The sequence below is a fragment of the Pseudopipra pipra genome, chromosome 5, assembly GCF_036250125.1.
Source record: "Pseudopipra pipra isolate bDixPip1 chromosome 5, bDixPip1.hap1, whole genome shotgun sequence".
In the NCBI taxonomy this organism is placed as follows: domain Eukaryota; kingdom Metazoa; phylum Chordata; class Aves; order Passeriformes; family Pipridae; genus Pseudopipra; species Pseudopipra pipra.
The window spans coordinates 49,164,916-49,237,004 of NC_087553.1; the positions used below are offsets into that span (position 1 = coordinate 49,164,916).

The 72,089-nt window shown below is 38.3% G+C and overlaps 2 protein-coding genes and 1 long non-coding RNA gene across 4 annotated transcripts in view; 2 read left to right on the forward strand and 1 right to left on the reverse strand.

Annotated features, from left to right (window-relative positions):
- Positions 1–26,487: 26,487 nt before the first annotated feature.
- PPP1R3A (protein phosphatase 1 regulatory subunit 3A) lies at positions 26,488–55,618 on the reverse strand. 2 transcript variants are annotated; one of them, XM_064656002.1, is made up of 4 exons: positions 54,795–55,618; positions 32,332–32,390; positions 32,087–32,223; positions 26,488–29,865 (listed from the first exon to the last, which is right to left on the reverse strand). In XM_064656002.1, the coding sequence occupies exons 1-4, from the start codon at positions 55,586–55,588 to the stop codon at positions 27,349–27,351; spliced, it is 3,507 nt and encodes a 1,168-aa protein (XP_064512072.1). In that variant the 5' UTR covers positions 55,589–55,618; the 3' UTR covers positions 26,488–27,348. The 2 variants fall into 2 exon arrangements, with proteins under 2 accessions (XP_064512072.1, XP_064512071.1); XM_064656001.1 differs by having other exon boundaries at positions 32,332–32,393.
- A 7,030-nt stretch (positions 55,619–62,648) lies between these two features.
- Positions 62,649–63,497, forward strand: LOC135415246 (fork head domain-containing protein FD5-like). Its single transcript, XM_064656906.1, has one exon. The coding sequence runs from the start codon at positions 62,649–62,651 to the stop codon at positions 63,495–63,497; it is 849 nt and encodes a 282-aa protein (XP_064512976.1).
- A 7,279-nt stretch (positions 63,498–70,776) lies between these two features.
- Positions 70,777–72,089, forward strand: part of LOC135415295 (uncharacterized) — a 7,424-nt gene continuing 6,111 nt past the window's right edge. The window contains exon 1 of the long non-coding RNA XR_010431061.1: positions 70,777–70,872. This is a non-coding gene — a long non-coding RNA (uncharacterized LOC135415295). The remainder of the gene's footprint in view (positions 70,873–72,089) is intronic.

Here is a 72,089-nt window from a genome sequence, read left to right on the forward strand (position 1 = left end):
GAGCTTCTTTGTAGCTTGCAGCAAGGGAGGGCCCCAAGGTCAACCTCCACACACTGTCCTGGCTGAGCTCTCAGGACAACTGAGCTTCTTAGCTCCTTTACTCCATTTAGGACTTCTAATCAGTAAGAGTCCACCCCCCTCCATTTTGGAGGGATCTCAAAGAAAGTTTAGGGGAGTTTTGCAGTTCTAACCCCCAAACTTCCTCTCTATAGAACTCCGTTCTCTCTTTCGGCTGCTGCCAGCTTCTTTTTCGGACAACACTGTGTCTCTCCTGCTTGGCTGTAATGCCTCCACCACTTCTTATCTCTTTTGGCTCTCTGCCATTGCTTCTGGACGCTGCTTCTGCCGCTGCTGTCTCTGCTCACTCACGGTGGAGAAAACCTCCTTAGCTCTCAACTGCAGGCACCTAGCCCAGCTTTATGCTGTTCCAGGTCCCTGCAGGCCCCCGCTGGGGGCTGGGGGGCCAAAGCCCCCAGGGGGCTTCTGCCCTCTGCTCCTCGTGGCCTCAGAACATGGCTACCACTTCTACAACCAAACTACAACTCTTCTTCTTCCAGTCTGGTTGTGGTATGTTTATATTTCACAGGAGCGCAGATTGGTTCAAATCTCAAGTGTCACCACCCCTTGGGGGTTACCACTTTCTTAGCTTCAGGGGGAAAACCTGGTTCAAACCACTACAAACGTGTTATTTGCTTTCCATAGCCTGCTTTTTCTTCATAGTGATTTTAAAGTCTAGTGAAGTATATTTCTTTTACTCAACATCCTTAAAATTAATGAATCAGAATATGTTTACTTTATGAAGAAAATAATATAATTTTTCCCTACTGACCAAGGCTACAGCTAGGTTTCTTTAAGACCTTTATGCCTGACTGTAATAAATTAGAATATCTCAGCTGATTATTACCAGAAAATAGTTGAGGTGTCCATTGTGGTGAATTCGAATTTCATACTCTAAATCCAAATTTACATCCTCAAATCTTCAATGCTGATAACACTTTATTTTGCAGGCATGTAAGGACCCTGGAGAGATTTGTATCTTGCACTAGCAGGCAGATTGAGGAAGATGAAAGTCTTAGATAAGGTACAGATTGCAGAAATATAGGATAGTTACATATAAAGGTCATCTTAAGATTTAGACCTGAAACAACTCAATTATGTTAAAACAAGACTCGTTCCCAAGCAAAGCAGATAGTAGTGGATGTAGGGGCTTGGGTTTATGTTTCAGAGGTATCATTAATATCCTTTACTTTCCCCAGTGACATTCTTCAGTCACCAAACATACAGAGGATCCCAGCTGATGAAGAAAGTTGAACTCACATGCCCCACTTTTCAGAAGGAATCATTAAGCAGTAGGGTCTAGGGTATTTTACAGTGAAATGTCATCTTTTCTCCTGGAATGAGTCAATTCCAGGAGAAAAAAAAACAAAATCAGAAAAAGTGTGCACACCAATATAAACTCCCTTTCATCACATTAACATGGAGAGAGTGTCATCTCTGCATGGCTATGTAATTTCCAGCCTGAGTCTGGTCCAGTTCCAGTAGCTTGGGGCAGGGACAGGGGCTCAGTCCAGTCTCACTTTCCACATGGATGTGCCCCATGTTCCACAAAACCCACTTCTTTTTATGATTGTAATGATTAGATTTTTAGTTTGAAAAATAACACTTCTATATCACACCTTTCTTTACGATGAGAACTGAAGGAAAGGTGGGTAAGAACCAGTAAGTTAGAAAGAACTGATGCCTAAAATGTTGCTAAAGAAAAAAACTCTGGAGCGATTAATTGAGGGTGAGATAAGGAAAGGGTTTAATTTGTGCCAAGGCATAGATGTTACAGGACGCGCGTGCCGGCTGTGCCTGAGATGTTACAATTATAATACTATCTGTCCAATCCCAAGTGTTTCTACCCTGTAGCTTTTGCCCTGGTCCTCCCCCGGCCCACCCCCTTGGAACTGGGTCTGGAGTGTATTTCAGGACCACCTCTTCATCACCTTCACCATCTTCAGAGCACAAAGGGTACACGGTCACCCAGTTCTTGACTGTTGTTCAGGCCAAGATAGGAGTGTTCTCTAAACAGCATAGGCCTTGCCTTGACAAAAGACTAAACATTTTCTACTGAATTCAGGGCTAGAATTGATATGGGGAGCATGGAATGGGGTAAGAGGGTTGAGGAATGTGTAAACTACTTGTGCTAAAGGGTGAGGAATATAATATAGCTACTTCTAAAATCTACTTCTACTATAATTACCTATAAAGCTTATAAAAATTAGCAAAATCAAAAAAAAATAAAAGGGTCTTAAGGTATCAGGACACAGGAGTGAAGAATTCAGTTCTGCTAAGCTGTTATCTATGGTTTGAATTTCTCCTGTGAACATGCCGGATGTTGAAATTCTTTGTACAATTCCTTAATATTTTAGGTAAAGGAAAAAATTGATAATGAAGTTTTAGTTAAAAAAAATCAATGAATTGGTGTTGATCAAATCTGTCCATGCAGCAAGTCTAATACACAAGACAGAATCTTATAGAGTCCTTGTGTTCCACATGCACATATGTAGCATGCAATTTGAATTTTTTGGCTATTTTCATTTTCCTTTTATTTTTTATTGTCTTGTTTCTGTTTTAACACAAAACTAGTAACTTTTAAAGGGAAAGGACAAAGAAACCTTTGAGATGAGGCATTAAGGACAAAGAAAATCCCATTTACATTAAATGTCCAAGAAGTTTACTCTGAATTAGACTATTTTCTCTGCTACAATTCCCATTTTTTTAGTCTATATTATTAAAGTTACCAATGTACAATAAAAGAGCATGTTCACCCCCTAATAATGAACTCACATAAAGTTCATACAGTGTGCCAACATGTCCCATGGCTGACATTGTAAAACAGTCTCTATGTGCAATGAATAACTCTGATTTGTGATCTGTTACTATATTTTTAAATAAGGGAACAAATAGTACTGGAAATTCCTATTCACACATTGTTTTGTAGCTTTATTAATATTACCTACACTATGGGTTGAAAAAGAATCTGAACAGCAGTTCATAGTGAAAAATTTTCTTATCCAGAACACTCAGTTCTGAGGTTCCAAGAAAAACAAATATTTGGTAACACATTGAGTCTGTGATACAGCTTACCCCCTAAAAGGGAAGACAAACAGCTGCCGAGAAAGATAAAAGAAAATGGTAATTGACAAACAGAGGGACATCAACATAATATGCAGCTAACAAAAATTGTTCTTGGTTTCTAAAAGTCACACACAGACTGCATAATTGTCAATAATTTATTTAAAACCTTCACCAGACAGTCATTGTATTTGATGCATTGCTAAATTTTATAGAAAATGCCACCTTGAATATCAGAAATTCATTCTGCAAAATTGAAAATTTGTTGATGAATATATGGGGCTGCTATCCCTGAAACTTCTTATCACTGCCAGGCAGAAGTAAATGGGAAGTATATACCTCATATGCATAGAGCTAGCAAGTCAAATTTTAGAGGAAAAAGAGGAGCTTAAACTAATTCAGGAAGCCTAGCAGAGCTTAATCAAAAGAACTGTTTTAAAATGAATAGTCAGACATACCCAAAAAAACCAGTATATTTTTAAGCAAAAAAACGCTATGTCTGTGTTAATAATTCTGCTGTTCACCATAGGACTGCGCTGGTGTACAGTTCTGAGAGCATGGGCACTGAAATAACCTTGGATCCCATTGACTAGGAAGTTCCAGTGATGCAGAGATGGGCAAGAGCAGGAATGGGCACAGAGTCATGATCAGGCCAGAAGTCCCATTATGTTTGTCAGATCCCAGGCCATGGCAGCCAGGCTGCCTTCATGCCCCAGACCTTTGCTTTCCACTGATCACCTGCTGCTCTGCATGGTAGTAGGGAGGGAGAGTTTTGACCTCTGGAAGAAGAGGGGAATGTCAATGTTCATCTCTCATTTCTGCAACAGAACAGAGGGTTGCAGAGGGGGCTCCTTTTCATTTGACACCTTCTGAAAATATAAAATAGTTCTGAAGCTCAGTGAGAGTTGTGTGGGGCAGCCAGCAGGCAATCCCTAACACTATGAAAAGCTTTTCCCAATATGAACATCAGACATTCTGGTGTCCACATGGCAGCCCGTCCCGCGGAAAAGTCAAGCTATGTCATTCCCCTCTTATGGGAACCTCTGCGGTGCCTTCAGCTGCATCCTGCATACAGCAATACCACCTGATGGGGTGAAATCCTCAACAAATGGAAGTGTTTACATCCTCAGCATGGTGGTGAACAAGGGACCAGTCAGGAAAACCATGCCTCTGTCTGAGAGGAAAAGACAAAGGAGGCCTTACCAGCCTACCTTTGGAATGGAAGGATGAATGCACATCTTCTCTTTTACCAGTAATATGATTATTCCCAGCAGGGGACAGTATGTGCTAAAATACAGCAGCATGTGCCTAATTATACAATTACACCCACACATCCCTGTCACCCACTCTTTGCAATTTTCATCTGAGAAGACAAGCAGAGCTTAAATACATCATCTTTCAGTTCTGGGTGCAAAAACACTTGCACGGTCCGTCTCCTCACAATCTGAGTTTTTTATGTGTACAAATGCAGCTTAAAACCTAAGCTAAATGCTATTATTCACCACAATTTTAAATGCATATATTTTTACTGCATCAATAGGGCATGCAGTGATCACGTGAACCCTTGAGGCTGGACATAGCTACAAGAGATGAAAACTTAAAGACAAAACTACGTCAAGTTTTGTTAGTGAAGGATACATCCTTCAGAAGTAGATCAATAAAAGAGGTGAACTGTAGAAGTAGCCTGAAAGAAGTCAGTGTTAGAATGTAACTGTAATACATAAAAAAAAATGTAAAGGAAAAAAAGAATGTATGACATATAAAATGTAACTCTGTATAAGTGGTGAGATAAAATTATAATCATAGTCACTGTTCTACTATGGAAATGTGTCTTACTAATTTGAGCAGAACTAGTATTTATTAAAATAGGAAGACTATTTTTGCATTCTTACACTGCTTCAGTCATACCACTATATCAATTTTTTAGCCTGATCTGTGGTTCAGGACAAATTGTGGATTTTAATATAATCTGCATAGTCTGAAGAGTCAGATATCATGTTCTGCAGGGCCTATTTGGATCATGCCTATTTCTGAATTAATGTGAACCACAGCTTCACTGAACTTGTTGAAAATATTTAGCTATGCAAAGCTACAGTGAAGTTACACACTGGTAAACTTATTAGCTTGGGACCCAAGACCATCTCAATTGTGAAAATATGAAAATATAATTTACTGAATATGTAAAACAAACGGTATAATTGTCAGGGAAGATGTAGTTATCAAAGCAGTTATAGGATAGATTTTGCTTTTCTTTATAAGGCAGCTGTAAGCATTGCCAGTGTTGCTCCTGGGCAAGTAAATCTTCTGCACTTCTTTCTTTTAAGGGTCAAGACTGTTGGACTGTGAAACAGCAGCCAGGGTTTTTCTCCTTTTTTTTTTCATCTGCTGGTACTTTAATAGTTAATACTTGTAACTCTCTTTTCAAAGGTAAGAGAGTGTGCTAGGAAATGTTGAGAATATTTAGTTTATCTATGCTTCTGAACCTAAATTGCTCTGCATGAAAAAGGCTAGAGTCTACCAAAACTACTGTTTCAAGGACATTCAGCATAGGTTGTCTGCTTCACAGGTAAAGCAGCAAAAACCTTTTGACATTAAGTTCAAATGCCAACAAGAACAAACTTCAGATTTCAAATCCATTATATGATTTATAAGGAGCAATAGATAGGATGAAACAGCATCCTCTCCAATGAAAACTAAAAATTAAAAGACTTCTATATTCCAGTCTGCAAATGGAATCTCTCTCTCTCTCTAATCCAAATTATGTTACTTATTTCTTCATAATTGAACACCATAAGGGTAGTTAGGTCCTTGCTTTGACCAGAACATAAGACCCAAGATCAGGATCTTGCTAATACACATCTGCGCATAAAAAGAAAGATTAAAATGGTCCTATACACTTCCATGGCTTCTAAGCATCATACTTCCTTTGGGAATGCGGTAACTTGTTTGAAATGTGGTAGCTGACTCCATATGTGTTCCTAGAGGTCTGCAAAGTAAAATGGATTTCCTTCGAACATATTTTTAGCTTCCATGAAAGGGCTATTTTGAGGAAAACACGTTTTTCTCACTAGGGAAACTTAGCAGTCCTGTTCCTGGGGCCTTGCCACTTGGTTATTTGGGTTTCTTTTCAGTTTGAAAATTATGTGCCTTGTAGACACTCTAGGCCTAGATACAAGTCAGAGGCCAAGGAAGAGGACAATCTTATATGACTGTCCTAAGCAAATGGAGCTAAAAATGTTCAAGTGAACACGTGGATTCCAACTCAGAATTCCAATAAGTGCTTGGTGGGGGATCTTTGTAAACCCAAGCCAGCTTGTTAATCATTAAAGGTTCATAAGCACAGAGAATTTTGTGATTGCTTTGTAGACAGTATTTCAGCATTTCTTTTCACTACAACAGGTATTTTTCAAAGAAATGCAACAGATTCTTGTTTCTTATTTGTATGTTCAAAAGATGCAAGTTGAATATAGGCAAATCACGCATTTTCAGGCAAATCACATATTCAGGCAAATATATCTTGGCATTTTAGAAAAGTCATAGGTTGTAGACTCCATAATCTAACCACACTTTTCCCAAACATGATAAATTTTTCGTAAGTATTCTGACAGTTGAAATCAGTGCAAGCTCTTGCACTACTCAGGTGAGTGATGGATCTCTCTACTGCCCACAAGACCCAGAGCCACCTTTTCATTTTATATATAAAAGGTTATAACCAAAATGAGCATTTCAGGAATATCACTTTGACATTCTACCTGAAAGTTGTGTTAGTCACAAATCTTTTTGAGTCTGAAGTCATACAAAAGAGCACATCAAATACAAGCTTCTTTTCTTCCTACACCCCCACCACACGCACACAATTGCTTGGGCATGAAACTCCAGCAAATAATCTGACAACACAAACATGAACCCTTTAAATGTTTAAAATATCCTGATTACAACAGTATTAAACATTTCCCTTTACTTGGGAACTCTGGTCTTGACAGTGACTAAAATTACTCTAAACCCCATGTCTTTTTCAGACAGAATTTCCTAGCTCCTGCTGTGTGGCATCTACTACTAATCTGACACACCAGAACAGTGGCAGAACAAAGAGGAAACCATTGTAAATGTATTTATTTTTAAAATCTGCATAAAATGAGTATTTCAGAGAGGGACTATTCAACCTCTGACTGTAAAGTTTAGTCCCCTCGAATCAGTCTTTACTGTAGAATTTTATGAGTAAATACAGAAAGAAATAGAAGCATTTCATAACTCCATCTGGAGATAATAAAGTGTGGGTCTGTCTGTATGGGGAAGTTACAACAAAATACATCAAGGCATGAATTTCAAGCACAATAACTGCTGTGCTCTAAGTCTCTGTGTAGATGCTCTGCAACGCTAAGACTTCGGGACTTTTTTCCAGTTTATCTTAATCCATTTTCACAGTGGACTCCTACAGAGGAACTAGTGTCCACACATAGAACTATTTTTTAAAGGTTTTCTGAGATATTTTCCAACTAGACAAGCACTAATTGTTAATATATTTTGAAATATATATTTCCCCATAGTAATAAAATACCAAACCTGAGTACTTTCTAAGAGGAAATTAGAGTTCCTCAGAGACTAAATCACCTCCATCTGCTGTTTTGCAACCCATGTTGTATGGCAGCCTCTCCTACTTAGACATGCTAAAACAGTGCATGAACAAAGAGAAACTCTGGCACATGCATCCATTTTTTTCAAATTTACATAAAATTAGAATTTCCAGAATGCATAATGTGCCAGCCATCTCAAAGTATTGTTAGTCTGACTTGTCTTTGAACCGGGTTGGTACAGTATCGATTACATATGAAAAAGGCTGTTACTTTCCATGTAGTACATGCTGTATTGCACAAAATGTGACTAAAATTAAAAAAAAATGAACCAGACTGCTCATGCAAAGTGGCATGCAGAAAGCGGACAGAAAACATGTTCTGTTTTTTTGTTTGGTTTTTTTTACTTAGAAATTTTTTTTCATCAAGTTTTTGGCTTTCTCTGTCTGAAAAATGTGGAATGTAAGCAGCCAGAAACATTCCCTGAAGCAGATAGCTGAGTCACCTATTTCACTGACCAGAAAGTCTTATATGTTGCCAATCAGAATGGGCATCAGTCAGTGAATAACATTATTTCTAGTTGGAACATTTCAGATACAAATATTATGATGCTAATGTGAGTGTCACTTAGTGTCAGAATTTTAGATTAATTTTCAATATCTAGAAATTTAATCCACAGTATGAATTGCTTCAGGTCTTCCCTAATGAGTATTACTGGCATATCATATCTTTATTGATGTTATTTTTAAGATAGATATGTAAGAAGAGGGACTACACAGAGAAAGCATTTCCCTCCACTAGGAGTACAGCAAGCCAGCCAAAACTATATCCTGTCTGCAGAGCATATAATGTGATATTTATTATGAAAGTTTCTCTGTGTTTCAAGCTTAAACAATATTATCAAACCATCATTTTTTTTAGAACCCACACTGAGAGAAAACAACATATTAATGCAGTGAAAATTCTTGGAAAATATTAATTTTACTGATATTATTAGCAACAGAAAACTTGTATTTTGGGAAAAATTGCCCCAGCACATATTAAAAAGGTAACCTGACATTTTTTAGAATGCTTAGAACCATGAAATATAGAACATTAGCAGTGTTCAAAACCGTGTTTCCAAAAAGAAGCTCACTGTTTCTTGAATGTTCTCTTGCTCTAAATTGTACTAAAAATTCTAATTCATCTCTTGATAGTGCATTTTTTGTCCTATTAAAAGAGTATAAGTTTCAATAGTTGACTAGAGTCATTTAGCAGTTTTCAGGGCACAAAAATGTCATGAAATAGAAATATAAAGAAAAAGAAAAAAAAATTGTTGAAAATATTCCCACTATACTTAGTGGGGGGAGAAGTTAGATGTTAATCAGATGAGATTAGGGGTGTCTCATAGTATCTTGTTATTTGTGAACTGAACATTTGTGTTACTGATATTTGGCAGCCCTTACTAAGTAGGGTTTGAGGAGAGCTGGGAGAGGTTTCAACAGCCTCCAACTCTTCCCAGGAATTTCTGTTCTTTTATCTTGTTCTTCAGTTCCAAAGTAAAAATAGATCTATTTATTTGGTTCTACTGATTGAAAAATATTTCTCTGTAGATATAAAGTAGGTGTTTATTTCAGTTTTGTTTGTGGAATGATACTGTATATTCATACTCTGGTCTTACTGTCATGAATGTCTGCCTTTGAAGTTGAGAACACAATGCTGAAAAAGTTTTCAGGCATTGTGCAAATATGTTGCTTTTGTCCTCACCAAATAACTTCTAAAATCAGCATAAACATGTTAAAATAGGAAAGAGTTCGGGTTTATTTGGATTGACAAACTTTCATTTTCATGAAAAGAACTCATACAATCAAAGAAATTGAAGTTCTGCAGATCTTCTGGTAGTCTTTTTTTTTTTCCTAGTACCAACCCAAGTGGGAATAAAACTTTTTCTAAAGATGCCCCATGGATAAACAGGATATGTAATGAGCAGCCATTATACATAATTTCCTCACTCATGTAGAAACCTCCTTAACTTACTAAGGAAATCACCACTTTTGAGTCTTTCCTTGGAACTGGGATTATCATATTTTGTGGCAATTTTCATGTCCCCTCTATTCATGTATATTACTGTATATCTGTACATACTGTATTTACATTTTGTGATGTAGTTTTTTATTTGGTTGCATTATGACTTTATATATTCTGAAGGCCTTTTGGATACAGAAAATATGTCATGATAAAGCTTCTTCTAGCATGATTAAGACAAAGATCCTTAAACTTACTACTGACAAATAAAAATACTAATTTTTGATTTTCCACCTTTACTTCCAAGTGCTTCAATCACCTGATGTAAAAAAACCTATCAAATAGAAAAAAATCTGAAACCAACACCGTACATCTACTTTTATTTTCTGTGTCTAAAATACCCTAGAGACATAATGCAAACTCCAGATTGGTTGATGTTATCCTTTTGTGTGACATGGCAACTATGTAAATTCTGATGGAATACTACACTTCATAGTAGTAAACTGGTTTCAGACAAGTAATTTTCTATGGATACAATTCTATTTTATTTTTTTTGGTACAGTGATGAAGAAATTCGCTAAGAGATATTTTCAGTATTTTTATTCAATCTAAAGCAGCACAATTTTCATACAAAACCACGAAAATAATGTAACATTTTGTCATGAATTCAAGCAGTGTTTCCACACAGAAAATAACAATCATAATGCAACTGTGCATTATTCACATCAAACAATTTTATCTGTCTTTTGACCCACTGCCATTTCAAAGGCAGAAAATAGGTGTGAGTACAAATATTGCACGTGAAACTATATTTCTCTTTACCTTGGGAACACTGATATACTTTTTGACCATATCTGAATTTGTTTTACACAGTATCATATTAAGTTTTCCTTACAGAGAACAATACATTGCTAAACTAAACATCTGACTTGATAAAACTGGAATTACCTTCATAGCCACACCCTATGAGTAGGATTTCCAATTTAAAGACTATGTTTTAAGTACATGGATGCCTGGGTGAAATGTTCCTGAATATGGGTGAAACCTGTGTTTCAGGATCCAAGACTACTTAAACACACCATGAGCACAGTATTACAAACATACCTTTAGAGGTTTGCAAACTCTAACATTGATGTCTGAGTGGCTGCAACAAGGAGCACTTACTGCAGTTGCTAAAGGCAGCAGGAGGTAAATAAAGGCAAATCCCATGCAGCCAAAGATGGATGATAACAAGCTTTTTGAAAGATCACAGAAACTCACCTTCTTGAAGAGGAAGCACCTATATTTACTCATGTGAAGCTTTAAAGAGACATTAAATCGTATTCTGTCTCACAAACACTCCACCTAAAACTACAAAACATGAGATTGAGGCAAACAGGCCATGCAGTCATACTTCAAGTCCTTTGCATCTATCCAAAGAGACAACTAAAACAATTAGTGAGTTTTTAAATTGTTTTGAGACATTTGTATCCATGATGATATGATTTTGACTATGGATTGTCCATGCCCCAGATGGAGGTGACAGTTTAGGTCCAGCAGGTGTGAGAGAGCATCCCTTTCCAGCCCTGGCATGTGGGTTCAGGGAGGTTTTAGCTGCTCTCCGTATGGCTTGGAGATGGAATAAAAAAACCCAGATGGCTCCATGCAAACCTGGAAGGTACTTTCAGAGCAGAAAACACTCAGAAATGTCACAGCAAGACTCAGCTGGTCCCCCTGGAATCAAGAAGGCTCCTATCACATTCATTTGCTCTGGCCATGTAGAATCTGAACTGATTCCATGTTGCTCCACTAACTTCTTCATTCTCCAATGTACTTTCTACTTACCCTGCAAGGACACTTTTAATTTGGGCCGAGTACCATTAGGACACATGAACCATCTCAGGACCAGCAGTTTGCCCAGCCAGCCAGCTTTTGTCAAACACACAAGGACAGCACAGAGCTCCTTCCTTGCTCTATGGGGGCCAGAGAAGGTCCAGAAGCATGAACAAAACCAGTAAACCCAGCTGGACCTATCTGTCTTCTTGGACAGACAACAGAGTTCCTATAGTCTCTTCAGCTATTTTATCTGAGTTTTAATACAACCTCAAGCACTGTTTTAGATATAGGAAGCCATTACTTCTCTGATATGCTTTTGTATGGAATTAGTGCTACTGTGCTTTTGAAAGACTGGCAGGTGGCTAAACTGCCCTGTGATGGCTTCAATGAGAGAAGGCTTCAAGTGCAGAAACAGATTCTGGTTTGCCAAGGTGACTGCAGTGAATTGGTGTCAGACTGCAGGAAGAGAATTTATGAAGTTCCACAAAATCAAAAGGCCAGGTGAAGCCTGAGGAGCAAAGAAATAAGGCACTGCATTTGTGATGGAATCTGAATGTATGTGTAGTTTCCAAAGTAAATTCTGGGCTGGGTGATAGAGGCAGAAATGCAGAATCGGACGAGACAGCTCCTCAGCCTGCAGCCACCACTTGTCTGGAACAGCAGTGCTGTGTCGTCATGCTGTAATACTTTGAGACTGCAAAATTAGTGGGTCGGCAAAGAGCTGAAATAATAAGTAGAGCCCATATCAAAGAAAAGAACTCAGATAATAACTCCCAGGATGTCAAAACCATCAAGGTACCTGAGATCTGTGAGATCCGCTCCTCCAACCACCACAAATGACTTTTCCTAGCTATTTCAATCCCCAGTGTTTTCTGGCTAAAACAAAAATGCTGACTGTGTAGTGCTTCCTAGCTCTCCAGCCTGGGTGCAGATTTTTTTTTTTTTTGGTCTCAACTGGAACAAATGCTGGATGCATGCCATCTGTCTTGGTCTCCTGTATGGGTAGGGAACATGGGTACCCCCTAGGCCACAGATAGGTCACATCCCAGATGGAAGTAGTCAGGGTACAGAGGCCCTAGGCATGGCACTCAAGGTTGATTTTTAGACGTGGATAGAGCCACTCTTTCAAAACACACTGGATTAAACCTGTTCATTGCTATTACCATACATGAACACCTTTTACTCTTACTCTACAATAAATGTTGGAAGGGTGGTTGTAATATTGACTTGAAATAAGGAATTATCATTCTGAAAAGACTGAGGAAGACTGACCTGGAACACAAAGAGGTTATTAATGCTTTTGAAAAATATACCACCTGAGCTTGAGTCAATAGCTAGTGAGGCAATTAATAAAGAGGAAGACTAACAATATATTTGTATTCTCTTTGTGTACAAAATGTAACTGAATAGGCATAAAATCCATACTGCCATTGTCTTTCTCTTCTTGTGGTTGTGATAGAAAGGAGATGAATGGATTTAAGAGTGGTTTCCTATACAGTGATAATCTTGTATAGTATCCCATTAACATTACAGAATAGGATTGGTACTGCAATGAATTATCTAGACAAGAAGCTCTATACATACTTCTCTATCACTCATGCAGGGTATGTGACTAGACTTTCCTACCAATTCAACAGCTTTCCACAGAAACAAAATATAAAATATGGCTGCTCCCGTAAATTCTTTCTCTAGGAATCCTGAAGGTTTTAAAAATATCCATGTTGAGGAAATTAAAATACTTTTTCTTTAAGACCTTTTATGCATTTATTTTTAAATGTTTAGTTTATAATGTTTATGATTGCAGGACTGCACACTGACAGTTGATTTTAGAACAAAGTGCTGCTGGAAAGGCAGGTTGGCTTCTCCCCACAGTCTCAGCTGCATGTTTCCATCCTCTCTTCATACTCAGAACATCCTTTTGTGCAGTCAGTTGGATTCAGTTAGCAACTTATTTTTCTGGCATTCCAGGTAGAGCCTGATCTGAGTGACAATTTAAGTCTCATCTGAGTAGATGGGGTGCAAACCAAATCAAGTTTGTAAAATCAACTCATAATCAAGGTAGGTTATTAGCTCAGGTCCATGTAGTTACCCTGTTTCCAAGCCAGAGTAGTATTCCAGCACAACTATGTATCTGTTTGTACATATCTTGAATGGTTCACTACCGAGCAGGTTTAAAGTTGTTTTAGAGTATCAAACATTAACTCTAGGAGTTTTGCCAAAATAAACACCAAATCAAAGAGAAGCAGACCTTCCTGATACCAGCTTGTACAGTACTGTTCAAACAGCTGGAACACCTATTGCTGCAAGTCTCAGTGCTGAAAATCCGGATGGGAAAACATAAATTATTTGCAATATGCTTCACAAGGTTACAGGTGATGAAAGAGTTGCCACAGTTGCTCTATGCTTCAGTGTTTAGAGGATCTTAGAGTTTAACTCCATCTTTACTGAAAAGACAGCTAAAAGAAGAAACTATAGATGGAAAAAATACGGGGATGCAAAACCGAAGTAATTCTGAGTTGCTCTGAGCAGCTTTATTGAATTTGGTCTGATATACTGGACATTTCTTTGTTTATATTCCAAGTTTATTATTTCAAAAATATTGTTATATGCTACTTATATTCAAGGATGTACTTTTTATGTCTGTGAAGCAACACAAATCCTTGGGAAAAAAAATGAGTACAGAGAGCAATCAGATCCCTAAGCAAAAAAATTCCAAGGAAAATAGTGCTACAAGTGGCTGAACCACAGATTATAAGAGGACTTGTTCAATTTTCTGCATATAAATGTTCACCTAATCTTTCATCAAGTTCTTTTCTGTATAATTCCCACTTCCCATAAACTGCATTTTGCATGCTTAAAGGTGATGACAAAGAAAAGAAAATAATATTTTAGAATCTCTGGGAGGCAGGATTAATGAGCGGCTTAAACTCAGTCCCTTTGAATGGGCATTTATTGATCCTCACTATAACATAAAGAAGTGAATGATGGAAAATTCACTTACTTTGTTTAGCTCACTTCTCTGGTGTGTGGACTAAAAAGGATTGGAGCTAATGGTAGTGAGACTGTGAAAGGAATATATGAAACCTAAGAAACTTGTGTCATTTAGTATACCATCAATTCTTAATTTCCTCTTTCATTCTCACTTTTACAATTTGCAGCTTTAGGAGCACATATGCTATTTGAAATTGAGAATTTTTATAAAGTCACACATGAAAATTATGAGCTTGCTTCACGAAGTCAAAAGCACAATTTTTTTCACTGACAAATCAGATGGACTGTGCTGGACATTTAATATTCAATTTTAAATTGAAATTTAGTGCTTTCTACCAAATCTAGTACTTAAGCATTAGCAATAATGATTTGGAAGTCACCTTTAGCTGGTTTAGTTGTTATTCCTGATGTAACCATAACTATAGCATCTAAGTGGAGTACTGATAGCCTTGTTAAAGATTCGTGCAGTGCCTGGGACACAGCTCTGTTCTATAGCTCCATCAGTGCTGCTGGCTGAAATGCACACTGTTATTTTTTTCACTGTAATGTGACTCACAAAAACATCTCACCATAACAAGATAATATTTTTATAAAATAAGTTTTCTGAGCACAGTAGAATGTGACAATAATTTGTGAAATAAAAATAACAATAAATGAAAAATTAACATTTTAACAAACTATCTGTAAATGTCATTCTCATTTAGCTTGACTTACTATGGAGTTAGTAGTAAATGTAATTTAAATGATCAAAATGCTTTGAAAACAGTGATGCAAGCTTCAATTTCTGCTTTCATGTCAGTGCAAACTTTAATAATTCAAGAATTTCACAATGACTATTCAATACATAAACTTATTTGTCATAATTTATACAAGTGCTCATCTGAAATCTTAGAAAAGATGTTGATTTACACAGATGTGAGAACAGCAGTGGATCCTTCTGTGCAAACACTGCAGGTGCAAATTATGTGCTACATCATGACCCACAGTGCCCTGTTGACTATGATGTGATTACAGGACATGTGAGATATCACTGCTAATATTTCCAAAAACAGCTCCTGTGCCCATCAAAGACATCTGACCCATATTCTATTTCAGCTGAGCACCCAAAATCACAAGGCACTTTCACAATGTGCCAAATGCTATGCCTCTTTCCTAACATTTCACTTGTGAACTCCCCTATCATTTCTTCCCACTGGCCAGGTTAAAGTCACATCTTGACTTGGCAGCTTGCTGGAAGAGCTGGTGCTGCATCACATCTAAGCTGCCATGGAAACTTAAGAAACTGAAGAAATACTTCTGACCAAGTAGATTTTTACTTCCCACTCTTCTGGTTGTTTCTCTGCTACCTCTTGTGCAACTGTAAGGAAAGAAGGGAGCAGTACTAACTACATTTAGCCCAAACTCTATTTCCTGTATGTCCTATATTTCCAGAACTGATTTTAATCTCAAGAGGAAGATTCTTCTACATTCGGAGTTCTGATGTGCTCTGAGATAATTCAAGCTCTCATTGCTAATAATGCATGTGGAAACCAAATGGAATACACACAGAGCTTTCCAGTAGATACGCTAGGATATACACTTGAGGACATAATGCTGGGCTTTGATGAGAGAAGTCATAATAATAAAGACATTATACAGCACACCAAACTTCCTCATCTCCCTAGTGACACCTGTGGAAGACAGAGTCTGATGCCAGAGTGGTGTCATCTCATGCTGTGCCACTGCCACCAGATGTATTTCCCATCATGTGGACCCACACTACTCCAGCCTGTGATCAGGCCCTAGTCTGAACCACCAGCACTACCACCATCACAGCCACACATGGCTGATCTTCACACCTACTTCTGGCTCTTAAACAGTGACCTTATTCACTGATGCCTTTCCTGAAGCTGGATGCAACTGCATGTGATGCCAGGTCTGTGTAAGGTGTGTGCCCTCAGGCAACAGCTGCTCTGACAAGAGCTGGAAAAGCACACTCTTACATGACCTGTAAGATCGTGGACATGGCAAAAGGGTATCATTAGGCATGGAGAGGTGCATACTGTGACTCTATGCTTAGTGCAGCAACAGCATATGGGTCTTAATTGTAATATCTTCACTTTTTCCCCATTTTATTCTTTGAGAAGTAACACTCTGAGACTAACTAGCTTTATATTTGGGGCTGGCTCAGAATGCTTTAGCTCACACTTAGGGCAGTTCCATTTGGATTGGTAAAATATGTAGCCTTATAACAGTTGAGCTGGTAATAGACTACCAGCTTAAATTATTTTTCCCAATTAAAAAGAAAATCTATTTTTTTAATAGAAATAAAAATGTCTTATAACTTTACTTCCTAATTATTTCAAAAATCATTACAAGTCAGCTAAAGGGAGAGCTGAAAAACAGTTTCATCATAATTATACAATTGTGAAGCTTTATAATAAATAACTTTTTCAGAATTTCCATTTGTCTGAAGTGTCTTGTAGAATTCTCCACAGTGTTTTAATTGCACAATCAAAAGCGAACACCTGTTTGAAATTAGCATCCATCCAAATAAGGAACAAACACATGAATTTTTGACAGTGAGAATAACTAACTGCTGGAACAGACTATCAAAGGACACAATGCATTTTCATTCATTCTCTTTAAATTAAAAGTAGATCTGTCTTCAAAAGACAAAAGATCATTTATTTGAAGTTCCATGATCTGTGCTATGCAGGAGATTGTAATAATTATGGTCAGTTTTTGCCAGAGGTGTCAGATAATATTTTGGCTCCTGAGACACTCACACACTACCTCCCTGAGCTCGACCTCCTGTCAGCAGCCAGCCTTCAATTCCTCTTTCCTGAAGATGAAACAACCATCAAGTTTTAGAGATATTTCTTCCTTTTTGGTCTGTATCTTTCACATTGCCCCTAGTACACCCCTCCACCTTGAAATCTCTTTACCTGTTAGAATAAAAATAATATAATTGCTCTGAAAGTGGCCTACAAAAGACAAAGTAATCCCACATATTTCATTAAGATGGAAGAGCCCAATTAAGAGATGTTTTAGACATCTTTCATTGATTTCACTACCCCTACCTTTAAAAACACAGCTGTTACTTCTTTGATTTCAATGTTTGGCCCTTGTTGTGCCAAGAGTTGTTCAAACACTGAATTTAATGCTGTCCCAGACACTGCTGCTGCACAGCAGTAAGGCAAATTCTACTCCAATGCAGAATTTACCACGTTTCTACCCTAAATATTTCCCACCGCTGCTGGTCTGGTTGGTGGTGCAGACTAGACCTGACTCAATTAAATAAGCAGGGGATGTACTTACACTCCAGGAAGGACAGAGTCATCTGCTTGAGGATTCTTCACCCAAATCCAAACTACCTTTGTCCAGTCCTCCAGGCTCTGCAGGAGGATAGATCCTGAGTAGGGAAGCTATTGCTGGCCTAAGTATTACTTGTAAGTCAGGTAGGGATTTCTGCTAGGAAATCCACCCAGGTATAATGAATTTCACTATGCTGGTTTGTGTAAAGTTCATGTATTTCAGACTGGGATTTGTGGAGCAATTTGCTTGGCATGAATTTAAGCCTCTCTATCCACCTTCAGTTCTTCAGCATATTCACCATTTCCTAGTCAACATATGAACCACTTCTTCCTCTCTTCCAATCAGATATGGGCTCATTGTGCCATAGCTGGTGCCAACCAAAGACTGATTTCCCATCTCAGGAGCTCAGAGTTGTTCATCCCAGGGAGGGCTCACTGGTCACACTTGGCAGTGTGCTCAACCATCTCCATCCATCAGGAGAGCAGCCTCATGCTGACCTGGAGTATGAGCTGGCCAAGCCTCCAGCTGCCTGCAATGCACTGTTTAGACATACCTACATTCACTGCACAGCTGCAGGAGACTTCATACCAGGAGGCAGAATTATAGTGTGATTAATAAACAACTTTGATGTCAAATTGGAGGAAAAATATTGTGAACATAGCAAGGTAGGTTTTTGAAAGGGGATTGTAATATTTAATGTTGCAGTTAGAGAGATTCTCTCTGAAAACTTCAGCAACTGTATTGCACACTCAGGATTTTGAATTCTCTGCTTTTGCAGTCACTTCTATCTAGACTCACCATAGCATCTGCCTTACTGCCAGCACCAGCTTATCTGGCAGCTGTTGATTTTGGGCCATGATTTGCTTACCACTAATGCAATCCTAATAAATTAAATAATCCTAAGGGGTTTATTTGTATATAAGTAAAGTATCTGCAATATCTTTGCATTAATATGCCTTTGTACTAAGAAGAAGGAAAAAAAGCCAAATGCAGGTCTCCATAATGTCAAATTGAGTGGGAGTGCTTCTGGAACATGAACATTTAAAAGGACATAAGTATTAAAGAACTGGTCATCTGAAAAGGAAGTTCTCTTTATTATAGCTGTGATGCCAGACAGGAGGCAAAATAAGGTCAAGAAAGAAACAAGATAGGTATTGAAAGGGAACTGCAATATTTTATTACTAATTTAACTTAGATTACCATTAAATTATCTTCCAAAGTACTGTCTCTTCTCATGCACTGAGGCTGAATATTCAATTTGCTTATATTCAATGAAGTTCTTCGATGCTTAAAACAAGAATTAAGTGGAGCTGAGTAATGTAAAGCCAAAGTTGTAATGCAGTGGCTCATGTAAGGCAGGGTCCACAGCATTCCCCAAGATGTGGTCTCCTGGTCATCTCCATCAAAAGACCTGGCATATACTTGATGTCCCATTCTTCCCCAGCCTGGAGTTTGGAGCAGGAAATCTCTGGGGGTAAGACTCTCCAAAATATTGACACCTCAGCCCTGCTGTGTTTGCTCAACCGTGGCTTCTACCTACTTCTGAATTTATTTAGATTCACCATGTGACTTTCAGTTCTAAAGAGAGATGAGTCCACAATCAGTGGGTTTCTGAGATGTCACTCTGAAACAGCACATTTTGTGGTGCATTGGTTAGTGAGCACAGAAGCCTTATTCAGGTCTCTGGCTTGCACTCCCAGCTAGTGGGCACCTGAGCTCTCCATTGTGTCAAGTCTTGTGGACTGTGAAGAAAACTTGCCCACAACAGCATGACTGCCTTAAATATCACACAGAACAAATAAACATGAAAATTGCGATGCCAAGTGCATAGCGAAAAATGTAGTTTTGTATCCACACAATAGAACATGGTTTAGCACAGGTTTATTAAAAATACAATTGATGAGATTACAGTTGTTATTAATCTAACTTATAATCAGTGTTTATTGAATTTGTAAGTGCTTGACTTTTTCAGAATTAAAAGGAAAGAACATGACAAATCCTGCTATTGAGTTATGCAGTATCAGACAACACACTTTTGAAAAGACACTTCATTTGCTTCTTGCTCAATATGTCTGCACTAAGGGATGATGTACAGCTACAGGTGTGAGTCTGTTCAGATCAGTTAGTCTGAAAGGTCGCAGATACATTTGATAGTGTTGAGTTTCTTACACTGTACATCTTGCAATATTTGATAACTTCAAGACAATAACAACTCGTTTAAACATTTCTTTATACCAAATTATATATCATGTAATGAATAAACCAGTGCATTACTGTACATGCAGTTTACCAGGCACATTAGCATAAGATTGAAGGCAAGTGTAGATGGTGTAGGACACAGGTCGCTTAAGTGGTTGCTAAAGGTCACATGAGTGGGCGTCTGAGAAACACGCAGCCAAGTCCCAGCAATGCAGACTGTTAGCACGTCCTGGCCACACCATCCAAACACTCTGCAGCCTGACCACCTCAACTGCAAGGTTAACAGAGGCATTGCCTTTGCCCCCAGGAACAACAGCCTTCATTAACTGGCTTTCTAATATTGATGATTTTGTTGTTACTAATAAGCAAGAAGGGGAAATGAAAAGACTAGTCAGAGTTTGTGCTCTTTCTGGAGAGCAGCATGGCTGATGTGTTGATCACAAGCTCAATCTGAACTTAGAAGAAGAGATTTTTCCTATTTATTAAACTCTTGTCTACTATGGACCAGTGCAGGAACACACATGCTTGCTTGCTTGCTTGCTGTCTCGCTCTCTTTTCCAGCTCTTTCTCTCTTCCTTTCTTCCCGCTGTTTTATAACCTTTATTAGTAGCTCTGCCATAACTCTACAAAAATACTGCATTATATAAAAATTAGACACTAAAATTACGTTACAAAATTGTGTAAAACTGTTCTAGTTAGTACAGTTTTACACAATTTTGTAAAAACTTTAGAAAGTTTTTTCATTAGGCCAATAATTTTCTGTGGATAAACCGGTAGTTTATCAAGCAGTGTTTCTCTTACACAACTAATCTTATAAACCTCTTATAAAAGCCTGACTTCCATCATAATATGAAACTATAACATGAAACTATGATGGGTACAAGCCGAGAGCCCTTGTACCTGCTGACACATTTTCCATGGGTTTGCCTTATTCTGAGGATGGTCAAGGCATTGCTTAGTGGGCCTAACTGCCCCAAGGCATTCAACAGCCTAGACTGTTCAAGAAGGTATGAAATCTACATGAGAGACCTCCTACCCTTGTCATCTATCAGTTATGGAACTTGACTCATTCATAACAAAGACGGACAGACAGGCATGTAGCTTGTATGAATAAATAAGGAGTTTTGAGGAGCTTAATCAGGACTTTCCCCCAAGCAGGTCACTGTTGCTGTCTTTAAAGAATTCAGGCTGCTCCTAATTGCCTCTGGTTGCCCTGGGAGTAGATTTCCCTGTTGTGTGATTTGTTGTGTTGTTGTGTAGGTTGCCCTGTTCTGTGATTTCCCTGTCATCACACATATGTGAAACATGCTCATGCCCTGTGGTCCCCAGGAAAGTCTTCCTGCAGCCATGTATTTAAAAAAAAATCAAAGAAGCTCTTACATGGCCCTGAACTCTACCAGACAATGCAGGGATTGTGGGAGCTTAACTATTTACAGATAGTTTTATATTTCTGCATGAATAAGCACAGGTGGACGTGTATACTTGTTTTCTCCTGACACATATAGCTTCATGTCATTGGGGACTGATCTGCTTAAATGGCCATGAGGCGGGTTTGTGGCTCGAGCCTGAGGCTGTCCCTCCCTGAAGGGTTATAGCATCCTCAGAAGGAGCCTGCATTTCTAGTCCTCAGCGTGATGCTCTAATCTTGAATCATTGAGTATCAAGGTCAAGGGCAAGATAATCTCCGCTATCAATTCCAAGTGGTAATTGATAAGTTACAAAAAGAAGTTATCATATACTTCAGTTTTTACTACTTTATATAGCTAATACCATATTTGTGTTATCTGTCCAAACTACTCAGAACGTATTAAACTCTCACGTCTCTAGAGAAAGCTGTTCAGAAACTTTCAAATTAGCCATTCTGTTTATTATTTCTTTTCCATTCACCAATGAAACCTGGTTCTCACCTTTCAACCCACTTGTCCTAGTGCCACCCACACACATACGCATACAAACATCTTATATGTACCACCAAGCCATCCAAACCTCACTCATTAAATGTCTCAGCTCACCCAGATCATGCTTGCTCTGGATGCAGAAATTATCAGTTCCCTTCAATCTATCCATCCTTTTTGAAAAAAAAACTGTCCTCACTCATGAATAGGTAGTTTTGGTCAAAAAAATCTCGCCTGACATCCACCTAAACTTGGAATCCTCAGCAGCATCAAGACTTCCTAGATCAGAAAAGCGTGCTCAGTCCGCTCATTATCCATGGACCTCTATGGTCTCCTTTGCAGACAGTGCTCTCAGAAGACCCCCAAGTCTTAGAAAGTTCAGATGGGATTCACAAAAGGACATGGTCCCCTGAAGTGGAACTGTGCTGGAATTTAAGAACCTTCATAGGTCTAAAAGAGAAGTTCACAGTTCCCTCATGGCTAGAACAATTCTCCCGTCCCAGTTCATGAGGCACTGATGTAGACCTGTAAGAGTACTTACTTACTGTAAGAGTAACTTTGTAGACTAAGGAAGAAGTAGACCTCACTGAGGAGGCATAAAGGTCTTGGTGCTGGTTTTGTATTCTATCTAAATAGAATTTCACATAAAAAGCACAAGTTATTCTTGGAACAGAGTTTATATCCAAATATCCCTCCAATCTACACTTATAAAGGGTTAACCTTCCCTTTCTCCAGTCCCAAAACTCTGGGATTGTTTTCTGCAAAGTATTCTGTTACTGAAGGCAGCAGTTTACGTGCCTCAGTGCGCAAGAGGGCTGCAGGATATGAAACCTGACCTGATAAAAGCATGGCCCTGACACCAATAAAGGCACGTCCCTCCCACTAGCATTAAGTAATTAATCCCACTGGCAGGGCAAGGGTGTAAGACCCAACTCTGCCATCAGGGTTTTCTATTAGAAAACTTTGGCAGCTCCCTATTTCACACATTGTCTATTTTGAATCTCATTCTTATGTTCAATGACTAGAGTGCCTAGGTGTTTTATTCAGGGCTGTAGATACCACTAGGCATATAACATTTAGTATAGTGACTCTGAACATTATCATTCTAACCTTCCTTTAGGGATCTAGTTCATACCCTGTCCTGTTTATTTTTTGATTTCCAATGTTAAATAGGCCTTTAAAGGCTGTAGATTGCTTCAGAGCCTATCCTCTCTTGATCCAGAAGTCACTGATGGATAAGAACCAGCAACTAGTAACAACAAGTACTTGGGTCATTAATGATTGTTCTCACTATCTCCTAACAAGGTATCTGAATACAGAAATTCTTCCCACTCCTCTCTCTGCTGCCCTGAATACAGATTTAAGTAAATTCAACAGATTGGAGGTGTTGCAATATGAAAACTAATTTATTTGTTACATGTGCACTTTGGATAATAGCCATGGGACACCTCCTGTGATAGGGATGTATGTATACCTCATATGTTTAATAGTAATGCAAGGAAACCTTTTTCCATTATATTACTTTTAATCATTGCATTGTATTGGAGTCGAGCCCTTTGTGACCACAGGCCTGCCACATAGGATCATACCTTCTTTCTGTTGCATAGCTTGAAAAAATAACTAGAAGCGACTAGAAATGAAAGTATTAACTAGAAATATGTTACTAAGGCCTAGTATGCAAACTAAATATGAATCATTGCAAAAATACAACACAGCACTTATTCCCTGAAATAAGTAGAAATCCAGTATTTTGCCGACATTATAAAGGTGTTGTTTCTATACAACAAAAAAAAGTAAGAGGATTTTTAAAAGATATCTTATCACATGATAAATAAAAAAAGCTTGCTTTGTTGTTTTAAGCACATATGTACTTTAAATTTCGGGCACTGTGCTCACAGATCAGTCTAGAGTCCTGTTTTGCAATCATAAACTGATTATGCCCACGAAATATTTTAAATATAGAACATAAAATCCCAATCCAAATCTGAGAAATGCTAACAGTATTCCACTTGTGTGTAGATGCAAGGTGCTTATTCTAACATTCAAATATTTACCCTAAATTCCAACTCTGAATGGCTATACATCTTAAAACAGCAAATCAAGATGTTTAACCTGTTGGACACAGGAGTACAGCCTAAGCATGCTTTCTGCAGAGATTGAACTAACTTAGCTAAATGTTAGCTGATATGTAGGAACTGGTTTAAATATATCATGACGCACACTAAAAGCCTACTAATTTTTAATGAATGTCTGTATTAATAGATCCTCTCTATTTATCCCCGGCATTCTTTTTGCAGGTCATATTGACTCTCCTGAGCTCTCTGTAACATTTTTCTGCTGTTCTCCAGAGATTCATTCAATCCAATGACTTTCTTCCACCCATAGTCCTGGGTCCATCAATTGTCCCTGACCCCCTTTCTTGCTGTCCAATCAGCTGAGCTGAATCTTTGTCAATGAACCAAATATTTTGGGCTCAAGTAAATCAGAAAAACCCTTTTTAACTTGCACTTTACATACAGCCAACCAACACACAAAGGTTCCCATGGCTCCAGGATGCCTATGCTTCCATGTGAAAGAGCAAGAGTCCTTAAAATGCACACTCCTTAGAGTCCCCAGGATTCAATAAAAAACACAACCAGGTTTTCCCACTTCTTCCACGGTGGCTGAACTGCTGAACTGCTCTGCTCTTCACAATAAGGCCTGTTTCCAAGATATTTAAAGTTCTTTAGTTATCTTGAGTCCTTAGGCATTTAGACTGCCAGATTAAGACTTCTCTAAAAAATAGGCATTATAACTTCTGGGAAAAGAAAATTCCCCTGGGATGCGAGTTCCAAATGAAAGTGTCTACACACAAATGGAAAGTGAAATATCTATTATTTTGAGCAGAGAATCACTTTCAGCATAACTTGAGAAAGTAGGAGCCCACCTATGCACAGAGGTACTGCCAAACCCGGGTGGCCACAGTCCTCCTCTCAGTCCTCCTCCAATCGTTAACGTATATCCTGTAGGATGGCAGGCCCAGGTTTGGTAAAGCTGAAAATATTCAAATATGGGTTTGAATCCTGTGATTTCATGTGTAGAGCTTTCACCTAACAGGCCAGGAACCTGGACTTTGGTCCTTGCTCTGAATTTTATGAATTTTGCTTTAAAGAGTTATGTGGCAAATTAGATTGTAGAAGGCTTTTAACTAGCAACTGAAACTAAATATTCTAATTTCTGCCCTGGTGGTTTTAACCATCAGACTGAAATGTGTCCTATGCCCTTGATCTCTCTCCCCTGAGGAGTCTGGTACTTGACTACATGGTGACACTTTCAGCAGGGTGCATCACACAAATGCAGGGTGCTTTCTTCACCTTTTTCTCCCTCTAACTGAGGACCTTGATCCTTCCAGAATATATTAGACACCACTTGAGAGCTTCCACTGTACTGGGAAGTGAAGCAATACCTGATGTCTCTGTCCCAGTGAGGCTGAAATTGTGAATGACTTAGACCAGGGACCTGTCACACTGCAGAGTGAACTACCAAAAGTAAGGCAATGTCATGCATTTTGGAGAAGTGACTATAAATGCCACGAAAAGCCTAGGTTCTTTCAGCATTAGTTGTCTCCAGGTAAAGAAGGGTTTGCGATCATGATTTTGGATTACGCTGATTTAACTTCAATCCTGCTTTAAGTCTAAGCCTAAGCTTTTTATTGGATCCAGCTCCTAATGCCTATTGAATGAATTTCTTTATCTTGATTAATATTTTGCTTGTATATATCTTTGAACATCTAGACACGACCTTCAGTGTCTCTCCTTAATGCCTCTAGTCCATTGCTATAACACATTCATGGATTGCTTCCAAAAGTTGTTAAGGTATCCAGCCATCAGCACACATATCAGCAACAGACCATGTACACATCTGCTCACCCCACTGAATGCACTGTTCCCAGTGCAAAGTTTTACCCCCTGTAGAACAGGAATGTTAAGGTGTCTGCTGTAGCAGAGTGTCCTAACATCCTGAAACATATGAGTAAGTTTTAAATGAACTTTAAAAGATTTATTTAAGAGCTAAGTTAGTGACTAAATAATTTTTCTATCATATAGCTTCAGCCATACGTTGCAATCAAGACTTTCACAGTTGTGGTATTTCACAGTGACAGTAAGTAAAGTGAAACAAACAGAGCTTAAAACCAATTCTTTTCCCTTCTTAAATTCCAGGGCTCCAGTAACATTATGCAGTCTTGGTGCTTCCTTTAACATGCTACCTGTGAAGGCATTTGTGACCATCCTCCGGGAAATGACTGAAGAGCATCATAACCAGTCCTTCCTTTTCCTTCTCGACAAACTTTCGCCATAAGCCTGTGTGGGACACCTGCAATGTTGGAGCAGCAAAGTCACCAGCATGCCTCCCCCACAGGAATCCTGCTGCACAGGATCAATTTGGACTCTCCTTAGGGCAGATACTGCCTTTTCTGCTTCGCCAAAACCACACAAGGAAGCCTCACTGAACACCAGTGTTTTGCCCTGTGTTTTCTCTTGGTGTTTGGTTAGCTCTATGTAGCAAGCCATAGGAAAAAAGCAATAAACCTAATTCAGACATGCTTCACACAATCATAGCGTTCCTTTGTAAAATTTATTTAATGCTTTGTAGATATGCTCAACAACACTGATGAAAAAATGTCATTCAAAGGCTTTGCCTAAAATAACAGTTCTGTGAGATTCTCAGTTGTGTTACATAGTCCTCATTTACAAACACCAAAAACTTTCATGCACCTGAGTGAGTAGTACCAGGCCTGTGGTTGTGGCCTTCAATCTTTACAGAGCGGAAACAGAACATCTATTCTGCTACACATTACATCCTGAAAGTTACATGATGTTACTAAGTCAAAGCCTTACATTTTTCAAACAAGGGTACCACTGGAGCTCTAAGTCAAAATAATGAAATACAAATTTGGAAAAATGTATTAACTTATCAAGAGATGCATTGCTCAGAGCATTGAGAATTACACTAGCAGATTATCAATTGCAATGTCAGTACCAAAATACTGATTTAGATTTTATATTGTTCCTTGTGTTGTTATCTATTACACAGAATCTTAGAAAAAAATTTCCCGGAAAAATATGAAGCTTTACTGCAAAAGAAGTTAAAGCAAGTAAATGGTGGGTTTAAGTACTACAGAGATATGAAGTATTGCTTCTTCAAATCCTGCTAAGAAGCAACAGCTGTACTTCATTTTAACTTGACATGCTTCAGAACTCATACTCATATAGGTATTTAATGATCCAAACATAATGGTCCTGTATAGTTTAATTACTTATATGAAGGCTCAAGTTCATATGTAATCTGTTAAAAAAGATGCTCCTCTGGAAATCTTGCTTTGGTTCTAACAATGAATAAACTCCGTAACAGTGAAAATGCTTTGATGGAATTGGAGATTATTGACCATGGATCCTGAGCACAGCTGACAGTAAATGTTATTTCTTCTTGATAGACTCCTTGTTTCTTCCTCCTTCATGGTATAGCCAAAACAAGGAGAACAGGTAGAGTGCAAGGCAGACCATCAAATCATAGTGGTAGAGTGTTGCAGAAAATAGAAGAAAGAAGAAGAAACAGAATATTTTGAAGGCAATATGTTTTAAACCCAGAGACTCATTAGACAACTTAAGTGCTTCACTCTTCTGGTTAGAAATATCTGCAGAATCAGAAATGTACTGGCTTTCTTTCTGTGAGTCATCAAGATTGTTTAGCATTTTCCTGTCAATTAATAAATGGTCAGATTGAGAGTCTTGTCCTCCACCTTCTTGGGTAGACTTACTAATTAAAACTTCTGGCCTCCATAACTTCTCTTGTTGGAGCTCTGCTTGATGGAAACACTGACCTATATTTCTTCCTCTTCCTTCTCTAGAAATTACTGTATCTGAAGTGGAAGGTACTTCTCCTGTTTCAACTTTGGGAGGGAAGTTTTTATTAACACACGTAATTTCATTTGGTAGATTTAAATTGTACCCTGACTCAGCAGCAACCTTGTCAAAGACTTCGAATTCAAAGTGTCTATACAGGTGCTCCATACCTCCTGCTGCAGTGGACCCTTCAGAATATGCTACTGAAGAGCTTTTAAGATGGTGACTAGGAATAGTGTTTGTACCAGAAGGTGGCATTTTTGTTTCAGCTTTAGCACATAAATGGGAAAGCATACCAACATGGCTTTCTTCCCTATAGAGCTCTTCTGCTTCCTCACTGTATAGATGCTTCTGGGTGCTCAGGGGACATTTAGATACTTCTGAATATAATGCCTGCTGCAAATCTTCTTTTTTTCCTGTATCAGAAACGTTTACTGCTTCTCCTACAGGTAGAATATTGCCTCTGTCTGGTTGTACTTTGGCACATTTTTCCCTGCTATTGCATAGAGACTTCACTTCTCCTTGCCGTGTTTCATGAACGCATGCATTATAAATACCTAAAACTGATTCCTTTTCAAATTCAGTGTCATATAATACACCCACTGTGTTGAGTTGACAAAGAGCATAATGTGAACCATCATTTCTCCCTTCATGTGTATCAAACGCTGTTTCCTTTTCCTCTGTGGGCCTGTCACTTAGTGCAGTCTCTTGAGGTAGCTTAGCAATTACTGCTTTTTCGCTGGCAGACATTTTTTCTGGAGCACTTTCTGATGTTGTTTTAATTATATAAGCTGTACCTGCCTCTGCTTCCTTTGTAATATCCTGCTCAGAGACAGAAGACTTTTCACAACTCTCTGCCTCCTGGCAGGTAAACAACTCTTTTGTGGAAGCTGTGCTCTGAGGTTCCGTGCTCCCTCTTGCTCCCCACTGAACCTTGCTCCCCATTTCTTGCCACCTCTGCTCGGTGGAGTTTGCTTCACTTTCCCTTCCAATCAGTCTCTGTTTATTTGTGTTGTCTGGCTTATCTCTGTCTTTTAACCTCATGAATCCTCTGTTTTCCTGAGTGTCCTCAACTTGCCTCTCATCCCCCCATGTGGCCCTGGGTGTCTGCTTGTTGTTCTCGGCTGGCAGAGGTGTTATGTTCAGGGCTTTGGCATTGTGTTTCCTATGTGACTTGAAAGGCTTGGAAATTTCCTCCTCACCGATTAATGCCAAGTCTGCTATTTCGATGACTTTCTTCTCCTTCTCTGCATCAGTGTTAGAGTTTTTTCCCGACATTTCACCAATTCCTTTTTTTTGCGTATATTGTCTTTGTGTGGAATCTATTGCGACATCAGCATATGCAAAAGTGCTAGCATATAAATCTTCTCTTAAATCTACCTGAACTTTGCTTTCAATCATCTTGATTTTTCCTTCATATTTATCAGCGTCTGATAACAAATCCAGAGTGTGGTGAGACATTTGTGGTGCCTGGTACTCTGGAGCTGGATTAGCATTGCCATCCAGCGTCCTTGCTATGCATGCATTTAATTGCATGGATTCATCATGCTCCGGAGAAATGGTTTCTGGTCTCATTTCACAAGCCCCTTTTGAGACAGCAGGAGCATCCTCACTGATGAATACCTTCTCCATCATCTTACTTCCTGAGGCACTATCTATTTCACCTTTTGAAATATCTGTGTGGCTCTCTCCTTGTCGGCTTGAAACAGTGGCCGTAATACCGATAGCCTCATTCTGCTTTGTCACAGGAAAATCTTTTGTGGATAAAAGGCTCTCACTGGTAACAGTATGTTCCAAAGACCGCTCACCACCATTTACTGAGCCAGCAGTGACTTCCTTCCCTGGTAGCTGACTAATATAATCTGCTACAGAATACTTAAATTTATCTTTTAATTCTCCTCCTATCACTTGTGAAGTGTTTTCGGATGAGGAACTGATAGGCACAGGGTGCAAGTCACTGCTTCTTTCTATACAGGTTAGCTGTTTCACCAATCTTTCAGTTTCACTTGGAAAATTAACTGGTTCTGTGGTGTATAAACTCCTTTCATCTCTGGAAGAGGTACCTCTAGCTTCTGTGAAGTGCTGATTTAACTGAAACAATAGAATAGAAAAGAATGATCAAAAAGTGCTTTGCAAAAACACGCCAAATTAAGGAGGTAGGATTTCATTATGGAAAGTTTTGTTTTCAGTAACAAAGCTTATATGGAAACATGTTCCAAACCATTTGCAAAATTTACATTGGATGTATTTTTTAACATAGGTAATGAGCTTTATGGTGGTGCTGAAAGGAGCAGGAAATAAAATAGCGTTCAGAACCCTCTTGCTTTATTCATGAGTTCAGTTAGCTGCTAATACATTTTATACAAATTAAATCTGAAGAGAATATTCCCTTAAAGGCAGGCTAATTCATTCTCTATACATTTGATTCTAGGTTTGGAGAGATGAAGCCGTGGGGCGAGGGGGTAGGATTGGCACTTAAATGAGGGCATTGATACAGTACATCAATGCCCAGTAATGTATAGTATTGTCCAGTAAAACAAAGACACATTTCACACTGACAAACTCTGTAAGGATTATCTGTGCTTCATTTCTCTCAGGGACCATTTTACAGGCTTCAAACCAGACTGTTTTTAGACAATCTGGTAAGACACGAGTTGGAAATGAGATTAGCAAAGTAAAAGGCCAGAAACTAATCACTCCCCCTCCTAGCTCCCAAATATCATATTGTATTATTCAGCTATGCTGGCTTGTCATTGCACTCTCTTCTCACTTTAGCACAGTCACACTGATAGCACTAGCTGATCAATTAGAGGCTAGATTCTTGGGCACCCCTTTATGCATCTGCACTTGCTGTAGATACCCCCATTACAGTTTCTCTTATTAATATGTTTTCTGCAAAGCCTCTGCAAACTATTAATAGTAAAACGTCACTCAAAGAAAAGTGAGGGAGCTAATGTCTCTGCAAATTCTGTTTTAATGACCCTCTGCCAACCAGTGCTCAAGTGTATTTGAGTTCTTCGGTGATGCCAACTGTCAGGATTTAACAGTGAGATGCCTGTGTTTTTTTCCCCTCCTCATAACTGACATTTGCATGATCTCAATAATTATATGCAAATCTTACGATTTCCCCTTCTTCTCACATAAGGCTCATGTTACTTGTCAACTGCACAGCTGTCTTGTGAGCCAATGCCTGTGCGTTTCAAAGATTTGGTTGTATTTCCATCTATTATAAGCCTTCATTGTTTAATTCATTAAAGAGTGCATAGTGGAAATTAACATCTAAATTATAGCTCCCCCTTCATTTATTGTATGGACAAGTCTGGCAATTGATAAACAAACGGTTATATTCAATCCTGTTTTTTCTAAAAGGGTGGACTGAGAACAACAAGAGATTTTAGAGGTCCTCCTTTCTCTGTTTCACCGTAAAAAACAAAGAGACTGATTTTCAGTCAGTGAAAGGTCTCACAATATGCAACAATTTTCAACTTTTTTAAAGTAAAAGACAAGAAAAAATTATATTCAAATGAGAGGATTTTTTTCTCTATGTCAATGAGAAAAAAAAGAATGCTTCTCATCTACCTTTCCTGTCTGATTCAGCATCCACATTTTCACAGGTGATAGCTATTATAATCTATGATTATGAATCTATGCACCCAAATGATATGAGCTGAGAACAGACACTGAGAATAATAGATTGCTGTATGTGTCTCATTTATTGCCATTTTTTCTTTCATACTGAAAAGTGCAAGGCAAATCATGCACATTCATCCACGCACACAAATCCAAATAGATTGAATGTTCACTGAGTGTGAAATTCATTGTAAAAAATCTAATATCAAATACTGATACATAAAAATCTGCTTATATAAATATATATATACCTATTTTGCTTATACAGCAGGCTACATAGTTATACTTTGAAAAAACTTAAAAGCAAGCAGTAGTATAAGTATAAAAATTTTACCAAATATAAAACCTGTATTTAAGAATATTTCCACCCTAGAGACTAGGAGGGGAGATTTTTTAAATGCTACTCTTCTAATTCCTTCAAACTGTCATTTAGAGCCTCTGGTAAAGAAGTAAAAGGGAGAAGTCATTAATTTAAGACCAGAAAAAGTTGATGCACTATACTGAAATCAAAGCACCTTCTATTGTTGAATCAGTTAGAGATTCAGTGTAAGTACAGACCAAGGCTTTACATTTGTAAATTAGTACATCAGTCAGCTCTGTTAAAAGGGGGCATTTCACCAGCTTTGAAGCGTAAATGGATTCAAATCATTTAATACTGTAGATATAATTGTATAACACTTACCAGCAACTCTAATTCTTTTTCATCATCTTTGTGATCACCCTGCTTGTATTCTGCATTTTTCTCTTTTATATTTTCATTAGCTCGTTCAGTGTCCTTGTCTTCTGCTTGTGAATAAACAATCTCTGGGATGTTTGTGTCTGAAGAGTTAAAAAAAAATAGTTGAATAATTTTTGCGAGGTTGGTTGTTAGACTATTTTTAATTAACATGTGCAGTAAGGAAGAACTAATTAAACCAGGTGTTGTACCTGAAGTCTTTGAGTTATTCCATGTGTCATCATCAGATGTTGCCAATATTTCTTCCTTTCTGCTAAACAAAAAGAAAACTCTTGTGTTATTCTGCAAAAATTATGTTCTAATTCCTCTTAGACTCAAATATAAAGACTGCTATTTAATTACACAAAATTTCCAATGCTGTTTGAAATTCTGAAAATAACAGCTATATAAAATGTAGCTTTTTTTTGAGTGACCTGATATTAAGGCTTGGTCTTAAGAAAGAATTGGCCAAGAAAATGAGAATGTGTTGACCTTCAGATTACATTGCAAAGCTGATGGGTTTTCCCAGGCATTTTTTGAGAAAGCAGCACAAAGGTGATTAGATGGGTCAGTGACAGAAGAGTATAATTTTGGGGTCAGGCAAGGGTCTGGGAGGATATATGTGTTCAAGAGGCCAGGGCTCTCTCTTGCTTGTGTTTTTCAAATATTTGTATATATACAGAGATGGCTGGAAAAAGACATCTTTGTTACCTGAAATAAATCAAAAGATTCTCCCTGCATATGTACAGTATAAATCCTGTTGCTAAGCTATGCCTGGCCAGCAGGAACGAATTCTGCTTCCCTGCAGCAAGTGCAATTTTTTTCTGTTGTTTTGCTGGCTGTGAAAACAAAGGCCAGGTCCAACACAAAAAACACCTACGGAGAGGTGCTTAGTGCCTGCAGTCCTCATCTATATCAATGCAAAGTGATAGCAGTTTGAATTGTGTGCTTATAGGGATCTAACCTTTAGTGCAAAAGGGAAAAAAATGTTAAAATAGTATCACTTGTGTGAAATGTAAATTATTATATCAATCCTAATGACTTCTCTATGAGGAGCGATTTCTTTTTTTGTAGGTTTTAATTTATGCAATTTTCAACTAGCCGTCCACCTGAGTTACTGAAAATTACTTTCTAATTTTCAAATATTAATCTTTTCCCCTTCTATTTTCTCCTGGTGTCTTTCATTTGAATTGATATAACATTAACTCTGCCGCCTAAATGCTTAATTCAGAAAGAGGATGCTAAATTTATACTCTGCTCTGTTAAAAGAAGCTACACTTTGACTGTCACCAACTTTTTAAAATCCACTCTTTATAGGGTTGCCAGACTAAAGCAGACAGAAGCTGGTGCCGGTATACCATTTGATCTCTGACACTGGCCACCATCAGACGCTTCAGGGGAAGATGTAAAGTTCTTGTAGGAAAGTACTTGAAGTAATTTGCACTGCCTCTTAAATTTCCTCTTGGTCATTTTTTGTTAGAAGCTGTCCTTGAAGTGCAAGATTTAATGCTTGCACATTTAATGGTTCTTTTTTACCATTAATTGCAATAATGCTGAATATTCTTGCAATCTGTTTGAATGTCGTGTCACTCTTGAATCCTATATGCATAGCCTCCACACATTTCTCACTCTCCTACTCACACCGTGATGTACTTTCTCCTGTCAGCAGTTGCTATAATCTGAATTTAATCCTGAATTCAGAGCTAGGTCCTTATTTTCAGTAGATCTGTGGAGTTTTTAATGTAAATCATTAGTGCTTATTATTTATACATAGGGTTTTGGGGAGAGCTGTTAATTTGTTTGTTGGGGTTTTTTTACTGTTCAAATGCTCATCTTAGTGTTACATCTAGTTCCCAGTTTTCTTCTGCCCTTCTGCATCTTTTTCACTCACCTGTTTCCATAATCTAGACACCCTGTAGAACAAGGCTTAACCATAAGACAGATGCATTAAAACATTTAGGCGCTAATAGGTGTCTGCAAAAGCCCTTAATGAGGAGCCAAGATATGTAAAACACGTGAACTGAATCATCACCCAAAAATAATAATAATAAAGCCAAATGGGCGCAGCAGGGAATTCTGTTGAATGTAGCTGAATTCTTTGAATGTGGTTGTCTACCTGCAGCATTCAGCAATATGAATGCAACTATTGGAAGGAGGGATGGCATAGTTTGCTGCTAGAAGAGACTCTCATCTACTTCTTAAAGGAATGGAGTTTTTCATTCAAGAAACATTCCCAGAAGAAGGGAAGATTTTGATGCCTATATCTAGCATAATAGTCTACAGGCAGCTGTAGACTATTCATTCAAGATGAAGTGGCACTTTCAGCTTCTGTCACACCCTCATGTGATAAAAATGCTGCACATGCATCCAAAAAATATCCAAATTACCAGGACAAAGAACATTTGGGTAGAAACTGGAGGACAAATTTCTCTACTCCTCATGAAGCTGGATGTAGAAGCTCTTTAGCTTAATTTTAATTCCCTAGAGAAAAAAGAAACTGGATTCTGCCCCCTGTTTCCTATATTCCCTATCCAGTGAATATTTTTGGTTTTGATTAACAAATTTTCAATGTAAAAATACAGACACAGTCTTTGAATAAGATGCTGAGGATGAGTAGCTATTTCCCAAACCTTTAAATGAACAGGTATAAAGATGCTTCAAGTTGGATAATTACAGGTGTGTGCTGGGTTGGTGTTACCTTATCTAGCTTTAGTCTCCTATGCATCTGTATTCAGGCAGTCTTGTCTATCATGCCTATCATCAGTGGTGAGGGATTAACACTTCCAAAAGGAGATGCATTCCCTCTAACATGGGCATCATGAATAAGATGAAGTGACATATCCTTCAGAGGAGCTTCTCTGCCTCTGGACCATAAAGGGAACTTACAGCTTAGGCTGTTATTGAAAGCTGCATGAATCTCACCTTGTAAGTGTAAATTTGAACTGTAATGTAGCTATGGATTTTTAGTGTCTGGGGCTGTAACACTCAATGTATGTGCGACCTGAGCCCCTCAGTTTTAATTTTGCTGTGATTGGAGTTGAATTTTTCCTTAACTCTTGTTCTAGTAGCATCTAGAGCCCTGGTCCACACCTTTCTTTTCACAACTGCAACACAGGTAATAAACAGCAATGATAACACAGTAATTTCTTGAATGTTGCACTGAATTTTATAAAGATTTCTGGTTTATAGCCCATTATTTTTGCACACGTGTCCCACAAATACCTCAGTACAGAGAATTTCAGTGTAACAGGTATTTTCCTTATTTTACTTCTATATCAGAAATATCCATCCTCATAACACTATTTTATTGGAAAATCTAAAATTAACCTAAATTGAGGATGTTGATACTGCAGTGTTTGAGGATCACAAGGAGCATAAAATGATAGTAATTTAAATCACTTCTTCAATTTAAGAAGTGATATGAAGATGTTGAGACTATGAGTGCATGTAATACAGAACAACCTCAAACACATATGTATACCCTAGAGACTGAAACACTTCCCAAAAGCCAATAAAAATTACCCCCTTCATCAAATGAGGGCAATTAGAAGGTATTTGTCTGGTTAGTTTTTCTCCATATTTTTCTGAAATATTCTCCTAGCACACTATCAGAATTCTATGAGCAGATTTTTAAATTAGAATGTTAATTAAGCTTTTGCTTTAGAAATTAATTATCACTTTGTTGTGAAAGGTGGTTTAAATTTGTCTACATTGTGAGAGAAAAAAAAATTGTGTTCTGTTAAAAACCTTTTATTTTTATTTTTGAGTGATCTGGGCATTCCAACAACAGTTAAAGCTAGAAAAAAATCCATGATGTCAGCTGATGCAGTTCTCCTCCAGCATATGTACCTGTAAACCTGCAGAAGCTCTGTTGCTTCTGCTGATTCAGCTGAATGGGGCCCAACTTCATAAAGTACACCAGGAACTTAAGAATTTCTACCAGCTTAAAAAACTGAACAACTTACGATCATATGATTCATTCCTGATAGAATTATCATTCACTTGGACTGAATTATAAAAATAAAAAAGGAATAAAACCAGGTTATCATTGTAATTTGCATTCATTTATGAAGCTCAGGGTCTAGTTAGTAGGACAGAGAGGACTGAAAATTTGATGGACATTGTGTGAAGGAGTTCAGAAGTCAAAAAGTTGCACAAAATTGGCATCCCAGAAAGGAAATGTTAAACTTGAACACTGAAGATGTGAAGACTAGATAGACAATGTATAAGTGATAAGAAAAAAAATAATTAGCCAATAAATATTACTTTGACTTCACAAAGGTTTGGGGTAAACTAAGATATGTCAAGGCTTTCTAAATAGCCTTTTTAAGTTAAATAGGGATTTTTTTTTAGAAGTGAGGTTTGATCAAGATTTCAGATGATCTACGTATAACCCCAGAATCAAGAGACTTCTCCTAAAATTTTCTACCACAGAGTTAGTAGTGGGGTAGAGTCCTATAGGAACAGAGATCTTACAGGACATAACTGATATGAACAGAGATTTAGAAAATTATATTATTTCATCCAGTCTGGGAGCAGAACTTGTTTAAATATGCTCCAGTTAAGAGAAGCAGACAATCTCCAACCCAAATCTGAGAGACCCAAGAGAGGAAAACACATATTGGTTTAAAATCTTTGCTATTCAAATATATCAAATTGATCCTGATACTACTGTAACAGTATTAGAAGAGAAGAAAAAGTAGTAGCTATATTTAGGAAAAAAAGAGAAATAGTGTCAAGGCAACTACAGGCCCAGCTGTCCTCAAAAACTTTTCACAATGGATTTAGAACAAAACTTAAGTGAGAGAAGAAATACAGATAAATAGAAAATGGCATAAAAATGCCAGACTCACCTGATAATATCTGTCTTTGATAAGATTACTACATTTCCCTTGTCTAAAAATCAGTTATCAGGATTTCATTAAAGCATTTGTTGTGCAGCCACATGGGAAATTTATTAATTAAACAGGAGAAGAGGGATATGAATATAAGAGCTGGGTGGTGGAAGAGAGGCTCTCAGTGCCAAGCAGGGTCCCACAAGCTGGGCTGTGTGGAGCTAGCAGGCACCGCTGAGGAATTGGAGAGGACCAGTCATGTAATCAGACTTACTCAGTCATGTTATTACAGACCAAAGCACAAGAAGTCAAAGTTAAATTAAATCCGTGGCAGATAGGAAGTTGGGAGACATGACCAACACAGAGGAGGATTGAAAGAAATAGGTGGCCTGGAGGATCAGGATAATAGATAAGGGATGAAATTCAAAATTATAAAGTGCCAGGTTATACAGTTAGGGACTAGAAAGAGTTTCTGCCACAAAACAATGCCTCAGAAATTGGAAGAAACAGATGAACAAGAAAAATTTGAGTGTTTTTTTAATCAGAAAACATTTCCAGGACGCTGGTGTGAGATGAGCAGGACACTGATATCAAGGTAAACCAAGTTCTATAGTAATGAGTCAGAGAAAGTTTTCCCAGTAATGAAAGATTTACAAGAAATGTTCATGTTGTGGCAGCAGGCACCAATAAGAACTCTTATGGAACACTTGTCTGCAATGTTCAAGAAAGATTGATTCAAATTGGAACAGGTGCAGAAGGGGACTACAAGAAGACTTGCAGGATGAAAAAATCTATATTAACCAAGAAGATAAACTGAGTACTTCTATTTTCAGCATAACAAAATAAAGTCTGAGAGGAGAAAATGTTATTGATATAGCAAAGGGGTAAATACTCAGAAGATAAAATTTTATTAAGCAGCCAGACTATTAATGTAAAATTAATATAAAGAGTTCACAAAAACATTTTTTTATAGAAACTTAAGCTCTGTAAGCATTAGAAGACTATATCCTGTAATTTTTAAGTGCAAATACCAGACACAAGAAACTGAGAAGGTCTCAGTATGGAAACATGGATATATTTTTGTGAACTGGATTATGCAACACGTTTCCAAAGGGATAAGACTTCATGACCCCATAGTCCCAGTCCAGTCCTATTTCAAATGTTCCTGTGCAGCTATAATGCCCTGAGAGTTATGCTTTCAGGACTGCACATTTCACTGTGCAATAGCAGGTGCTTTGGTCTGGTCATAAATAGGTTTGGGACTATAGCCAAAAGCTACTAACTTTTCCATAATGGGTGGTGTTATCATAGCTTGTCATGATTTTAATTCATACACCAATATTTGGCTAAAATTGTGTCTGTATGTTTGGATACCTCACAGCACTGTTCACTTAGTTCTGTGTTATATCCACTTACACTAGATCTTACTATTTAAATCATGAAATATTTATTTTAAAGAATGCAAAAAAAGGCTAAAATAGTTGGATTACAGAGTATGGAAAGAGAAAATGTACCTGTAAAACTCCTGAAATTAATGCAAACTGATCAATTTTATACTATCTTATATTTAAAAGAAATATATATTTTAAAGGAATATATTATTTAATCTGAAATTCAGAGAGGTATGAGGGTGTTGAAGTATTCAAAGAATGTATTTCTTAAATATTTAGTTAAAAATATGTAAAAGGAAAAAAAGTTTTCAAAACAATTTTATTTACAAATCCAGACAGTCTTGGGATCTTGCAGAATCTTTCATACTTCTGATTTTTACTGTAGGTTCAAAATAAATTAAAAAAAAAATCAAAATTCTATCCTCAAATGGAGGTGATTTTTTTTTGCTAACATAACTAACATAAACCTCATAGCAGTTGACTTACTGGAAAACTACATTTAAAATATTGCTCTATTTATACTGTTCCTAAAACAACAGTTGGATAGGGGAGAAAATATTAAATTCATGAGGAGATGGAAATGCCAGGAGGCAAAAGAAAATGGTACTATTTAAAAAAAAAAAAAAGTTAAAACCATAATCTTGATAATCTCATCTCATTATCATGATGAGACAACTACTGAAGACACATCCCATCACACTTCAGGATCTAGATCCAAACCATGTCCTGACCTCTCGGTCTTTGTATGACAACTAAAGGAGTTCGGGAGCCACCAAGAATCTTGATGTGGATTTTCAACGTAAAGACTTTGACTTCTCTTGTGATGTTGTCTCCATGGTTAATTTTATTCTATTTCACTCACTAAATATGTGAACTAAATATTTAATGAGTAAAGATAAACTCACTCCTTGCTTCCATAAGGCTCAGTCCAAAATTCACTATAGGGACAAGTCTCCCACTGATTTAAATTGATGTCTGTGTTATCAGAAGCTGAAGTTATAGTCTTATAATACAATCACTCCCCAGTTTATTATCGCATGCAGTTCTTAGTCTCAAGCCCTTGTGCTGCCAGAGAATTCACATCTGAGCTCAAGAGGGGAGGTGCAGCCCTGGCTCGAAGCCACATTTGTGCCTCCTGGGGCCTTGCATTGCTGTGTCTCAGCATCAACCAGGGTCCATAAGGCGACGTGGAGATGACAAGGAGGCTGAAGATTACCTGCCTATGCACTGCCATAAGAGGTCATATATATTATTTCTCCTCTGGAGAATTTCTAACATGGGAGACTGCCTGCTGGAGGTGTGTCCTACAGCCTCCCCACTGAGCAATGCTTGACCTCTTATTTTAGGCCACCTGAAAACCAAGAGGCCACAAACTGTCTGCAGCAGAGACACATGCAGTGAGACATCTTTAGGTGCAACCACTCACTTTTATGGAGAGAAGCCATTAAGTTCATGCTCAGCTTCCCAAGAGCAAATCAGTACATGTACAGAGGCTTCAGTGCCCAGTAGTGTCTGGTAATGCTGGTCACACTGGAGCCAACCAGGCTGGTGGGCAGTAGGATCTGGCCTCATCGGAAGTTCTACCTGCAAGTTGTATCTGCCCAGGCTCTGAGCTACCTGTGGCTACGGAGGAGAAAGACCCTTGATAAAGCTAAGGAGTGTAATCACTGTTATTGCTGGAGCTGGTGCTTATTTCTGATTTGTTTACCTGCACGTTTTTGTCTAAACGAAGACAGAATATTATTTTTATGAACAGTATGTTCTCATTTGAAATTGACACTAATGAATGCAAGGCTTTTTCCCCCTCTTGTTTGTACCATCAAATTAATTAGCTCTATTGTGACATCAGTATTTTTCTCAAGTAGTTCAAGGCTTGAGCATTTTCCTTTCTTTTTCTAAAGGGCATCTTCAGTGCCCTTTATCCACCATAAGAATCATGCATCACTTGTATTTTTCACAACTAATGCTGTTTATTATAAAAACTGATTGTGATGTGAAGATTGTTATACTGTGTGGCAAATTGCCCAAACAATTACTGTAAATGCATGAGCCATAAACTGTACTGCCAAGGACACTGGTAGGTTAGCTCCTATAAAAGAAACAATTAGAGTCTGAGGTGAAAATAACAGAGATGAGATGACAGTTATTGAAAAGGCAGAACATCCAGTTTAATGTTGTAAATATAGGCTTGTGGATTACACTGATGGTTTTAAAGTGTTCATGACTTATTGAATGGAATAAAGTATTCCATACTTTAGAATGGGGCAATAATTATTATTCCTTTTTAATTGTGATGTCTGATGCATTTGTGAGCAGTTGCTGAGAACATCCCCACATTATACTGATTCTAGTTCTAAATTATCATCCTGCTCCAAGGGTTTGGGTTTTTTTATTATTATTATTTTACTTTTTTAGCATTTTGTTGTTCAGGGTCTGTTCTGAACAAAGTATTTTCTCTTGAGGAACTTGGAGTGCTTAGAGGGTTACAGCAGTAATTATTTCAGTTTCAGCCTACACACTTCACTGCTTTAAATCATCATTAGAAGTTTCATCCCTCAGCAACTCCTGCTGAGACAATCTTAAACTCCTAGAAAAAATTAGATAAGAATAGCTTATCTTTATGACAATTTGTATATAAAGATATTGATAAAAATTTGCCAGAAATTAAGAGAATACATTTTTTTCTTAGGAGTCATCTAAATATAGGAAAAGGGTTTTTATGATTGCTAAAGAATTTCAGTAGTTCAAACCAGATTTGGAACATACGAAGATTAGGGTGCATAAAAAAAAGATATGCACCCTACAAGAGGATGTGTTGCAATAGACTATGGCATACAGAGAGAAAATAAAAGAAAATTGACAATACTGCATAAGAAAATTGAACAGTCCTCTGTTTCTTTAAGACAAGACATAGGGGTAAAAGACAATGAAATAAAATTCAAATATTAGACCCTAGGGAGAGCACTAAACAACTGGACACATAATTATAGCTGTCCCAAAAGGCAAACGTGCTGGGCACATAAAATCAGAACTGGGAAGGGTCTGTCCAGGGTTTGGAGGAGAGGACAAAGCGAGCAGCAGAGCAAGCAGCAAAGGGCAGTCTGTGTCTGCAGCATACGAGAGCTCTGAACTACAGAACCCATTAGTCAGGGCAGGTGGGGAGAGGCTGTAAAATGTCTCTGAAAGTAAGTTGCAAGGAAACTAAGCATGCAGCTGTAACAGTTTTCAGGAAAATTCTCTATGTAATTTTCAGGCTTTTACATACTATTAAGAGAAGCTGATCTTAATGTTAGGTAGGATGTCAGAGCTGTGTTGGACGTTGAAGGTGCTACAGTGAAGTTCAGAGTGGTGTTGGGGAGCAGAGCTTGGGAGGTGGCTGGGCTGTGGGCCTGGGCACTGGCTGTGTCCTCAGACTGAAACACCTGCCTCCTACCAAAACTCAGTGTAGAGTCCCGGGAACTAGACCTTACTTAGATACAGCAGAAATCAACAGCTGCACTAATCACAGACAGACCAGGCCAGCACAGAGCAGTGTGAGCGAGGTGCAGAGGTCTGTGCAAAACAGAGGACATCTGAAACTCAGCCAGTATCATTCCTCGTTCTGGGCTCCTAATACACCCTCCTGAATTTCTACTTGTCAGTTGGCTTTACCTGAAAATATGGCCAATTCCTCCCTAAAGGCATTTTGACTTCAAATGACCTCTCCTTGTGGAGATGCCATGTTACACATAACATTATTATTACATGTTGCATGTGGCAATACCATGGCCTTCTGTTTTTATGGGTTTTTTTCCAGGAGGTCTTTAGAAAATAGAAGCATAACGGAAAAATAATTTAGTGTAAACAATGCAGAAAACAATAATTTAAATTATAGACCACACAGGTAAAGATTCAGAAGCAAAAACTGCAGAGAAAATCAACATCTATAATTGAATAGCTGTGCAAACATTAAGTAGAAATTACTGAATAATATTTTAAAATATTATGCCATTACAACTGATCCTATTAGAATGAAGTTGTATGTAAATCGGAGCCCTTATTATAACTCTAGGAAAGATTGATTTTCTTATATGACCTTCAACTACCGGCAGTGTTAGAGAAGGCTCAATCTAGTTCTTAGTAAATAGGTGTCACCAAACAAACAGGACTGACACTAATTAGCTCCCTTGTTGATAGTCAGGAAACAGAGGACAGAGGCAGAAGACGGAGTGGCCCACTCATTATCAGAGCAGTAGGTGAGGACATCGCTGGCTGGCATGTCAATGGAGGTTTGCACTGCAGCTGCCATTTTGAAACTAGGCTGAGAATAGAAGGCTGCGTTATCAGGAGAGTCAGTCAAGCAAACTTCACAAGCATTTTGCATGAAAACAGAGCCACAAAGAACCTGTACTTAAATGTTTGAAATTTGAGGAAGACTATTAACTTGTGGTATTTCTCCACCTTGAGGAAATAGTCCTTAGTTTTGGTCATCTCACCTAAAAAAAGGGGCTGGCACCAGAAGAAAAAAGGTGGGGCTTCAAAATGATCGTAAAGAACTGTTAGTAGCTTCTGCACAAGGAGAAATCAGAAAAGAAGTTTGGAAAGTGAAGTGGAAAAAGATGCTCAGAATAAGCAGTATATGGTATGATGATTAATAGTATCAAGGGGGGACAATTGATCAAGAGAGCAGCTGTAAGGGAATTTGAGTGTTTTTTCTGAAAAGATAATTCCCAGTAGGATTCAGGCAATGTTTGTAATAAACCTATTTTTATTAAGATTATTGGATTGGTGCTATCCAGGGGATTATATTTTCCAATTACTAATATTTTCATTTTTCAGTCTTCGTTTATGATTGAAGCAGGGACATAGGTGGCACAGAACAAAATGCATTGGCTTGACTTGAGATGAGAATAATCATAGCCTCAAAGCAAACAAAGTCCCAAGAAATTAGTCTTTATTTTCTAGCTCATTAAAAAAGACCTTGAGTTTTAATGGCAAAACATTAATACAATTTTTATTATTTTTTTTTTTAAATACAGATGTATATCTGTCCATTAGAAGATTTTAGTGCCATACAATCTGAACTAGGAGCCCAACACCAATTTGGTGCCAGGCTCAAACCTTTAATATAACACTGTCTATCCCCAAATCTCATAACTATAGATATGAAGACTATAGAAAAAAATCATTGCAAAATAAGAGTTATACCTCAAATTAAGCTATAGCAATTATAAACAGGAACACTGCCACTTTCTTCATATCATTTTGTAGCTCTGTCATGATTGCTGTGCCTTATTGCAGTATCCATGCAGCAATGTTGAAAAGAAACCAGTTCAGAAGTCCTGTTACACAGTTGTTTTATATGTGGGTTAGTCAGAAAACTGAGTAAGTCCTTTTACAGAATGGACCAAGTATTTCAGAAAGAGAGAATCTCTTTCAAAAAGATCCTCCTGGGCAGGGTTAGCAGGTCTATTGACAGCTCCATTGTGAATTAGTACAGCAGCACCCTACTACTGGGATTCCTATTTCCAGGACCAAGATATTAAAAGAGAGGAAAAGGTGAATCAGGAGTCACATTTTCTTAGGACTAGGTTTGGCCTAAGATCAGAGGATATGCTTCTTAGGTTGGTATTTTTCTGGAAGGGGTATGATCAAATATCAAAATGATTTTGTAGAGAGGAGATGGGGGTAGTGTTCCTCTGTTCTTCTCTTGCTTCTTTCTCACACTGCTTTAGAAGATGGAAGGAGAGAAACTCTCAAGTTGTGTCTGTTTTGTCTAGATCTGAGATGAAAAAGACCGTAACCAAAGTGGCTCCTGGTCTTTTTCTGGATCTCACAGAGGAAGAACAGAGAAGGAGCAGTCTTCTCCCAGGATGTCAGAAGAGAGTATATTTCCTAGAGACTGACTGCACGAGGCTGAGGCAGGAATGCAAGAAGGTGACAAATGCCTTAAAGAGGCAGATGGACAGATGGCAGTCAGGTGAGACTAAGACACATAAACCACCCTTGGGGAGGAGAACAGAACAGATGACAACAAAAAAACCCTTGGAGTTATTCTTGAGAAAGGGCAACTCTGATCTGAATCTTGGAAAGCAATTGTAAATTCAGTATCTCAATAAGATAAAGCTCCCAGGTGTTATCACCATGAGAGACTTTTATAACCTTTTTTTGTTTTTCACATGTTTAGTACCACACAGCAAGAAGGCAGTTGTGTGATAGATCTCAATATTTCCATCAAGAAGACATGGAATATAACCCAGGAGATACTGGTTCAGACTTAGTGGGGTAGATTTAGACACTGACAAACTCCTCAACCCTCTACCCCAACATGAAGCTGATGTAGTCTCCATCACGGAAATGTGGTGGGATGACTCGCATGACTGGAGTGCTGCCATGGATGGCTACAAGCTCTTCAGAAGGGACAGGCAAGGTAGGAGAGGTGGAGGGGTGGCTCTATATGTCAGAGATACTCTTGACTCTGTAGAACTCGAGGTCGGTAATGATAAGGTTGAGTATCTGAGGACCAGAATCAGGGGTAAGGCCAACAAGGCTGACATCCTGGTGGGAGTCTGTTATGGACCACCCAATCAGGATGATGAGGGTGACAAATTATTCTACAAACAGCTGGCATATGTCTCATAGTCACCAGACCTTGTTCTTGTGGGCTACTTTAACCTGCCAGATGTCTGCTGGGAACTCCACACAGTGGACAAGAGGCAGTCTAGGAGATTCCTAGAGTGCATAGAAGATAATTTCCTGCTGCAGCTGGTAAATGTGCTTACCAGGTGTGGGGTCCTGCTAGACCTGCTGTTCACAAACAGAGAGGGGCTGGTGGGAGATGTGGTGGTCGGAGGCTGTCTGGGGCACAGTGACCATGAAATGACAGTTTTCAATACTCAGGGATGCAAAGAGGGCCATCAATAAAACTTCTACCCTGGACTTCCACGGGGCAGATTTCAGCCTACTCAGAAGACTGGTTCAGAGGGTACCTTGGGAAACAGCCCTTGAAAACAAAGGGGTCCAGGAAGGATGGACATGCTTCAAGAAGCAAGTCTTGAATGCATAGGCTGCCCAAGCATGCCAAAAGGCGAGCCAGTGGGGAAGACGACCAGCCTGGCTGAACACGGAAATTTTAAAGGAAATTAGGGGAAAAAAGAGATCTTACTGACTATGAAAAAAAGGGCTGGATACTCATGAAGAGTTTAGGAATATAGTTAGGTCATGTAGAAAGAAAATTAGAGAGACAAAGGCAAAACTTGAACCCAATCTAGCCAGTTCTGTTAGGGATAACAAGAAGTGTTTCTACAAATATATCAATAGCAAAAGGAGGGTCAAGGAAAACCTCCACTCTTTGTTAGACATGAGGTGGAACATAGTCACCAAAGTGGAGGAAAAGGCTGAGGTATTTAACACCTTCTTTACCTCAGTTTTCAACAGTAAGACAGGTTGTCCTCAGGACAACCAGCCTCTGGAACTGGTAGACAGGGACAGGAAGCTGAATTGCCCCCCTGTAATCCAGGAGGAAACAGTCAGCAACCTGCTGAGCCACTTGGATCCTCACAAGTCTATGGAACCAGATGGGATCCATCCTAGGGTGATGAGAGAGCTGGTAGAAGAGCTCGCCGAGCTGCTCTCCATCATTTACCAACAGTCCTGGCTCACTGGGGAGGTCCCAGATGACTGGAAGTTGGCAAATGTCATGCCAATCCACAAAAAGGGCTGCAAGGAGGACCCGAGAAACTACAGGCCTGTCAGCCTGACCTCAGTGCCCGGCAAGGTTATGGAGCAGATCATCCTGAGTGCAATCACACAACACCTACAGGATGGACAAGGGATCAGACCCAGCCAGTATGGGTTTAGGAAGGGCAGGTCCTGTCTGACCAATCTGATCTCTTTTTATGATCAGGTGACCCACCTGGTGGGTGAGGGGAAGGCTGTGGATGTGGTCTACCTGGACTTCAGCAAAGCCTTTGACACCGTCTCCCATGGCATTCTCCTGAAAAACTGGCAGCCCATGGCTTGGACAGGGGGACTCTCTGCTGGGTTAGGAACTGGCTGGAGGGCCGAGCCCAGAGAGTGGTGGGGAACGGTGCTGCATCCAGTTGGCAGCCAGTCACTAGTGGTGTCCCCCAGGGATCAGTGTTGGGTCCAGTTCTATTTAATATCTTTATTGATGATCTGGATGAGGGGATTGAGCGTACCATTAGCAAATTTGCAGATGATACCAAGTTGCGGTGGAGTGTTGATCTGCTGGAAGGCAGGAGGGCACTTCAGAGGGACCTGAACAAGCTGGAGAGAGAGTCTCATTCCAGTAGGATGAGGTTCAACAAGGCCAAGTGCCGAGTCCTGCACTTTGGCCACAACAACCCCATGCAGCACTACAGGCTAGGGACAGAGTGGCTGGAAAGCAGCCTGGGAGTTTGGATTGACAGGAATCTGAACGTAAGCCAGCAGTGTGCCTAGATGGCCAAGAAGGCCAATGGCATCCTGGCCTGGATCAGGAACAGTGTTGCCAGCAGGACATGGGAATTGATTCTTCCCCTGTACTCAGCGCTGGTGAGGCCACACCTGGAGTACTTTGTCCAGTTCTGGGCCCCTCAGTTCAGGAAGGATATTGAGGTGCTGGAGCAGGTCCAGAGAAGAGCAACAAGGCTGGTGAAGAGACTGGAGCACAAGTCCTGTGAGGAGAGGCTGAGGGAGCTGGGGCTGTTCAACCCAGAGAAGAGGATGCTCAGGGGAGATCTCATCACTCTCTACAACTCCCTGAAAGGAGGTTGTAGCCAGGTGGGCATCGGTCTCTTCTCCCAGGCAACCAGCAGCAGGACAAGAGGGCATGGTCTTAAGCTGTGCCAGGGAAGGTTTAGGTTGGATATTAGGAAAAAATCTTTTACATAGAGGGTAATCAGGCATTGGAATGGGCTGCCCAGGGAGGTGGTGGATTCACTGTCCCAGGAGGTTTTTCAGATGAGACTGGATGTAGCACTTAGAGCCATGGTCTAGTAACCACAGCGGTAGTGGATCAAGGGTTGAACTTGATGATCTCAGAGGTCTTTTCCAACCTGGTTGATTCTGTGATTCTGTGACTCGGTCTTAAAACATCTTATGCTTGTTGTCCAGTATCCATAAACATTGCAGGGACAATAACTGTGCATCAGAACAAAATGTAAATGCAAATCCACTTGGTGCACCTAGCAGCAAGGTAAGAAAAACCTGCCAGCTTTACCTAGTTCACATTCAGTTGTGCCTGTCAGGACTGCAGTTAGTAACCAACAGTAATAAATCTTCAGGTTTAGTGCTAGAGTATCAGCTGGTTTCACAAATCAGGAGGAGAGTGGAGAAACACTCGGAAAACCAAGCCCCTATTATCCTTTGGCATATCAACTAATATTTTTTTATATGTGTCACTGAAGTTCCAGGGATCAAATAGCCACTTCTAACATGCTCCCATGGTGTTTAAAAGGTCTTAGCCCTTCCTTTGCCCTAAGGCAGGGACTGCATTTAACTTACAAAATATTTATTTGGACCATTCTTTTTGCCTTTAGTAGCTGAGAAGATAGTCCACATTTTATCTTAAAAATATGATGGGCAATAGGTTCTCTGGATTTACACTGCAGCTAAATCAATTGCTTCAATTTCAGACCTGTGGTGCTGGGACTAGATCATGGCTTAAAGCTCAGAATAAGCATAAACAGCTCAAATGACACTGGTAGTGAATGCAATGATTAAATATGGCTCCAGTGCTCTCAGTTAATGTCACACTAACTTTAAACATCTTTTCAAGACTAACATTTAGCCAGGTCAAGGTGAACGCAATGGAACAATTTTTTTTTCCAACTGAACATTTGTGAACTGAAATACCTGAATGGTGGACAGGAGAGAGTTTTGAAATGGGTATTTACATCCTGGTTCAGTTTGCAAAATAGATACCTCCCTAAACAAAAGAATCATTGAACATACAGGAGTTCCTTTAGCAATATATTTCTGTTTGTCCAAAGGTCCTTAACCAGCGATCTGAAAGAGTGTGGAAATAAGCTCTGGTCCTGTAAATATTAACATTCAATGATACTTTTACACATGCAGAGTTCTAAAAAGTTCAGTGAGATTTCTGATGTTCATTAAATTATTTATTGTGCCTATTGCAGGATCAAGCCAGTTGCTGAAATAAAAAGTTCTAAAAGTCAGTTGTAATAGTGTTACAGTATTGGCATATTTAAATAAGCTGATGAAATTGTAGCAACTGAAAAAAGTCTTACAAGTGTAAAGCCAAGCAATACATGTATAATGACAAGTACTTATCACATGGTTGAGAGATGACACTCAGATTACAAAGTACCGATTTTATACAGTTTCTACATGGATTTTACAAGCTTTATAACAACCAATATATCCCACCTATGAGAGCACAGATTTCTGTTCTATAGCACAGTTGAGAGCAATTTCTAAGGTAGGTCACGGAAGTGAATGAGAAACCACTGATACTATTAGAGTTCCAGAGTAAATACTATGCTAAGATTGCCAATACAGCAACAAGCTATTTTCATTTGTTGTTCCCCAAAATTTTAAAAGCTTCTTTTAATATTTCTAGTGCAATAAATGGATGGCACATGAATAGCACAGTTCACAATCACCAAAAGCAAAAATGTGATAGGTTTTCAGTCTTCAGGTACTCTCCAATTAGGGGACCACAGGTATAGGAAGCATATGTCTACTTGTCAGTGCATGCCATTCTCATGCATATCTTCCACCTGTTTCTTTAATGCTTCTGTGGTAGCATTCAAAGCCTGAAGCCATTAACTTAGATATCTATCTTTAGGATCTTTAATAAGTTTCATATTTCAAGTAGTAAGTATGCCTGGATTTTGAAATATTATGATTAAACAGACAGAAAAAAAAAATTAAGCGTAGTTTCTGGCTAAGTAGGATTGTTCCCTATAGAATATTTTTCGAGTGGTTTATCTTAGCTTATTTTAAATTACTTTGGAGAGTAAGGCTGCAGCAATTTCCTTAAAAGATAACTCTAGAGTTGCTATTAAGAAGCATTCCTAATACTCAGCCTCAGATCTACAGCTTGTTTTTACCCCACTTCTCTGAATTTTAGAGCACCTTAAATAATTACCCTGTGTCCCTGATAATCATGGTATTCAAGCACCTAGAGAAGTCTTTTTTTTTTGTGCCAGTCCTACCTCCTTGTGCAACTGACAAAGACTGGCAATGACCACGAGACAAGACAAGGGCTGGGAACATGGAGAGAGGAGTGCTGCTTTTAGCTGGCACCCTGTGAATGGATAGCTTCTCTAGCAGCTGCTCTCCTGGTAAAAACAGTGACTGCAGTCACTTTCTAATAATAGCAATAAACTTTAGCCAAATCCCATATCTGTGTGTTGGTCAGGCTGTAACTCGTGACTTAAAATGCCAGACACAACCTTGAGATTAAATAGAGATACACAAAGATCTGTGTTTTAACACCTTTTCTGCTCTTCTTTCCCTGTTCTGATTGTGGTGAACAACAACCAAAAGAACAAGGATTAAAACGGAACATAATTTAAATGCCATATTTTAAATGACCTAGCCGGGAATAATACGGTTGTTCCTCATAGCAAAATGCATGAGTAGCTATTTCCAAACATCTTCCTTAGAAGTCTTTGATTTTTTTAATCACATCATGAGATTGTGGGAAAGGCCAAGAGGAGCTGATGCAAAACTGCATTTTTCAGGGCAACCTAGGCACAGGTCTGCCATCTATCTGGGGAAGACTGACTGAGCACAGTGCAGTCCTGCCAAGCTGGGTCTTCAGGAACTTCCTTTGCCTCCCATCAGAAGGGAGATAAGGCAGCAGCTGAAGATGGGAACCTACTCATGCACAGAAAAAATTTTCTCACTAGCAATTGCTCTAAGACTATTCAGTATTTACACTTTCACAGTTGGCACTGGTGGCCCATAGACACAGGGGTTTTAATCTCTTCTTTCTCATCATGCATTGTACACAGAGCAACTCTTGTAAGAGCTATCACTGTGTTGCATTTTAAAGTGGCATCATGGAGGTAAGTGAATTGATGCACTACTATTCAAGAAAGGTACAGTCTGTAAATGACAAATAAAAGCATAGGACCAACATCAGCTGGATCACACCTGTGGATACAGTTCAGAGTGATAGATTTGTGGGTTCAGAGGGGGATAACTCTAACAGCTATGACATAAATACTAGCCTTCCCCTTCCTTGTCAGAGGACAGGAGTCCAAATACGTTATATCCTTTTGTAAAACAATTTTCTTGATTATCAGCCATTTTCCTTGGGCTGTTGCTCTTGATCTTGACAGAAATGGGATGAAGCTCCATCAGTGACAGTGGAAATAGTTTACATGACTTTTTCACTGCACCGTGCACCATGATCTGCAGGAGTCTGCCTCATGCAATACCCAGCCAGTTCCTGTCTTATCAGATCAATGCAGGATCCTGATGTCCACAAAAAAAAAACATGTTGTCCAAACCTGAGGACCAGGAAAGACTCATGTTCAGAATCATTATCCATGTCCCAAAAGGATGAGAGTCAAACAAAAAGAGAAAAGAGTGAAGCTGATATAATTAATTTACATTTTTCTGATTTTTAAATATATATATGTGTATATAAATATATCATAGCAATCAGGCCTGTTTATTGGCAGAAATGCTTTCATTTCTGGTGACAGTCTTAAAATTTTAGAAGTCAGTTTTTCCCCCAAAGTATATTTATGACTGTATATAAGTTAAGCTAATGCTTTCAGATAGACTAAAACATAAATTAATTAATTTAAACACTATTTTTCCAAACTATATTTTTTCCTATACATCCTTTCAAGACTTTCGAAAACCACAAAAATGTTTAAAGTTTCTGAGGAAATACTTTTAGCTTGAAAAAAATACATCTAGAAGCAAATACTTCATGAAATTTTAAGAGAAGACTATTTGTACATATCTAGACATGGAAGAAAAAGTGAATGAAACATGGAATGAATAGGTAGGCTTTTAAGTCATGTGGTTCTGAGTGTCCAAATATAGACAATTTTCAGCATTAATTATTTGATGCAGTATTGCTTTTCACTGTCATTCTGTTTTTCAGGTGGAACTTTTCAGGTTGAAGTCAATTTTTATTTCTGAATAATACCATCAGAAGCCACCTTATTGTCCTCATTTACTCAACTTTGTCCTGGATCATGTTCTTAAGAGTAATACGATATAGTCATGTTGTGTTTCCTCAGTAACTTCCTCTGAAAGTGCATATTATTCCTTTTACTTAACTAACCCAACTAATCCTCGTTAATGACATTTAATGAGCCACACAAGTATGCCCTAGAGTGGATCAGACTCTCTGCTTAAAAAACATGATTCTTTAATGTCCTATTTTTTAACTGAAGAGGTAAATTGCACATTTTAAGAGAAAGTATAAATATCTCAGAGTCAAGAGTTAAAAAAAAAAATTAAAAATGTTATTACAGGTTTCTATATTTGAGATAGAGGCCTAAATTAGTGACCTCTTAAATTATTCTTCTATTCAGATCGCTATAAAGAAATCTTTAATCTAAAATGCCCAGCTCATGGGCATGGATATGAATATTCCTTACCCGCCTCCTTATTGTCTGAATCAAAGCTAAAATTGTTTTTACTTCTGTGTATATCTATTTGCATTGCTGCAGCCCCAAAGACAAGCTAGTTATGTTTGAGGAACACCCACTTTGCTAAATGTTCTATAAACATCCAGCAGAGCATATATAAATGTGGCAGTTTATCATGCAGACAAAAAGCAAGAGAGAAAGAGATGGGCTGGTGGAGTAGAGCTGATAAAGGGGTAGCAATGTGATATGAAGGAGTTATAGTACATCAACAGCCTCACTTTGCCAGTTTTGGGGGGTTTGTTTTTCTTGCTCTTTTTTCTAGACATCAAAGCAAAAGAGTTTTAATGAGGGTCTGAAGGAGAATAATGAGGTACTTTTGCAGATGTCTGCAGGGTGTTCCTCCTCACTCAAAGGGGCAACATGTACAAAGACACTTTGAAAAACAAGTGAGCAATGGAAGTTGGCATCTTAGTTCTTTTGAAACAAAAGGCCCTGATGCTGACCTCATTTACACTGGTGAAAGCTGTATCTCCTGTGAAGTCAACAAAGTCTCTGTAGCATAAAATTGGTCCTGGATTACGAACTGCCAAAACTGTGTTCCAGATGCCTTGACGACCACTGAAACCATATTCCAAAGATACTTTCAGCTCATTTTTGCATTTACTGTTAGATCTCTGTACATCCTTCTGTGACTAAGGAGAGTCTTAAAAGTGCACGCTAATTAACTGTTTGACAGAAATGAGCAGATCACAATGTAGACAAGAATCTGACTGCTTTGGTTTACATATTTTACACATACATGTGCACATGTGTCTATAGGGACAAATATGCACATACATGTATATATACACATATATTTGTATAGACCCATTCACAAATATGCATTCCTCTTCAGCCTGATAGAGGAGACAACTTTACAGGCTGATTAGAGACCAGGTAATTTTATATTAAGGAGTAGACATATTAGCATTTCCAATTTTTTAAATCAGCTCTCTGTCTGACTTGCACATAAATCATTTAGCATATCCTATTAAAAGAGGATCCCAAGAAGAAAGGCTTCTACAACTTTTGCTAGCACTATGCATGTCACAGGAAACTCTAGGGAATTGAACACTTAGGAGCCATTCAACCTTAGATGTCCAACTGTATCTAAATTTTCAGATTATTCCTGAAAGCATCTGGAAGCCCAGGGCTCACTAAATTAAGACTCAGCTCTCCAAGTCCATCATCTGCTCCATGTGGGCTACCTGAACTTAGATGACAGTTAAGATATCAAATATGGTATTTGATATCAGTGTCCTTCTGCAGGGTATCTCAGGCTATCCTATTTACCCAGAATGGGTCATGTGATGTTTCTTAAAGGACAAATTATGTACAAAAGTGGACTCAAATGTCAGGAGTTGACCACATGGCATGTAAAAGCATTATTCCCTCTGCTCTGACATACTGGGATGTTCCCCCACGGAAGGATCATCATGATGGCTCCAGAGTTGGCCCAAGGGATACTTATCAGGGGAGCTTTGTGGACTGGCTCTGAATCAAGCCTTGGGCTAGCCCTAGGGCTGCTCTTACACTGCAGCATTGATGCAGGCACTAAGCCATATTTATTGCACACCTCTCCTCACAGGGCTCATTTATGATTAGAGCTGGCAGAAGCTCCCAGCGCAGCAAGTCTGGCTTTTGGGAAGGAAGGTTCTGCACAGGAGAAATCCTGGCTGTCTCCCTCCTCCTTAAGCTGCCATCACTGCCGCAGTTCTGTTTCCCCTTCCCCACCAACTCAGTCCAGTGGAAGAGCATCAGGGAAATTAAACAGCACTGCCTTATTTGGAAAGAGGGTAGGAACTAAAAACTCAACATAATATCAAAAACCCAACATGAATTCAGTTCTGGGATCTAAGTATTGCAAAGCACACTACAGGTAAAATACAGATTTGGCTCTGCAGAACTCCAACTGATTCATAGCAAATTTGAGGAGCAAAGAAATTGAGAATTAGATTTTTGCATGCAACTTTGCCTTGCTTACAGAAAGAAGATAGTTAATAATGGTAGGAAGCCAAAATTTACCATTCCTAATTGTCTCTCTTTATATTCAATTAAATTATAAGTTAACTGCTGCCACCTTACTCTCTAATTAACATGAATTGTCTATATTTAATTAGAACAGTATATAAAAGATAAATTCTATGTATTTTTCTTTAATATGTTACAATTCTGCCTTATTGGTATGTGAAATTATTCATTTCACATTATTCATTTCACCATTTTTGAAACAGAAGCATCTACCAGTGGCAGGGAAAAGGAACTATAAGCCTTGCAGAATAGCCCAAACACTTGCAGAAAAGTTTGTACCAGCTATTGTAATTGCAATAGGATTCTTCCCTAAGTTATCCACTTCTTGAACCATTTGTGCCATTTCATTATTGTATGTAGAGAATGAACCATGAAATAAATATAATGAAAACTGACCTTTCTTTTGCTTTTTTTTTTTTTTTTTACTTACAGAAGAAGTGGATGTGGAGTGTTTTAACTGTACAGCTACCTCAATCTGGAACAAAGCTCTCATTGCTCAATTTATGTCCTATAGAGATCAAAATTGGAACATAGCCCATAATGTATAGACCCTCACACCGCTTTTCAAACTAGTGGCAAGCATGCCATTTATTAAAACTATGATCCCAACTAATCTGTCTGCGGAAAACCACTGGCAGATAGATACAAGAGTTTTACTGAAAACAAGTCTTGGCCAAATTTTTCATTAAAAAGAAATAAAATAAAATAGAAGAAAACAACATGGGCAGTCTTGACTTCAGCAAGCACCCATAGAAAGTCAGAAATTAGCCAGTTATAATCTAAATTATCAAAAGTTAAGGTGCAACCTCACCTGTTTTGTGTTGTCTTTAAGCAGCCTTTAAGAGATCTATCTGTAACCTCTTTCTGGGGTTTATTTTCCGCCTTGGATGCAGTTTTTTTCTTGTGACAAATCAGCGTGTAATTTTTGTCATCATTGTTTGCCCAAAAGGTACCAACTGATGTCTCGTACCGTATACAGAACTCCACCTTAACTCCATCTTTCTGGTAAGGAGGCACCAAAGAAATCTTAAAGCAGAACTGATCTGTTTCATTACCACAAGAATTAGGCATGAACTCTGCGAGGATGTCATAATAACTGAGCCAGTTATTCAGTGTTGTTCGAACATACACCTGTTTTTCAAAGGATATATTGAGGACTCGTATAATGCCATTCATACAGGTAATCCCAGGCAGGAGCAGAATTGACTCCAACATTACTTTTTGCTCTCGTACTTTTTGCAGAAGTTCTTCTTGAGAAGGAGGTAATGTAAACAGCTGAGAGAAAAAATATTCATCCTGAGGAAAAACTTCATCTTCTATATCATTGTCGTATCCCGTATTTGGTAATTCCCAGATATTGAACTCTTTAACAGACACAAGATCAAACCCAAATGCATCAGCAAATGAAACTTTTCTTGAGATGTTGGTGGGAGTATAGGCCTCCTCTTCCTCTGAAGATGCAGAATTCCGCCTTCGGGGACGTGGAGAGTAACGAAGTTCAATGTCAATTTTAACATCTTCATCCTCTGAAGCAAAATCATTTACAGTGGGGACTTGTAATAAGTTAGCCCTGTTAACCCGACTAGGTTCTTCAGAAGACTCCATTGGGCTCTCTGATATAAACTGAAAGAGAACTGTATAGCAGCTGATATTTGAGACACTATGATTTAAAACAAGGATTAATGTTACAGTCGACATTGCAAAAGGGAGTCAGGCCTATTAATAGATGCTATGGTGTGAGAGATATGTTGGCCTTTCTCCATCTGACAGTGTTAGGTGTCATAATTTCAGTGATACATTTCAAATATTGTATTGACTATTTTTATGTGGCTCTATGTTCTAAGAAGAAGAACAGTGTTTAAAAACTAACTTCTTTACATTGTCAAATTGCACAAATAGAGCTATTTTTAGATGATCAATTTATGTCGCACAACAAATTCATCATACTGGACAAATGAGGAGCTATTAATCTCTGATTAGGGTACATACTTTTCGGGTAAATAGTTTTTATATTGTAAGTTATTCCTTTAAATATTTTCAAGTCCATTTTTACAATGTTTTCAGATGTAAAAATGCAATGTCACGTGCTGCCCTAGCATTATACCATGCTGATTCAGTAGGCCAGATACTAGGACTATGCCAGCTTTTTCTAGCTAAAGATTAGCCATCACAAGTTAAATCAAACAGAAATACTATAAAACATTGAAATGAGTACACTGGAGCTGAACTTGTAATGCACCATTGTAAATATGGCTGAATTCAACACTAATTGGACTATGAAATCATCTAATTCTAGACTGCATTTAGCATCATCCAGCCAAACAAAGAGAAAAGCAACGGAAAGAATTAACTTGTGTAGCCAACTCTGAAACACAAATCTGTACTACACAGCTACAAACAGGAGAAAGAAACACACTGCACTTCTTAAAGGATATTTGATCTTTGTGCAGTTCATCTTCACATGATATGAAATGAAACAGTGTCTTCTTAATCAACTTAATCAGTTAGAATTTGGCTTTTACTTTTATGGCATTCCATGCATGGAAAGATTCAGTCTTCACAGAACAAAGATCTTGAACTGAAAAAGTCACCTTTTTTCCATCATATTATTTAACCTCTACTTCTTCCCTTGCCTCTGTCTCACAGTACAAGCTAAGAAATATAGCAAGACTATCTTGAAATTAGCCATGCCAGAGACTCACAACATTAGTGGCATGATCACAGATCTCAGCACACGTTAGAAACACTTTGAATCCTTCACCCAATTGCTATAGTCTTGCTTATAGGTAACTTTAGCACGGACCTGGGAATGACTATTACCAGATTATAAGGTAAACCCATCTTACCATGAATCATCTGGTACCATCTTTTCTGATGAGGCATCCTCCCACACCATGAGATCATCTCCTGGTCTTACCAATGCTCTCCATCTTAATCCCTCAATATCCATTCCACCTGCTATTGTAAAAACATTCCTAATTCCCTAATATCATCATACTTTGAGACAATGGCATATCAGGAGAGACTTAAAAATTATATTTCTACCACAAACTATATAACCTCTACACTCCAGGGATGTTATTTATTTTGAACCAGTGCTGTACAGTGCTGTATTTTTCAAAAAGGGCCAACAGTAAAAGCATTCAAGACTTCTTGTTTAAAGATAGATGGCAGTACTATCCATTTATGTATTCATAAGTGTCTAAGAAAGGAGTAAGATTTCCAGAACTTCCCCCATAGAAGAGTCCAAAGTTTTTTTCAGTGGGATACCAGAAACACCACTTCTGCCTGCTCCCCCTTATGGCTCTGCACAGAGCTGCAGAGCTGATTTGCTGCATGCACATTTTGACTTTTTACTGTGTGAATTAGGTACAGCTTGGAAAATTAGGCTTCTTGGTCTAATGGCAACTCAATTTCTTCTGTCAACATAATCTAAAAAAATACTACTGTAGTAATTATGCAAATAAGGAGAATTTATTTATGATACTGTTACCTTAATGGTTACATCTGTTTCTTTGAAAAGCTCTTTCCTCTTTTTCATTCTGTATATTTCTTACAAAAAGCTGTACAGACAAATGCAAATAGGAAGTTAATTTCCCTGGTGAACCGTGGTGGGACATGGAGGTAAGAGGTGCAGGCAAGAGGAGGGCTGCTGACAGACTAATCTTGGGCACATCTCAGACTAAGGCAAACTTTGAGAATTAATTCATTTCTAGTTGAAAATGGAAGGAGAAAAGCGGAAAAAGAAAATCTGTGGAAACTGGTATTGCCACCAGACTTCGTGAAAATAGGTTGAAGTCTGGTTAAAGAGGGTTTTGGTCTGTTGATTATTTTTGTTTTAATTTTTCTTTTCTTAATGCTTGCCGACAGCAAACAGCAAGTGATTTGTCTTGGCCAACACTAGTTCAGTTAAGGAGAACCTTTACATTAGCTTCAGCAGGTACTAGGTCAGACAATCCTCCCAAGCTGTCAAAGAAATCACTGCATGCTGTCATGTCATGACAGAGGCTGCTTAGGAAGGAAGGATGTGCTGCAGGATGTTCTGAAAACAAAGACACATTCAAAGACTTTTTTTGTTTAAATCAAGTATTGTCAGTGACATTAATTAACTCATATTATTCTGTGCACCTCTAACTGTCTTGTCATTCTTACACCTCTGTCCTGGGTGTAAAGAAACAAGGGAGCTGGAAAGCAAAGGGTTATTTGTCAGTTTAGTCTAAGGGCTACCACTGAACAATAAAATCTTCAGTTTTGTCCTATTATCTAGTTAGAGAAAGAGTGTGTACTTAGTAAGGGCGTGTAAAATAGGAAACAGAAAAATTTTGTGTAAGAAATAAACAATATGAAAGAGGGAAAAGATTCTACCTTTTTGCAAGAAAGAAATACCAGTGGTTGTAAAGATGGAGACCAATAAGCATAGCTGGGAACAGAGGAAGACCACTCTCTTGTTGAAAACCATTTCCTATACACAAGCTTCATCTTCTTTAGTGCGGTGGGGTAAGGGTTAATGTCTGTTCTCTGCCTGATTTAGGTCTTGTCTGGACAGTTTGCACTGAGTTAAACTTTTCGTAACAGTGCACGTACCTTATCAAAAGTGTATAGAAAGAGAGTTACATCAAATCAAGCACAGTTATACATGTAAGGATTGCATCAACACTGTGAGAATATTATAATGAAAAATAATATTTGTTCTCTGCACCTTGCAAAATGGTGCTCTAAAATACCTAAATCAGACAACAGAGTAACTACTTCCTTTCAAAGTGTAACAGCAGCATGTAATTTTAGAACATTTTAATGGGATAACTTCTTTAATGACTTTTTTCGTAAAGCCTCATTCCTTACTAGTTTTGAACACACTAAAATTAAGTGTTGAACCAAGACAAACGTTTTCCAGGTGTCTTTAAATGCTGTTTAAGTAACAGTGGAATCACTAGGTAGAATTGAGTAAGAATCTGTAGAAAATAAGACAGCTTTATATGGGGTAGCTTCTCTATTGAACAGCATAGTAAACATTATAGGGAAAAACGTCACAGAATTAGCAGGCTTGGGACCTAATTAAACACACAGCAGAGCAACAAAAACTACAGTCAAATAGACCTTAGTTAACAAATACTTGCCCCTGCCCATGTTTTTGTCATACCTATTATTAGCACTGGCCAGTTGATCTTTCTTTGACTTAACTGGAAAGAAAGAGACTATACCTTTCTGTGTCAACTGAAAAACAATAATGTCTTAAGCATGGACTAAAGATAGGCAGTATAAAATCTGCCACTTGGCTTTCTAACAGTGTATTCCTCAGCACTCTAGAAAACTGCATTTCTTCAGCTGATAGTATGAGATATATTACTTGCTGCACTGCTATTAAATAAATCTTTTAGGATAAGGCATAAATAGATTTTCTCCTTGCAGAGCACACTATTCTAGCTGACTGTTGAATGGTCAAAAGTGCTGAACCAGAGGCAGAAGAAATATTTTAAAGGTTACATACTTTAGAAAAAAACATTGGTGGCATATTTTGAAACAGTAATCTGTTCTTAAAGTATGTAGAGCTAAGGAAGAAAACACAGTATTTTGTTTACACAAGACTTTCTTTTTAAATTCTATATGATTGTAGTTAAATATCAGTAATAAAGGATGACTGAGGACAAAGGCTGCTATAAATTGTTTTCTGCTCTTCGTTACAGGTTGTATGAAGTGTCAGACTTTTTAAAGAAAATTTTTCCTTTTACTGCAACTGGTCTACTCCGTGACCCACAGTAGAAACCAGATCACTCTTTAAAACTTGTGCTTGCTTTCATAATGCCAGCAGAAACATTGCAGGCTTTGTAAATATATGTATAGAAAAAGAAACATTAGAATTACTGTAAGGGGATAGCCTGGATTCATACAATCACAGCTAAGTCACTGAGAAAACTCTCTTAACCTAAATTGATGACAGAGAGCCAAACAGTGAGAAAAAAAAAGTTAAATCCAGAAATAACATGGAGAAAGAAGGAACAAGCAAGAGACCCAGAAGCATGGGATTAATATTTTCCTTGAGGGCATATCTGAAGAAAAAAAAAATCTTGGCGATCAGGGCTTTCAGCCCTTCCAAATGAAGCTTTTTTTTGTTCATCCGTTTACCTTTCATTCCCTGTAGAATCTTCCTTTACTTACGGAAAGAACTGTTTATCTGTTCAGGTATGGAGCTCTTTTCAACACAATTTTTCTTCTTGCTTAGGATTTGAGTTTATGTTTCATGCCTTTGACTTTTGGGCATTCACATTTAAATTTCTGAATTCTTCAGATCCATTTAATAACCTCAGTTCCCTCAGTTTCTGAAAACCAGTCCTTAAAATAGAAACTTGCAATAAGATTGTTTTCCTTATTTTAATTGGGATATTTGTAGGCACTCAAAGTCTAGGTTCTGTGCCTTGTTCTTTAAATCCTCTCAGTTTACAAACTCACTGCTAAAATAGCAGAACATAGTTGATTCTGTGTTTCTTTGTTGGAGATATGAGGAAAAGAACACATAGTCCTTGTCACAGTGAGCAGCATTTGTTCTCCAGTCTGCAACTGCGGTGTTCCATAAAAACACAAATCTCAGTAGAAATAACCTAATAATCTACAGCGAATCCAGTATTCTGAATTGAAATAAAATTTTTGATGTTATTATTGTAGGAACCCCTTTAGGCATGACCTGCTTACAGTTGCAGCAACAGAAGTGACATGATTGTAATAAATAGTATAAAGTTCAAGATCACGCATTTCAGAGCTAATCTCAATAATTTCTCCTACAATTTGGCAACCATTCATCTGCAAACAAGAGAAGAAAACAAACTGGGTGAATTAGTCATCAGAAGGTTACAGAAAACTACCAGTAACAGAAAGATGATGGCAACTTTGTGATGGTCCAGGCAGGGAATTTCTAGTAGGGATAGAGCAGGTCAAATGAATGCCTTCAAAAGGGGTGATTGCTGAGGCTCAAGACCTAGGAAAAACAGTTAAACAGCTCATCATGTCATCACTGGGATTTTTGAACTGCCAAGGCTGTTAAAATACCAGGTATGTCCCATTCACAATGATTACTAGAAAAGTGCTCTATTAAATCTTGCAAGCAAGCAGGTGACAATTCTGCTCTGGCATAAAAATACTGGATAACCTATGGGAACTATAGTGTTGCATTATGAGTCTTGTTTTCTGATCTAAAAACTTTGTGGCTACCAACTGAAACATAGGCTGGTGGATTTGAAAACCTGAGACAAGGCTTATAAGAGCCCAATCAAGATGATCAGTCAGTATGGGAACTTCAAGCTCAGGAGGAAAGGAATAATTTTAATGGATGCCCTAGTCTCTCTCTTTGACAGAATTGGCATCTGAAGGGAGAAAACAAGGGTTATTTTCAAAACGCATGATGCTGAAGAACAGCATCAACTTTAGCTTTGTAAGATTAAATCTTTGATGACATTATTGATGCCTCGAAACACATATCTTATTTGTGATATTTTGAACATCAAAAGTGACCCAAAAGGAGACAGTACACACTCTTTCAAAGATTCTACCATTTTGTTTTGATTTGCTTTAGAACATATTTCAACATATTTAATTACCTTCCTAGACTAATCTTGTGAGATCGTAGAATCATGGAAAGGTTTGGGTTGGAAGGGACCTTAAAGATCATCTAGTTCCAACACCCCTGTCATGGGCAGGGACACCTTCCATCAGACCAGATTGCTCAAAGCCCAGTCCCACTTGGCCTTGAACACCTATGGCTATGGAGCATCCATAACTTCATGGGACAACCTTTTCCAAGATGAGATAACTGTCTATTCCTTAATAGTGTCTGACCTCAGGAGGCTGAGGGGCATGTTCAAGTTCAAGCGACAATAGGTGCTTTGAGGGTGCCAGAGCACAGCACCCACTGGCTCTGAGTGGTACTTGCTCCCTCGAGTGGTTTCTTGGGTCAGTAGGACTGGTCACATGCATACTCAGCATGAAAGCTAGTTACACAATTGGGATCAGAGAGTTAATAAGAAAAAAAGGGGAGCAAATTGTATGTGGCTTTTTTGGTTGGTTGGTTGGTTGGGGGGGTTGGGTTTTTTGCTTTAATTCAATTTCACCAAGAAGGGGCAGCTATAAAATCTGATAGGAAGTTTTCTTTCACACAGCACTTTCTATTAGCGCGTAAAGCAAATGTTTATTGTACTAAATATAACATGTTTGACTAAGTGTAGAACACAGGAACCAACATGTTGGTTTCGGTTTGTTCTGCATATCACTGGAGGGTCTAATCCTCTCACAACTCTGTCTAGCCACCATCAGTTTCTCATTAATCATTATGTTTCAGTGGGGAACACTGAAGGGTGTTTTCTCAAATTATAATGAAGTGAGAGGCTAACGTCATGGCCTGTTTATCTTCATACTTAACATAGTAGATTTTTTTTTTTTTTCATTCAGCTAGGACTTGCACCTTGACTTTTGTAAACATAGGCAGTTCGGTTTTTATTGTTAAGAATGTTGACATAACAGAGTATAAAATTGGAATCTGGGTACGTGAGAGCAGCACATTTAAAGTCCAACTTTCATTTCTCCTGCTGATTATATTCGGCGGACCAATTATTCAACTGGCTACTTGCAGGAAAGTATCAGGATGCTTAAAATAAATGCTAGGTTTCATTCTGCTATAATGAGTGAAGACTTTTCTGAAAACAATGAAGGAAGTGTAGACATCTGTACCGTAGAAGAAGAAGAAGAAAAGCTGATTCACAGTATTGCACCCCGACTTCCCAGCTCTCACATACATGCAAAAAAGGGTCTTCCTGTGACTGTGGATGAAGGAAGATTTTTGGAAAAACCACCTCTATCTTACATAGCCTTGATTGCAAAGGCAATTCTTTCTTCTCCTACAAATAAGCTGAATTTAGCTGCTATCTACAAATATATTGAAGATAACTTTCCCTTTTACAGGAACAAAGGTGGAGGCTGGAGGAACAGTGTAAGGCATAACCTTTCACTAAATGATTGTTTCATCAAGGTGGGAAGATGTGAAGATGGCAAAGGAAACTACTGGAGTATTCACCCCTCAAACTTAAATGACTTTGTTCATGGGGACTTCAGGCAACATCGAAGGTCACGAAAGCGAGGGCATCAAAAGGAGCTAGAGCACTGCCTTGCTGTGAATTATTTCATGCCATGGGGATACTATCCTTTCTGCCCAGCACCAAATTGGCTTTACCAAACGCCTTATTTTCTGGATCCTCTGTGGAAAATGCTGTATGCTGAGAGACTGCCATTTGTGCATGAATACCAAAAATGCAATGTAAACAGTGATTTAAGCATGCGGAAGTTTTCACCTCCACTACAGAGTGATAAACCACCGAGCATTACTGAAGACTTGTTTTATGGATTTCCTGCCACTTCAGTTAAGCAGCAGAATATTTTCTTAAATATTCAACAGGGTTTCCCTAATTCCCTTTTATTCTCCTCTCAAAAACAGCAGCAAAGTGAAGCATTCAGGCACATCTGTAAGTACTAGAAAGTATTTGAAGCGCAGTAACTTCACAGGCAGCTTGGGACTCTGTCAAGATACAATGCATTAATACATATAGCACAGTTTTGAACTGTTGTATATGTTTAAAGACAGGAGAAGAACTTGCTTACTTATATATGCCAGTGATTACCCATGTTTATTACCTAAGTGTATGAGCTTTGAAATCATAACAAAGAATACTAGTTTTAATAATTCGGCTAGTCAATGACCATGCATTGACTATGGATAGATTACTTTAGTATAAAATTAAATCCATTAGCACTGACTGCCCATTGAAATTATTTTAAAATTGTCCTGTGTTAATCATATTACTGTACACTACTGCTCCATTGGATTCAAATTAATAAAAATAAATATGTATTTCTGACTATGTATTAGAATGTGTACACCCATATATTTACTTTCATATTATATTGAGTAGGAAATACTAATTTTTTCATTGTCAGTTGAGAATGTCTTTGAAATGCTACTTTTCATCTCCTATACTGCTGAAAATACTGAATTATTCTTTTACTCATTTAATATTACACATTGGTTAGGACTCACTTGGGATTATTAATTCTGATGCATTGTATTGATCCAAAAATTTCTATATATTTATGTATCTTTAGCAGTTAAGTTGGATGCTTGTTCTTGTTTGAATAAATGTTCAAATTAATAAATATTCCAAGTGAAATAGGACTGCAATATTATCTATAATACATTTTTAAGTTCAAATCTGGTTCTTAAATGCATGGCCACACATTATTAACCTACTTATGTGATTAGTTAATGACAGTATGACTAATTATGAGTTTACCCATTAGTTAGGTATAATCAATTTGAGAAATTTTCATTTTTCAGATAATGTCACCTATGTAAATTGCTTAAGCTTGTATCTATACTTTTAGTTTACATAGTCATATTTGTGTACATGGTTGCTTACATAGCTACAGAGTATACAATGATATAAAATGCTCAATTAAATTGTAGCAGAAACTTTTAACCAGGGAAGTGCAGCAAGCAGTATGGTGAAAAAACCCAGCTATGCTAAATTATAAAATTTCAGAAAAACTTCCTTTGAAATACTTGCTTACTGAAAATATAAGATTAAGGCATTGCTGTGCCTCAGTCACGACATTCCCTTGCATGTGGACAAAACTTAAGACCCGGATAAAGGCAGAGAAGGTGGGGTGCAGGGCCTGGCCAGATGGAGGGATCAGTCAGAGGAAACAACAGAGGTAACTGGAGCTGGGACAAGATGCTCAAGTATGTTGATCAAGGAGCTACGAGAAGTTTAAGGAATACAGATTGTGAATTCAAGGCAATTATAACCAGATGAAAATGAAAGCTAGGGATAAGAAGAATCAGGGCAGGTTTGAGGAGCAGCAGGGGGGAAAAGTCTCTGCCTGATATAGTTTATGTACTGGAATGTCTGAAAAAGAATTTAATGTCCATAGTTCTTTAGTTGGCAGCAGATTACTTGTAAATTACAGAGAAGAAGTTATTCCTGTTTGTTCTCACTGGCTCCATTACCTTACTTGGCAAAAGTTTATGAAGTGCACCTGAGGATACTTCTAGAATGACACAACGTCATTTGACTTCATCTTCCCTGCTAGTGAAGAGTCAGAGGAGGAGAGTAAGTGTAACCAGACACCTTGCTTGAGCTAGTGTGACCTACCACTTACCAGGTCACTCCTTAAGTCTGAAGTACCCATTTTAGTTTGCTTTGGAAAAAGAATTGTATTTTACCAGATTAGTGACAATGGTGGAAATGTGATGTACCAAACCATATGCATGCTTCCAGATCTTCGTCCCAGTTTCCTGAATGCAATACTAGGAACTCTTATGAAGGAGGAAACATTCTTCTGTTCAGATGCTCAGATTTTATTTGAAGACCACTTTGAAATAGTTTTCATACCACTAGTGATACACATACCATAGCCTGAGAACTCCCATCTTAGATATTTCTACTCTGATTATGTAGCTATCAGTACGCTTTGTTATGTTTTCGAGTTTTTTCAATGTGTTTTTTTTTGTTTGTACAGCACCTGCATACTGCAGTGGAGAAGGATTCTTTTCAAGTAATAAGCAACTATTTATTTTGTCCTCATCATTCAGTGGGTATCCATCACTTTTCTACTGTGCATAATTCAAACACTGCTCTGAAGACAAAAATACCCAATACAAATTAACCTGAGAGATGAGGAACATCTTGAAGGACAGGCCTAAAAGTCTGAGGTCAAATGTACATGTTCACTTTGGACATTAGGTTTGTGAAATCACTGTGTAACATTTTTTGTGTTCGAAGTCCAGTAGCCCAGCTCCCATTGCTCTGGCTTTCAGCTCTTAGTGTTCAGAATATTTCCAAGACCCCAAGAAACACAGAAACAAGTGATCACCTGTGATAAGTTTGTTTTTGGTAACTCGTCCAGAAATCCTGCAGCAGATGAAAGAGATGAATCCATCTTTTAAAGACAAGCTGCAACTGCCACAATATAGACGACAGTATTTCTTCCTATAATCCCCAACAGAGTTTGATGCAAAGAATACCCAGAATTTCCTCATTGCATGATTTCAATTAATCTACAAAACAGGTCTACCTTGGATATTAAATTTGGCAAGACAATATCAGACTTTTTCATATAATTAAAGGCAATATTTTAATGCCTTCAGCTGAGGTAAGGGTAAAGTTATAAACACACTATTTAGACAAGATGCCATTTTCCCCCCCTTAGTCCCTGAAAGCTTAACATTGGAATCTTCATAATGTTTTTTTCGTTTCAGCTGAAGGGGTAGGGTTAGTAGGTCATTTTGCAATGAAAATGTCAAAGTACTATTTTGCAAACAACTTGAAGTAAAAATTTAAAAGCAATAAGAAACAAATAAAGTTGTGTATTTTACCTGAATTTTAAACCCTCAAATCCACTTACCATATAAAAATAAATATTTTTATGATCTTGAAATATAATCCTCCAATTAAGTAAGACATTAGACTTCTGATACAGGAAATTACCACTTATTGAGAAGACAGAAATGTTGTTGAAAATTGAATGGAATGCTTGTACAGGAATGTCTGAGGCAGTACTTACAGTGTAAGAGACTCCCTCAGAAGTAAAACCAACAGTTAGAGATGCTGAATTACAGAAAATCCAACAAGAACACAATATCTAAAAACTGCATGATGACAACATCAGCATTTTCCAACTGAAATGTATTACTGGGGTTGATAAAAATGATAGGAAGTCAGAATTTCAGCATTTTGACTATTGTCCTCTGTTATGCCCATAAATAAGGCAGTGGTCATCTTTTTACAGCAGGTCTACTTTGGGAGTCCACAGATGCAATGCCAGTGTATGACATAAATAGTTGGATCGGAGGTCATGTGTGCTCTCACAAATAAAAACTGCCAATTGTGCTCCTCTTCTTTCTACTCTAAGTAAAGTTTTGAACCCTACATTTGCTAACACTTTCAATAAACTATATCTTAATGATGAGCAGTAAGAGAACTAGGCCTCAACATGAGAACCTTTTATTCACAACATTATACATGTAATAATTTTATGCAAGAAAATAATACTACCTTTGCAGTTGACTTTCACCAATTTATACAAATATTTATTCTAAAACTTTAATAAAATTTAGCTGTCTGTTAAGCACAGAAAGTTGGTATCCAGTTTACTTTCTGATACATTTGCTGCCCAGCAAAACTGCTGACTCTGAGACTTGTCCTCTTTCAAATTGAAAATAACCACTCTCCAGAGGCACAAAGCTTTGTAGAAAAAGAAGCCTCCAAGTCCCTACAGCCACTCAAACTTATGCACACTAACTTACGCTCACTCAATAGTTATCTGTTTCTTGTACTCTCTGAACAGGTCGTGGAAGACAACCTTTGGAGGCAGCAGAACACAAATACCTCATCCAGCATGGTGAGGTTCATGTACATGGATGCTGGAGGATTTGTTAGGTTTAGGCTGTAGTGACACCATGAGGGAAAAAAAGAAAAAAGGAAACACTCAAAGCTTCTTTGAGAGTTAGTGTAATTGGAAAGGAGATTATGAAAATGAAAATGCCGCGTTCACACAGAAACAATACAGCGTCAATATAGGACACAGATGTGGCTGACATTTAAATGCGCCTTCTGGTACCTAAATCTTTGAATTTCTTTGAAGTATAATTTTAACTATGATCTTCTCTGGTTGGTATAATATTATAAGTGTAGGTTGAAACTATGAAAAAAATTGTAACATACCTAATCTATATTATACACAAAATAGCGATAATCACTTACAAATTTAATTCTATCTGTGTTATTAAGGTGTAGTGCCATTCCAAATGTATCATGTGGACGTGGGTCAAACAACACAATCTTTGTACCATAAACCAAGTTTTGAATTTTCTTGCCAATACAGGCTCCTGACAAGGTGCAGCCCAGCACGTGAGAAATGCCCTGGAAGAGGCATCTGAAATGGCTGAAAGGTACTGTAGTAGTCAGGTACCACCTTGCCTCCAAGACATGTTAGCATAGATGATGTGGCCGAAAAAAGTTGGAGGTCAGACTCTTTTGAGATATTTAAGACTGTTTTAGTCTGTATTTATACTATGTTTTGGTAGGAAATTAGATATAAGATCCATGAATGGCTCCTCTGTGTCTTACCTGTTCCTAGTACAGCTGAGGATCTGGTCAGCTGCATCAATTACTTCATCCTTTAATTCTTTTTGTCCTCCTCTAACATTTATTCTGTCCTGTTCACTTTGCTGTCTTTCAGTTGCAATCTGAACTTCCCACTTCAAGATTTCCTGTGGCTCTACTCTGTTACGTTCTTATGTATGGCTCAGCTAACACTGTCAAAGGAGAACCCTGAATCCCAATACTCCCAGTGCATCAGAGACAGAATGAAGCTTATGACAACATATTGGAATAAGACTTTGAGTCCCTTGTGGGATGATGGATAGAGTTAAAATTTAGGGGAGACTAGGAATTCTAGGGCAAAATGCAGCTGCTACTGCCTGGATGGAATGCGGTCAACATGCTCCCCATACGATAATAATCTGCTCAGAGGATGGAACAGAGCATGGAAAGAGGTGAAGAATACGTGGCCTCTCTCCATTGAAATTCCAGCAGAGAGGGGGAACACTGTGGTACTTTGAAGGTCATGAGACTGCATAGTACCTGTCATCCAAGGGAGAATCAAGGTGTTTTGCTGCTGAGCCAAGAACCATGTCGAACCCCCTCCTCAGGTGCCAAGCCATGACCATGCACCCTCCCCGCGCCATTAGGTATAGCGAGAGAGCTTTAGACCAATCAGAAATAAAAGGTGTTTATAACTAAAGCCACTCAAGCTCCACCTAAATATAAAAAAACAGTATAAAAGTAAGTTGGGGATGGGAGGAAAGTTGGAGAAGACTCCACTGAAACCACTGGGGTCAGTTGACAGGCTAAGTTCATCTTCTTCCCCCACAGGGATGCCTTGGGTAAGAATTATGCTCTACAAGCACTGAATGTTGCTTTTAGGACTAGAACTTGTGTTTGTGCTTGCCTTATAGTATATTAGTACATTACTTTGTATTAGAGATTGTGTTTGCCTAACATATCAATAGATTGCTTTAAAATGTATTTTTGAAATCAAATACTACCACTAACAACTCTTGAACCTTATTAATCTGTCACAATTTGTATTAATAAAGAGTTTTATTCTGTGAACTGTTAGAGTGAGCGCTTCCAGATACTGGCAGTGGATAACTCTTTGGCAGGGCCCACTGAGGGGTCTTTGTGCTGTTGACTGAGCCGCCCTGAGAAGGGCAGTCGAATCACCCTCCAATCTTGTGAATCTGTAGATGAAGGGTCTCATTAAGAGATGCTGACAGACATAAGGATCTTGACTTTACTGGGGGCACTGACAGGCAAAAATCTAAAGCCTTCCACTTTCACATGACACTCCTGTAAGGACAACGTAGAAAGAAAGGGCCTGATTCTGGGCAATAAGTAAGTAGAACTCAGGCTTGCAGATTTCTTTCTATCATAGACCTTACTGCAGTAGTTTTCCTGTGAGCCCAACAGATTTCTTAGCACAATCTATAGTAAACTTGACTCAACCTCAAAGCTCAGCAAGTAAAGACTCAGTTAAAGGACTTGTTCTTGGGAAGTTCTTGTCTCCAGATAGAATTGTTAGCTATTAAAAATCCCTTTGGAGCTTTCAACACTTAGAATTTTTATTTAACTGTTTGAATGTTCATTTTCGTAATGTGTTTTCAGCACATAGAGCTTACCTACTTGTGTGCTTTGAAGACAGTGTGTGGTTTACCCCATGCTTGTGAAGTATTAGTGTGTCTAAGCTGAAAATGAACACCTGGTTAGGCAGAAACCAGACAAAGTGCCAGACCTGCTGCCTGTCTTCAAGTGAAGGAGTGAAAAAATAATGGTGGAAACCTCAGCAGCAGGAAAAAAATCAAATAAATTCGAACTTGTAGTGAAAAAAAATACCATAAGAATAGGCTTATTTTACTGAGTATTGGCTTTGTTTTAGAGCTGGAGACATTTGCTTTTTTAAGTAGAGAGTTGCAACAGGACAGCTTTCTTACTCTTATTAGTAAGAAGAAAGACATCGATCTGCTTGCTGGAAAAGGGTTTCCATGCTTCCATGCTGCCCAAATGCATGTAAGAGAAAGCTTTAGTAAAGATATGACACAGCCAAGCCAGAATAAATTATTAAACAATTAAACCCCTATGTATCAGTTTGTATGTACTTACTTATGCAACTAGAGAGGGAATAGAGGCCCACCTAACTTGTAACAGAAACTCCCTCACTCTCCATACCCAGGAGAGCATAGTTCTGATCCAAACAGCTACTCTAATGACATACCAGAATTTTCGGCATGAGAAATAGAAAATTCACCCTAAATTAAATGATTTAACATGTACCTTGAGCAGTTTGCTGTTGTAGAAGCAAGACTAAAAGGAAAGGCACATTCTGTACCAAGCAATTCAAATGTTCCAATCTTCTAGTGTTGATGTTGACAGATTGTGCTGGTTTGGGCTGCGATAGAGTTAATTATCTCCTCAGTGGCTGGTACAGGGCTGTGTTTTGGATTTGTGCTGAGCAGTGCTTACACAAAGCCAAGGCCTTTTCTGCTTTTTGTACTGCCACACTGGTGATGAGATAAGGGATACATGGGAAACTGGGAGGAGACACAGCTGGGACAGGTGACCCCAACTGACCAAAAGAATATTCCAGACCATATGACATCATGCTCAGCATATACAGGGGAGGAAGAAAGGGAAGGTCTTTCGAGTGATGGTGTTTGTCTTCCCCAGTAACTATTATGTGTGATAGGACCCTGTTCTCCTGGAAGTGGCTGAACACCTGCCTGCCCATGGGAGGTAGTGAATTAATTCCTTGTTTTGCTTTGCCTGTGTGTGTGGCTTTTGCTTTCTCTATTAAACTGTCTGTATCTCAAGCCATGAGTTTTTTAGCTTTTACCCTTCTGATTCTATCCCTGATCCCACTGATGGGGGAGTGAGTGAGCGGCTGTGTGGGGCTTGGTTGCTGGCTGGGGTTAAGCCATGACACAGATGTGTATGTATATCTGTACTGTAAATAGATTAGACTTAGCCATATGTGCTCAGACCAGAATTATTAATAGCAGAATATGAAATTCCATTTTAAAAATAAAGATTTAAACCTAAAAAAATATAATTAGAATACTATACTGTTTCAAAAGCCAACAAATTAAAAAAAGTCCAGATAACAATTCAAAAAGCAATATCTCTATAGCCTGGGTTATGGTTCCACTATAGAAGAAAAATTATTATCCCTCTTTGCTTCACTTCCATAAAAATTCTGAAGCTATGGATCACAATCCAGTCTGTTCAAGGCTTACAGAATTATTTAATAAGTCTAATACACAGGCAACATGCTGGGGTTCCTCATATGACAGTAATGTATGTAAATACTAAGGACAATAAAAATATCTAAATAGTCATTTAAAGCAGTCATTAAATGAAATTGAAACAGCATATATTCCACTCTTCCTAATCCAGATATAGATTCAACAAATTACATTAAATTGCCTTCTAACGTTGAACTTTCTAGGACTATTTTAATTATTATCCTTATGTGTAAAACCAGCAAGTAAAATTACTGAAATAAGAGAAAGTTGTAAAAGAAAACCATTGGAATCAGAGATTATTCTAAATCTGGAGACTGGAGGAGTTTGAAAAAAGCCTGAAGACTCTTTGAAATGGAATTTGTCTGTTAATAACATCTAAAAACTTCATTAAAGTATTTTTACGGAAAACATATGTAAACTAAACTTAGTAATCCAGAAGATTTAGTGTTAAGAAAGCAATGTTGCACATGAACTGAACTAACTGTATATTTTTGGTACAAGACATTTTAAAGATCTCAGTAGTAGGCTGTTGAGATTGTTTATCTAGTACAGAAATGTTTGCAGACATTTGAAGTGTGTGTGTGTGTGTGTTTGGGTGTGCACACAAACACCTGTGCATACTTATGAATGCTAAAAATTCCATCCTTAAATGGTTTATAACTTTGCAACAAGTTGAACAACTTCATATAAGAAGTATAGCTGGTGTAA

What these genes read in the sequence shown, in the direction of transcription:
- PPP1R3A (XM_064656001.1), bottom strand. Translation starts at nt 55,588, where the DNA reads ATGGAGTCTTCTGAAGAACCTAGTCGGGTTAACAGGGCTAACTTATTA. An exon ending in TTAAAGACAACACAAAACAG is followed by an intron (nt 32,394 to 54,794) that starts GTGAGGTTGCAC and finishes CTTTTTGTTTAG; the next exon opens with CAGAAAGGAAGAAATATTGG. An exon ending in GAATAACTCAAAGACTTCAG is followed by an intron (nt 32,224 to 32,331) that starts GTACAACACCTG and finishes TTAACTCTTCAG; the next exon opens with ACACAAACATCCCAGAGATT.
- LOC135415246 (XM_064656906.1), top strand. Translation starts at nt 62,649, where the DNA reads ATGAGTGAAGACTTTTCTGAAAACAATGAAGGAAGTGTAGACATCTGT.